Below are 72,089 nucleotides of genomic sequence, written 5' to 3'. Positions count from 1 at the left end.
ACATGTCTCCCACTCTAAAACAAATGCTAGTGGGACGCCTGGGTGGCTCAGTGGCTTAGCACCTTCCTTCGGCCCAGGGCGTGAGTCTGGAATCCCAGGATCGAGTCCCACATCAGGCTCCCTGCATGGAGCCTGCTTCTCCCTCTGCCTGTGTCTCTTCCTCTCTCTCTCTCTCTCTCAGTCTCTGAGTCTCTCATGAATAAATAAATAAAATCTTAATAAATAAATAAATAAATAAATAAATAAATAAATAAATAAATAAATAAAACAAAAGCTAGAGATGATTAAGTTTAGCAAAGAAGGCATATCAAAAGCCAGGATACACTGAAAACTAAGCCTCTTTCACCAGTTAGCCAAGTTGTTAATGCAAAAAAAAAAAAAAAAAAGTTCTGGAAGGAAATTAAAAGTGCTACTTCAGTGAGCACATGAATGATAAGAAAGCAAAACAGACTTACTGCCGATAGGGACAAAGTGTTAGCGGTCTGGATAGATCAGACTTTCGCTTAAGCCAAGGCCTAATCCAGAGCAAGACCCCAGCTCTCTTCAATTCTGTGCAGGCTGAGGCAGATGCAGAAGCTGCAGAAGAAAAGTTTGAGGCTAGCAGCGGTTTGGTTCATTGGGTTTAAGGAAAGAAGCTGTCCCCATGACATGAAAGTGCAAGGTGGAGCAGTAAGTGCTGATGTAGGAGCTGCAGCAAGTGATCAGAAGATCCAAAGGCCATTAATGAGGGTGACTGCACAACACAGCAGCTCTTCGGTGTGGCTGGAAGAGCCTCCCAATGGCAGCCCATGCCATCTTGGACTTCACCACTAGCGGGGAGAAGTCACCGCCAGGCTTCAAAGCTTCCAGGACCGACAGACTCTTATTCGGCCCTAATGCAGCTGGTGACTTGAAGCTGAAGCCAACGCTCATTCACCATTCCGACAATTCTAGGGCCCTTAAGAACTGTGCGAAATCTATTCTGCCTTTGCTCTGTAAATGAAACCATAAAGCACGGACGACATGACAGCACATCTGCTTATAACACAGTTTACTGAATATTTCAAGCCCACTGTTGAGACCTGCTGCTCAGAAAAAAAGATTCCTTTCCAAATAGTACTGCTCACTAACACTGCGCCTGGGTCAGCCTACAGTTCAGACGGAGATGTAAGGCAAAATTAATGCTGTTTTCATGCCTGCTAATGTGACATCCACTCAGTTGCCCATGGATCCAGGAGTAATTTTTTACTTTTTAGCTTTATTATTTAAGAAATAGGACAGCCTGAGCGGCTCAGCGGTTTAGCACCTGCCTTCAGCCCTGGGCCTGATCCTAGAGATCCAGGATCCAGTCCCAGGTCAGGCTCCCTGCATGGATCCTGCTTCTCTCTCTGCCTATGTCTCTGCCTCTCTCTCTGTGGGTCTCCCATGAATAAATAAAATCTTCACACACACAAAAAAAGAAATATATTTTATACGACTATACCTCCCATAAATAATGTTTCCTCTGATGGATCTGGTCAAATTAAATTGAAAACGTTCTAAAAAGGATTCACCATAATATATGACATTAAGAACTTTTGGGACCCAGGGGAAGAGGTCAAAATATCAACATGAACAGGAGTTTCAGGATGTCAATCTTTTATTCTATTCAGATTGTTTAACCATTCACCTGATATAGGACATTTTGTTTATTTCTAGTTTAGGACTATTACAAATAAACCTATTAACCATTGCATACAATTTTTTTTCTATGGATAAAAATTTTCATTTACCGGGGATAAATATGCATAAATGTGATTATTAGAGTGTATGTATTAGATTGTATTTTTTAAGAAATTCCCAAACTACCTCCGGAGTGGCTATACCACTTCACCCATAAGCAGCCTCACGGAGATCCAGATTGTTAGCACGTTTGTTGGCATCTGGTGCTCTATTTTTTATTTCAGCTCTTCTAATAGGTGTAGAGCAATATCTTATTGGGGTCTTAATTTTCATTTCCTTAGTGACTAGGGCTGTTGCACATCTTTTTATGTGCTCGTCTATCATTCATTTACTGTCTTTGATAAAATGACTCCTCATGTCTCTTCTAATTGAATTGTTTGTTTTCTATTACTGCTGAATTTTGAGAGTTCATTACAAAGTCTGGATATGACTCTTTTAACAGATAAGTAATTTTCAAATAGTTAAAAGTAAAATATAAAACTATAAACATTTTGGAAGAAAACATGGGAGAAAATCGTTGAGATCTAGGGCTGTTAGACTTGATACCAAAGGCACAATTAATAAAAGAAAAAAATCAATAAATTTTCATCAAAATTTTAAACTGTTGCTTTGTGAAAGACTTAGCTCAGAGAGATGTTAAGAAAATAGAACGGGAACGCTGTGAAAAGAGGTATAAGATCTCAAGTGCTGTGGGTTGAATGGTATACATTTAAATGTATGATACATTTTGAGTTAATTTTATTATAACATGTAAGGTTTAGCTTGAGTTTCTTTCCTCCTCCTCCTCCTCCTCCTCCTCCTCCTCCTCCTCCTGCTGCTGCTTCTTCTTCTTCTTCTTCTTCTTCTTCTTCTTACCAATGGACAACCAATTGTTCTAACACCATTTGTTCAAAAGAGTATCATTTCTAGGGTGCCAGGGTGACTCAGTCAGATAAGTGTCTGACTCTTTATTTTAACTCAGGTCATGATCTGTCAGTTAAGCCGCTGCCTTTGGCTCAGGTCATGGTCTCCAGGTCCTGGGATGGAGCTCCACATTGGAGGAAGTGGGGGACCTTTCTCAGAGGGGAGTCTGCTTCTCCCTCTCCTCTCCTGTGTGCTCTCTCTCCTAAATAAATAAAATATTTTTTTAAATGACTATCATTTCTCCATTGAATTGCTTCTACACACTTGTCAAAAATCAGCTGGGCATTTTTTTTAAAGATTTTATTTATTTATTCATGAGAGACCCAGAGAGATAGAGAGAGAGAGAGAAGCAGGCTCCATGCAGGGAGCCTGACATGGGACTTGATCCCAGGTCTCCAGGATCAGGCCCTGGGCTGAAGGCAGGCACTAAACTGCTGAGCCACCCAGGCTGCCCCTGGGCATTTTTATTTCAGTATATTTTTGGGCTCTCTGTTTCTTTCCATTGCTTTATGACTCTATCCCTCTGCCTATACAATGCAATTTTGATCACCATAGATTTATAATAAGTCTTGACATAATATAGAGATTATTCTCACTTCATTCTTATCTTTCAAGAAACTTTTTACTGTTCTAGTTCCTTTGTCTTTCCATGTGAATTTTAGAATGATCTTGTCTATTTCTATAAAACATCTTGCTGGTTGGGGCCCCTGGGTGCCTCATTTAGTTGAGTGTCTGACTCTCAGTTTTGGCTCAGGTCATGATATTGGGGTCCTGTGATGGAGCCCTACTTCGGGCTCTGCACTCAGCATGGAGTCTGCTTGTACTGCCCCCTCCCCTGAGCTCCTCCCCTCACTCATATATGTGCTCTCTCTCTCTCTCTCTCTCTCAAATAAATAAATAAAATCCTTTTTTAGGGCAGCCCTGGTGGCTCAGCGGGTTTAGCGCCATCTTCAGTCCGGGGCGTGATCCCGGGGACCTGGGATCCAGTCCCACATCAGGCTCCCTGCATGGAGCCTGCTTCTCCCTCTGCCTGTGTCTCTGCATCTCTCTCTCTCTCTCTGTGTCTCTATGAATAAATAAATAAATAAAATGTTTTGTAAAAATCTTTTTTTTTAAATATGTTACTGGTTAGTAGTTTCAGGAGCTACTCGTTCATCAAGTGTATACAAGACTCACCCTGAGCAAAGATGAGATATCAAATGTTGTAATTTAAATGGTGCACCCGTACAAGATCTGATTAAATCTTGACCTCTAGGACCTCCAAATGTGACCTTATTTGGAAATAGGGTCTTTATAGAAGTAATCAAATTAGGATGAAATCATACTGGAGTAGGATGAGTCCTAATCCAACACCTGGTGTTCTTATAAGAAGAGGTAAAGTCGGGGATGCCTGGGTGGCTCAGTGGTTGAGCATCAGCCTTTGGTTCAGGGCATAATCCCTTGAGTCCTGCATTGGGCTCCTTGTAGGGAGTCTGCTTCTCCCTCTGCCTGTGTCTCTGTCTCTCTCTGTCTCTGTCTCTCTCTGTCTCTCATGAATAAATAAATAAAATCTTTTTTAAAAAAAGAAGAGGTAAAGTTGGACACACAGAAAGGAAGCTCATATGAAAGCAGTGGCAGGGATTGGAGCTCTGTTGCCACAAGCCAAGGAACACCAAAGTTTGCCACAAGAAACTAGAAGCAGAAAAATAAAAAAAACAAAAACAAAAACAAAAAACCTCTCCTAAATCCTTGAGAGGAAGAATGGCTCTACCAACACTTTGATTTCAGACTTCTAGTCTCCAGAATTTAAGAAGACAAAATCCTGGGTTTTTTTTAAGCCACTATATTTGTAGTACTTTGTTACAGCATCCCTAGAAAACTAAAATGCCAGGTAATGTTTCAGAAATACAGCAACTTCTAGTTTCTAACATTTTCCAGGTCCCCTGCAAATTGACTGAAGCCATGTGCCCTTGGATTCCTATGATATATTTCTGAATCCCTATAATATGCTTTCACATGAATAAATACAAGTAGGCTTCTGCTTCTTGCAGCCAAAAGAAACTAAAGGAAACATAAATGGCAACATAAGAAATGAGCCTGTATTTCCAACATGAGCAGCGCCAACAATCATAACTTCCATGATTAGTACCCTATTAAAAACAGAAAGTATTAAGATGGAGGTGGCTCCAGAGATGATAGAAGAAATTTACTTGTGGCAAGAGAGCAAGCAAAGCCCCCCAAATGTAGTCCAACTGTATATCTTCACTACTGAGGGAAAAAAATCTATAAGAAATAAGACATTAGTACATCTCTATTCTTGTTTCCCTATTTTCTTCTACAAAAAAATTGGTTACTGATGACAAATTGAGTCTGAGTTTATGTTTTGGTAATAGATGATTCTATAATAATCCACTGCCTCGTAGGGATAAGATGACTCTGTGATTCCACATGTATTGGACACTAAGATGGTTCATTCTATGTGTCAACTTGGATGAGCCACAGTGCCTGGATATTTAGTCAAATAATATTCTAAATATTTCTGTGAGGGTATTTGTAGATGAGATTTAACATTTAAATCAGTGGACTTCTGGGTGTTATGCTAAATGTTGGCAAATTGAACTCCAATAAAAAAAAATTTTAATAAAATTAAATAAGTAAATAAATCAGTGGACTTTGAGCAAAGCAGATTGCCTTGCATACTGAGTGGGCTTCATCCAATCAGTTGAAGGCCTAAATTGAGTAAAAGACTGATCTCCCCTGAGCAAAAGTGAATTCTGACAGCATACAGCCCCTTCAGATTTGAACTGCAATATCGGCTATTTTCTGGGTCTCTAGCCTGCTGGCCTACACTGCAAATTCTGTATTTGCTGACCTCCACAATCATATTAGCCAATTCTTTAAAATCTTTTTCTCTCTGGATAATTTGAAGAATAAAGGCACTTTCTATGTGAAAGGCACTTTCACCTTAAAATTCATTAATTCATCCTTTAATTAATATTAACTAAGCACCTACTATGTGCTGGACATCGTTCTAGGTGTTTAGTGTTAACAAGAAAGAAAAAAAAAACAAAGTCTCTGCCCTCCAGAAACATTTGACTCAGCTCAACGGTGACTAAGTGGCCAAACTGGGCTTACAAAACCAGCACCGTGACGCCAAACCTTGGAGCCTTTCAACTATTCTCCATTGCTTCTCTTGGATGACTTGAAAAAAAGAAATCCATAGACGTATTGCCAGATTTCATTTCAAACCTCCCTTTAACTATATCCATGATTGGACTTTTGAAGGATTTGATAACAAATATTCCTTGTCCTTGACCTCGTTTGTGGTGAAAATGCTAGCATAGAGGGGAAGAGAAGAACAATACACAGATCATACAAGACACCAGTCTACCGTTACTGGGTCCATCAGCCCTAGAAACTGTGTGTGATGAGTACTCTCTACCACTAAACAACAATAATCCATAAAGAGAAAGAAGACTTTAAGGCAGATGTTCTTAAGAGCTATTACAACCTCACAACTAACTTACAGTTTTCAATCCTAGTAATTCTCCTATGCCACACTTCATCATTCTCCCTTCACTGTCTTTTTGGCTCAACACAAACACAACCATGAAAACCAGAAGCAGAGAATTCAACTAGCTATGCTTTTTTGTTGTTGTTGTCATTTTCAGTGGTTTACCACAGAAATGAATGTTACTTTTCAATCAAAAATCAACCTCTAAGAGATTAAAAAACTCTATTCAAGGGGAAAGCTGTTAAAGCAAATGAAAAAAAAATAAAAATAAGCTATTTTACGCAGGGTTTCATCTTAGTGGTATTCCAAGGAATTTTATCCTACAGATCTTATGAATTAATATTAGCCAGAGCCTCTTAAACCTTCAGGGAAGTGATCAGAAACTTCTGAAATCCCATCTCTTCCATAAAGCCTTTCTTGCACACAAATCTGCTCCTATCCTGTGCACATATAATTGAAACATGCTACAGGGCAAAGTATGTACTCTGAGGTGTGCCCCCCAAAAGCAATGACTAACAACATATAAGGAATGCCTCTCCCACTTTCTCATTTTTGTTCTTTCAAATTTCAATCTTTAAAATTTTGTTCTTTCTTTTAAATTTTTGTTCTTTCAGAATCTAGCTTAAATTTTAGTTCCTCATGGACTCTTCCTCTGACAACTCAAGCTCAAACATAATCTTTATTCTCTTCAAACACTTACCTACAATTTCTTTTGTGTGTCTTACTTTGGCTATGATGTTTGTGGAGACCCCAGAATGAAAATCCAAGCTGTCTGTGGCCATGAAGTATTTTAATGGGGCTTATGGGATTTGCCTGGCCTGGGATCTAGATGAATGAGTGGCCAAGGAAGTTTAGGGGAAGAAATCCATGCTAAGAGAAGAGAGAATTGAGGTGCATACATTTGTTTCAAGGTCATTGGGTAATCATAGAGAAGAGATGACTGTATTTTGGTGTCTGACTCTCAAATTATTTCCAGCATATAGTCTTTAAAGCTCCTGAGTCTTGAGGTGGGAAATGGGACTGCCATTAACATGATATTAAAATATTAGAGCTCCATTCTCCACCTGATAAGAAAAACTTTGAGTGAGAGGGTAGCGCATTGCAGCAGAGAGTAACAAAAATGGACAAAAGACATTTCCTCCAGACCAGGAACATGTCATTCAGGGTGCCCAGCTAGAAACAACAGAGGATAGACAGCTGGGCACCCTCAGAGGTGGGATACTGTCCAAGTGGAGAACTCAGGCTAGCAGAAATCTTCCGTACTATGATCTAACATGCACTCAACAAGGTGTAGCACCAAGCTGTCATGATGTAAAGACGGAAAGACAACAGAGAGCCAGTGTGAGAAATCCTTCAGCAACCCAAGAGGCTAAAAGGAATGCCAGAGGAACTAAAACTTCTTCAAAAGAGCAGCACTGGAAAAAGAAAGGTAAAGAAGCCATATAGAGTATTTTTTTTTTCCAATGCTGCATCTTCTTAGCCAGCTTGGATCAGCATTTTTATTCTTCTGTATTTTTATTTACATATATATGTTAAGAACATTCTTTAACTGCAAGTTCTCTGAGGGTATATACCCTACTGTATGGGCTCTTAGCATCCTCCATTCCATACAGTACTGTCTATGGAAAAACACATGCTCACAACCTTATCATTGGTTAAATTGAATTAAGAAATTCTTCTTTATGATAATAGTAAGAATGGCTAAGTTCTCCCTGCTTATCTGGCTCAAATATGAGCTTTCACTGATATCGCTTTTGCATGCAGAGGATGTGTAAGATTTGGGAGAAAATAAGCAACTGGCAGAAAATTAATAGAGCGGACAAAGCTGAGGGAAATTAGCCGGGCATCTTATGCAAAGCCTGTATTTTGGCTGGTGTTCAATTCCATTTACGTTTTTTTTTTTTTTCTCTCTCTTATTCACCCAGACTAAGATGTGTGTTCTCTCATTTCAAGAGTAAGAAACCAAGAGCGAATGGAGGGATTGTTTGAGTCACAGCAAATATCTTTTCTAAAGAAGATTACATATGTCACATACAAATTAGATTTGAAGGGAAAAGTGAAGGGCAGGGGATCAGGAATTATGTTATGAAATTGGGGAAAGAAAAGATGGATTAAATAACGTGGAAGAGAGTAAATATCGAACCTATAAATCCTGCTCAGTCCTACCTACATTTCACATTCTTGAGATTATAAATTGAAAGATACCAACACCTGGATGGGGAAGGCAGAGTGACAGGCCAGACCACAATATTTTTGTTAAAGATTTTTTGTTTATTTATTCATGAGAGACACAGAGAGAGAGAGAGAGAGGCAGAGACACAGGCAGAGGGAGAGGCAGGCTCCCTGCGGGGAGACCGATGCAGGACTTGATCCCAGGACCCCGGGATCACGCCCTGAGCCAAAGGCAGATGCTCAACCACTGACCCACCCAGGTGCCCCCAGACCACAATATTTTAAAACAAACTTGTGACACAGTATGGAATGTGCAATGCCTCCTGAAAATGCACTTAATCCTATTTAGTTTGGAAGCTTTGAGAAAAAGAAAATGCTAGCACAGCTTAATGCAGGGCTGGTAAATTACAGCTCACAGGCCCAATTTGGTCTGCCACCTGTTTCTGTATGGCCCACAAACCTGGGAACAGTTTTTACATTTTTTTAATGGCTAGGGGAAAAAACATCAAAAGAAGAAAAAGATTTCATGACACATGATGTTCTGTGAAGTTCAAATTACAGTGCCCATAAATAACATTCCTCAGGGACACACTTTCACTTACATATTGCCTATGCATGTATTTGTGCTCTGACCGCAGACTTGAGTACTTGTGACAAGAGACCGTAGTATTCACAAAGCCAAAAATATTCGCTAGCTGGCCCTTCATAGAGAGTTGGCCTACTCTTAAGTTAGAGAATTCATTTGGATGGTAAGTTTGCTTGCTTTTAATCTTTAGCATAAAGAGGGTTTAATCCATCCATATTTTTGTTGAATAGGAGTGGAGTGGTTGCAGAGGAGTCTTATTCCACTGAATTGCTCCGTACCATGTGAGGCTACATTACAGCATGCCTGCTGCTCTATGTGTATTTGCCCCTTGAACACTCAATCCCCCTAAAGCCTAAGGAGATTATTTTATGGTGATTTGTTTTAATCCTACTGGGTATACAAATTACTATTTCATATGTCATCATGTTTCTTCTTTTTTTTAAATGCCATCAAAGAACACGGTTTACTTCACTACATCTCACATACAACCATGCTGTCAAGCAAGCCTGCTCCACCACTCTGTTTTACGACGTAATTGTGTCATTACTTTGGAAATAAAACTACATCTTTATGGGACGCAACAGACCTTCAAAACAAGAGATTAGACACGGGTGTGGATTGTAAGGTGGATTCATAAAATAAGTTGACGATGCAGTAAATCACTGATACTCTTTTAATATTTGCCTGTGTTTCAATATCCACATTTTCCTTCCAAAGCCCAAATATTTTTACTAAATGTAACATAACAGCCTTATGCTTTTAAAATCTGACTGTATATAATCAAGAAACTCTTTCTACTACTCTTGCCCTTTCAATATGATGGAGTTTTCATGTAATATTCTTTCTCGGTTGTGTTTTGCTTCCTATAGACTCCTTTTATTACTTATCAACTTTGGTATTTTCCATGAGCTTTCTTTTTTTCCTCTGTAAAGCTCAAATAACAGCAAACATTAATGATAATTGTTTCTCCTGGCACCATTTACCTCGTTCAAAACAAATACCCAGTTGTACTTCGTAAAACTCAGGCCCCCAAACAAAAACTCCAGAGTTTCAGAATTCTTTATTAGATGAAAAAAAAGTTTAAAACTCTCTTGAGGGGGGGACTGTAATATTGAGCTAGGTGTCCTGTCTCCCCACACCTGAATCCCAAATATCCAAATTATTAAAATATAGAGATGAAAAGCTATATATGGCTTATATTGTGCAAAGCTATAGATGGCTCTTACTGGTTATTTATTTGGCTACAGTTGAAAGAGATTTCTTTTATTTCAATTTACCATGAGCACTGCTAAGAAAACTAACTTTAATTTTTTTTAATTTGAGTAGACACACCTGGTACATTAGTTTCAGGTGTACAACATAGTGATTCAACTTCTCTATACATTATAATATGCTCACCACAATTATAACTACCATCTGTCACCATGCAACGTTATCAGAATATCTTTCACTATATTCCCTATGTTGTCCCTTTTATTCCCATGGTTTATTCATTTCATAACCAGATGGCTGTATCTCTCACTCCCCTTCACCCATTTTGCTCATCCCCAACTACCTCCCCTCTAGCAACTATCAATTGTTCTCTGTATTTATAGGTTAATAAATTCTGCTTTTGTTTGTTTATTCACTTATTTTTTTAGATGCCATATATAAGTGAAATCATATGGTATTGATCTTTCTCACTCTGACATATTTCACTTAGCATAATAGCCTCTAGGTCCATCCATGTTGTAGCAAATGGCATAATCTCATCCTTTTTAAGGCTGCATAATATTCCTCTGTTTGTATCAGTGTCCACATATTCCTTGTCCATTCATCTATCAATGGACACGTAGTTTGCTTCCATACCTTGACTGTTATAAATAATGCTGCAATAAACATAGGAGTGCATATATTTTTTCAAATATTTCAAGTGTTTTTGTTTTCTCAGTATAAATACGCAGTAGTAGAATTATTGAATCCTATGGTATTTCTATTTTTAACTTTTTTGAGGAACCTCCATACTGTTTTCCACAGTAGCTGTACCAGTTTACCAGTTCACCATTGTACCAGCAATGCACAAGGGTTCCTTTTTTGTCCACATCCTCACCAGCATGTGTTATTTCTTGTCTTTTTTATTTTAGCCATTCTGACAGGTATAAGGTGATATCTCATTGTGGTTTGATTTGCATTTTCTTGATAATTAGTTATGTTAAGCATCTTTCCATGTGTCTGTTGGTCATCTGTATGTTTTTGTTGGAAAAATATTGGAAAAATATCTATTGGGGTCATCTTCCCATTTAAGAAAACTTAACTTTAATAAAGTTTGACACAGTGCCTAGCATACAAAAGGCACTCAATATGTATTTTTTGAGTGAACAAAAGTAATTGTAAGAAATTATTATTTAGTGGTATTTTATCTTCCCAAAGCATATTTCCATTTTCACACTTAGCCTATCTCTGAGAGATACACAGGTAGGTGTTCTTAAAGATAATACCTGTAAGACCTTCATCAAAGCCCCAAAAAGTTGTTTCATTAGACGCAATCTGATCAATATTAGAAAGCTACAACTCCAAATTTCCAGCCAAGGAGTAGGCTTGAATTTGTTCATTATCTAAGCAGGAAAAGAAATTGGACTTTCTAGAAGAGACTAGGCCACCAACTGCCCCACAGTAACCATTTCTATTCTAGAGAAGCTAAAAATCATCTGAACGTATTAATGCAACTGACAGAAAATTAGCAAGTAACTCAGGATATTAATCACGAACCATCATCAAAAAGAGAGGTAGCCATGACTTCCCAGCCATGATTTCACACACACCCCTGTTTCTTAGAGAAGAATATACCCAACCAGTTTTGGAAAGTGTAGCCTTCTGTATAAAGGCATCTTGCTTCACCAGTCATAGGCCATTGGTCTAGGCATGGATATCTGACCCAAAATAGAATGTTCATATTCATTCAGATGTAAAGAATAGGGACTCTGAGTACAGTGGCCATTTGGCTTTGGTTTGGGGGGGCTGCCCAGAATCTAAATTCCCTTCTTAGGTTAGAGAAGTTTCCCACCTATGAGACATGGTAGGAGGAACAGCCTTCTTTCTACTACAGAGCCTAGAAGCACCTGACAGTTGCTTTCCCAGCCTCCTTTGCAGGCAAGGAACTGGCACATGACCTAAGCTTGACCAATCAGAAGTACCTGCCCTGGACTTTGAATTTAAACTAGTGATGCTCAGATGCAGGGACACTAGTGAATCTTATTCCAGAAGGAACAAGATGAGCAGCCATGAAGGCAACACTAGCAAAATCCAAGACCATCCAGCATCAGTGAGTCAAGGATTAGTAAGGTCAGTGTTCAGCAGCTGTGGAGACCCACCGGACCAGTCCTGGGGCACATTCGGCAGCTGTGGAGTCTTCTGGGGGTTTTGCCCATTTTCCAGCCCTTTCAAACAATTCTGTGTACTACATAATATCCTCCAGTAAGTTCCTTTTCTGTTTAAATTAGCCACGATGGTTTCTGTTGCTTACAATAAAGAGGCACTGATAACACAGAGTCCAGACCAGTCTGCTGCCAGCTTGAGACCATAAGATAGGGCAAATGTGAGATGTGACACTGCTGTTGGAGACAGCCACGATAAGCCGTGTGAGAGCAGAAGACAGTCTATAGATCACCAAGAAAAGCAGCCACCAAATACAAGGAGGCTCTGGAAAAATAAAAAGAAGAGAAAAAGAGACACAGTTTGCACCCTATTTCCAAGTCCCAGTCACATAAAAAAACGGACCAGACTTCATTTCCTACCTGTGGATTAGCTTGAAATTCCTCGTTGTATCCTTGAAATGAATCCCTCGTTTAAAAAAAAAAAAAAAAAAAAAGAGTTTTATTTCTTGCAACCAAATATGTCCTGATTAAGTCAGCCAGTGAAATAACAAATCATAATAATCTGGGGATATGCAACACATGACACCTGGGACCCACAGGGATTTAGGGGACAAACCGTGAGAGAACTTTCACTCCCTTTCTTCTCACAACAGAGAGTGATGACTCTACCTTCAGTTCAACGGTGCTACAAGCATAATATGCATGTATTGTTGTATTGAAACTTATGAATTAGCAAGTTATTTTTATACTACCCAGTGCAGATGAAAATCACTAGGTCATGTCTATATACTGCCCAGAGATAACAGAGAAAGATTTACCCAAATTGTTAACTGTAAGTTTGAGGGCTGAGAAATCTTCACACACAACCACCCTCCCGCCCCAAAATGAAAACAGCTCTAATATCACATAAGAACCATCTGTCAAGATAGGCCCTGGATTACAGAGAAGATGGTGGTGAGACCTGCTGACAGATGGAGAATTGGATCCACCCTGGGAGGAACGTAGACAGCTGGCTCCAATAGCCCAGGCTTCTGGCCATCCCTTCATACTTCACAACTACATCATGACTGCTCCCAAATGTAGACAAAACAATCAGAGCAAGCCACCCCGAGATGGCTGGTTGCAGCTTGGAATCCTGTGGGGGGTGGTACCACAGTCCACTCATTGTCTGAGAAACCAGGAAGTGCTCAGTTGCCTCCTGTGGCACGGAGGGGGTCAGAAACCAGACGGGTAATCTGCTCTCCCCCTCTGTCTTCTGATACTTTAAGGTCATTTTTCTTTTTTCTTTTTTTCTTTTTTTCTTTTTCACTTTTCACAATAACCAAGTTGGGGAAAAAAATGAGAACCCTTTATAGGAACTACTTTGCCTCTGTTCTTATTATTGGGGTGCTCCTGAATGACTTATACAAAACTGTTTCTTATCAAGGAAAGCTAAGGGATGATCATTCCAATTCTGATAATAAGAGCAAAAACACTGATGTCATGGGAAATTCATAAGAATGACAAGGACAAGGCCTAAAGCTTGAGCAGACCACAAGTCTCTATAAGACAGTTTTCTCACCGATAAAAATTTATAGAATACCTCCAGTTTGAAACTTCTGGGAATCCCAGATTAACTGTTAAATTTTTTGAAAAATCTCATAATTTCTCTGTACAATTAACATAAAAGTAGCTCTATATACCTCAATGGCTTGTTGCAGGAATCACACAAAAAATATAAGAGTGGTTTGAAAGCTGTGTGGTACTAAATAGTCACAAAGCATTATCATCATAAGGGAAGTGCTAATGTTTGTAGACCTGCTTATCACCATTGATATCTCGAGCAAGTTATCAGAATCTAGGACCTAATCTTTGTAGATGATAGTTAAATGAGTCTGTTTTGGCAATGCACTCAGATTAAAGTTCCATGATCAACATCCTAGAAGCATGAGTTTTTTATTAGGATGATTTTTTTTAAGATTATTTATTTATTTATTTATTTATTTGTTTATTTATTTATTTATTTTGAGAAAGAGAGAGAGAGAAAGAGCATAAGCGGGTGGGAAGAGAGGGGCAAGGGGAGAAGCAGACTCCCTACTGAGCAGGGAGCTCAACATGGGGCTCCATTCGAGGACCCTGAGATCATGACCTGAGCTGAAAGCAGCATTGAGCCACCCAGGCACCCCTAGGATGATGATTAGTAATAGTAGTGGTTACCATGATTCTCATCACTATTTTCAGTAATGGGATGGGGTTTGGGGCTTTAGTATACTATATAACTTTCTTATAATAGGAACTCAAGTATTTGGGAACTATCACTCTCCTAATATTAGCAGCTGGGGTTACATTGACCAGCATTTTATACCCAAGAAGGCATCGTCTGTCTCACGACAGCCCAGAGACCCAGATTCAACATAGCTGCCACCAACAGACCGAGGATCTCCAATACGTTTAATTATGACTCCTCAAAGTTTGCTTTTACATCAGCCTCTCCTAAAAGCCCCAAGGCCATATATTTCTCTTTAATTAAAATGAAAGAAAATTTTGTTTGCAGAATTTCATGGCAGCCCCAAGGCATCACAAAACCCAATTCGGGAAAATCACTGTGTAATAGTTAAGTAGTATAAAGGCAGTCAAAAAGCCTCCTCAAATCATCCTAGAATGTCTCAAAGCATAGTCTAAATACATAATAACAGAAAAATTTTACGCTCCATTATAGCCACAAAACCAAAACATATCACAGCCTGCTACAGCAAAAGGTCACTTCATGGGCGTCCCAGGGCCCAGTCATTGAAATGAGCCCCAAGTTAGTTTCACCCGATGGCAACACTAGCATTCAACTATCACCCTCTCCTTACATTAGCATGCTGTGATTATTCCCAGCAGTGGAGCTGGGCCTCCATGGTAACGCTCTTCAGGGAGCTGGGGAAGCTCTTTAATTATTAAAATGAATAATTCTTACCAACACATTTAATTGGAAAATATTACATGTTAAAGGGGCACTAATGGAACAGCTCTGAGAACTGAGCAGTATGGTAGAGGATGCTTTTTGATGTGAATTTTAGCAATACTCTCCTCATCCCATCACACCATGCATTATTTACTTGCTTTTTTTAAAAAAAAAAAACAACCTATCATTTCATTTCTAAGTGGAGATGGAATTATTGAACCCGCAAAAGCAAAGTTTTTGAATTACTCCCTTGTGTTTGAACCTTTACCCACAAAAATCAAATACTGCGAATCGTCATGTTATCTCTGATTGCTAGGAAATCAACCAAAAAATGCCCTGAACATTATATCAGCCAGTGAATACAGGCAGTCAGCACAGCTTTACAGAGAGGTGGCTGCAGTATTTCCTTTCTTGAGAAACAAAAATTTATATACTGAAAGTATTTGTCTAATTTCACCAGTGGATATTCTTAAGCGTATTTGGCCATATTTGCACGCTGTCTTACAAATGTGTATTTCTCTGTGTGTGTTACGTATTCCCAGAGAAATGAGACTTATTCCAGAGGCAGGCAGAAGAACTCAATCTTATTATTAACTTGTCACACTCAAATATAGATAATTTAAGCCCTCTGACATGTTTCTCTTAATGTTCTTAATAAAGAAAATTTTAATCTTTGAAGAAAGGAAAAAAATCAGGACCAGTGCTCTCATTCACTTTCCTCATTTTGAGATTACAAGGCTATTTCTATGAGGGAGGAAATGATAGAAACACATAGGATAATAATACGGAAAACCAAAGAATGGAAGGCACACATATTTATCCATTGGCAAGACGCTGTGTAATCATCAGAAATTTCACCCTTCAACTTAGAAGCATTTTCTTTAAAAGTAGAATGCTACTGGTACTTGGCTTAAGGATTCCAAGAATTAATTCTTTTGAAAAAAAAAAGCTACTTTGGTTTGGGGACTCTAGTTAGAGCTTTTCTTACATTCAGTTTAATTAACGTAAGATTTCATAAGATTTGAGTAAATGATAAACACCTCACCTGCTGCCTGAAAGAACAATGATGCTAGACATCGTCCTAAAACTCCTCCCAGGGTCACTGGCACACTACCGTTGGGCCCTCTGAGAGCAAGACACCCCTCATGGGGGGTACCTGGGTGGCTCAGTGGTTGAGCATCTTGCCTTCGGCTCAGGTCGTGATCCTGGGGTCCTGGGATTGAGTCCCACATTAGGCCTGCTTCTCCATCTGCCTATGTCTCTGCCTCTCTCTGTGTGTCTCTCATGAATAAATAAATAAAAATTTAATTTAATTTAAAAAGATACCCCTCATGGGAGAAGTGCAAGAATAGCCACCTCCAGGTGTTCCCCTCACCTGGTTCTCCTGCCCTCCCCCACCCACCCACTGCCCATCAGCATGAACATTCGGGTCCTGAAATTCTTACTTTTCCACTCCACTTCTCAGTATCCCACACCAGTGGCCCCCATTGAGTTTCTGTCTAGTGATAAAAAATCATGACCCAACATACTTTTCAGATGGTGCAAATAGCAAACCACACCACTGTCTCCAAATTCTGCCAGCTTTCCAGATTCTCTAGCTTTCTAAAATCACCCTTCTTGTTCCACTGTATCTGTCAGACCGCCCAGTCCCCTAATGCTGAAGGAAAATCAAAGAACTGCTTGACTGGAAAGGGGTAATTACTATCAGTGACATTTCCATTAGGAAGTTTCCTACAGAGCTGCTCTCATCTTAATACCAAATACTCATATTAATGCTCCCCACAACTCAGCTCCTTACACTAATTTTTTAAATTAAAATTCTAATGATTTATAATGAATGACTGCTCACTGCCAGTCTGTAAAACAATAACTCAAGAGCACATAAGTGACATGTATGTCTATCCACCTAGACTTGCATGTGCCTGATATTAACTGCTCAGTTGACATCATATGATAGGCTCCAGCAATTTTTAGTAGTTTAATAGCACATGCAGCATAGAAGACATATAGACAAATAGAACAATGGTTTTCAAACTTGCTTTAGAGGCAACCCTACCTTCAAATGAAATCTTACACGAAGTAAGCATAAAGTCATTATTTATTAACATCAATTCATTAGCATGAATGTAATTTATAAGCTCTATGCAACAATTTTAAGTCAGTAAATTTATTTTGAAAAAGCAGATTGTGATTTTTTTAAAGATTTTATTTATTTATTTGAGAGAGAGAGAGGGAGAGCACAAGCAAGGGGGAACGGCAGAGGGAGAGGGATAAGCAGGCTCCCTGCTGAGTAGGGAGCCTGACATGGGGCTCGATCCCAGGACCCCGAAATCATGACCAGAGCTGAAGGCAGACACTTAACCAACTGAGCCACCAGGTGCCCAGAAACCATGGTTTAAATGAAAACTGTATATTAACCTCAACATTAAATTTATTTGCATAATTTGTTTTGTTTCTTCTCCCAGTTAAGCCATTTCTTACAGCTCATCCTATTGTCTCAAGATATTCTTCAATTAGCATGCAACAACAGCAGAGATTTTATTCCAAAGCCTACAGGAACTCCCAAGTCGTTGTGTGAGTGATCCATAACGTGTGAAAATTTGGTATATAACACACATGAATTATTTCATAAGCTTGTGTGCCTGTTATTTTATTATAGTTTTAATAGTTGAAATATATTTTTTAACGAAATCTGAATCACACATTCAAGGAATCATTAAAACAGGGTCGTGGACCACCAGGGCTCTGCAGAGCACAGTCTGAGAATGCCGTGGAAGCAGATGTGATTGAAGTTTAGGGAGAAACAAGTAGCTAGAGAGATAAGGAAACTTGCAGAAGGCTGTGGTCGTTGCTAATGGCAACCTCTCTCTCTTAAGTCCCTCCACACTTCTTGTATCCTTATCCCAGGTGTTCAGTCCGACCTCCCTGCCTTACAGCAAGGTGAGCATGCCCAGCCTTCCAGGAGATTGTGTGCAGCCCAAGGCACAAGATTTTCGATAGGGGCTGAACTGAGTTCCTCCAAAATTCGTATGTTGAAGCCTTAACATGCAATGCAACTGTATTTAAGATAGAGCCTGTAAGAAGGTAATTAAACTTAATGAGATCAAAAGGTGGGGCCCTAATTGAATAAAACTGGTGTCCTTGCAAGAGGATGAGACACCAGAGGGGTGTGTGTGTGTGTGTACAGCTGGGAGGGTCATCAGCAGCCCTTAGGGAGAGGCTCCCCTAAAAACCAACCTTGCTAACCTTGGACATCTAACCTCCAGAACTTTGAGGGAAATAAATTTCTGTTGCGTAAGCCATCCACCTTGTGGTATTTTGACATGGAAGCCCAAGGAAACTAATAACACCATGGAACAGATAGGCCTGAAAAACATTTTTAAAATGAACACAATGAAGGATATTTCCTCTTTATTGTTGTGAAGCCACCTAAATATGATACATTACAAAAGACTCAGTAAGATCACTTTGTAAGGGCTGTCAATATTCTTCTGCCTACATAAAAGTAAAAGCTTTTGGCATTCAGGCTTGAAGGATGGATGCCTGTGAATCTGAAGGGATCTCAGCTTCATCCAACAGCTCTCTCTCCCCAGAGCTCATAGTACAGAACTTGGTACACACATGTTAAATTAGGGAAAGACATCCTTGGACTTTTTGAAACTAATCCATGCAGTCTTACATATTGCTCATCCTGGTTTCTTTTTTCTTTACTCGTGTTTTTCTCTCACACCAAGGATAGCAAAAGCTTGACACGGGTTTTGATTGCCACTTCACTGTCAGTGCCTGTGACAACCATGAGCGATTGATCCTGATCCCATTTCCCTCTGGGTTTAGATGTGGCTTCAGAATCCTTCTTAACAGAGTTCTTCAGGCAGCCACTGTCCATCTTCAGTTATGTAAAAGGAAAATCATTTGCCACCTCTTTCATGTCTTTTTTTCATAAGATACAGTTTTAGATCTCAGTATGTGACAGGAATTTCCAGTTCTAAATTTTTAAAAAATTTTATTTATTTATTTGACAGAGAGAGAGCACAAGCAGAGGGAGCAGCAGAGGGAGAGGGAGAAGCAGGCTCCCCTCTGAGCAAGGAGCCCAATAGGGCACCATCCCAGGACCCTGGGATCATGACCTGAGCCGAAAGCAGATGCTCAACTAACTGAGCCACCCAGGCACCCCAAGTTTTAAATATTTTTATGGCATTTACTAAAGGGTAGATTTAGTGATTGATTTTACTCTGAGATGTTGAATTCATCAACTTCAAGGGCATCATCCATCCCCTGAGTTGTACAATGCAAAGCCTATACAGACTCACAGTATTCATTATTAAAGGCATTATTACTCATTTTTTAAATCACTTTTAACTGTTTTCAGAAAAGTTACTTTTGTTAGGATATCTTTGATTCCAATAATGTTAATAACTTACATGTAAAAAGAACTAATTGGTTTTTCACTATTTTCAATGCCTTTAATAATTACCAAATGAAAACATTTATTTGCACTGTTATTAAATGTTATTAGAAATAACTTACAAAGGGACATCCAGTTTAGGATGGTGGCCCCAATGTAACCTCTCCAATTTTTTCAACAAAATATCATCAGAAACAGAAAAAGATGAAAACATAATTCATTTTCAAAATCTAAGGCTGATATACCACCAAGTCTAGGAGGTATTTGCATTCTCCACATAGGTAATAGAAGAGATTTAAAAATCAGATGAGGGGAGTGCCTGGGTGGCTGAGCCAGTTAAGTGTCTGACTCTTGATCTCAGCTCAGGTCTTTTTTTTTTTTAAGATTTTATTTATTTATTCATGAGAGACAGAGACACAGGCAGAGACAGAAGCAGGCTCCATGCAGGGAGCCCAACATGGGACTGGAGCCCGACATGGGACTCGATCCCGGGTCTCCAGGATCAGGCCCCTGGGCTGAAGGTGGCGCTAAACCACTGAGCCACCAGGGCTGCCCCATCAGCTCAGGTCTTGATGTCAGGGTTGTGAGATCGAGCTTCGTGTTGGGCTCCATGCTGGGTGTAGAGCCTACTTAAAAAACAATCATATCAATATCTAGAAGCAGAGGAAATCTTGGGGATTGGGGAGGTAGAACTAAACACGTTAGTTCATCTGAGATTCAACTGTGGCACCAAAAGAGATGAAAATGATACTTAAGTGAACAGAATCAAGCCAAGGTCATCTGCATTTTCTCCTCCTTCAACTATAATTAAGTAGGGAACACATATTATGGGGTCTTCTTTTTAAATTTATTCACAATGCACTCTTTTGAGGACAATGACATTTTTTTCTCTGGATGCTATCGTATTGATTTTTTAAATACTTATTTTTACAGTAATTTCTATGCCCAACGTGGAGCTTGAACTCACAGCCCTGAGATCAAGAGTCACATGCTGCACGGACTGAGCCCACCAGGTGCCCCCAAAGATAGGTGATTTTTCAAAGCTCCATATTTCCTCTGGGTCTGTCAGCTGCAATCACCTCTGTCTTATTCTGTAAGGCTTCTTTCTAGACCTTTTGCAGGTTGATTATCTCTACTCATCCTCAATCCAAGGATGATCTACCTGGACTTGGTGTTGTCAGTGAGCAAGCTGTGAATATGACCTGTGTCCTGCTCCCTATCTCCACCAGCCCAGCCTCAGTCAAGATCCCGCATTTCATGCTAACAAGCATAAGGGAGGAATCTTTTCCTATTAACTGCTCTGGGCTTCCTACTCCCTCTTTTCAAATGCATGGAGGCCCTCCAGGCTTATGACTTGGGGGATGGAAGGCCTCAGGAGAACAGCAGAGAAAAGTTATGTCTCAGCTCTCTCCATGGAGAATTCTGAAATTCTCAGCGCAGGCAATAAGTTGAGAAAGATGTTTCTGAGTCTCAAAAACTCAGTTTTAAGTACCAAGAGGAAAATTTTATCTTATTCATAACAGAGGACTTAAAAAGTCAGTTCTCTGGCCCAAATTTAATTATAAGAGCAAAGGAAAAGGAACAAAGTCAGACCCTGCAAAGTGTCTCCAACAAGTACCCACCCTCTTGGGACAGATCTCAAGGGAGAGACAATAAACTCCACACTGCAGTAGGGCCTGGGAAGCACAAAGGACCTGAACTTACCTTCCAGGAGGGGCTAAGGCTCCTGCACATGTCTGTGGAGGTATGAGAGAACAGCTAAAACTTTCCTGTGTTCCCAAGAGGCTGCAGAAAGCCAAGGGGCTGAGAAAGGCTTGCGCACTGAGAGCTCCTTGCAGACGGGAACAAGTGCACCTCGAGGACCTTGCCATTAATGCAGGACTCAAGGTCGAGGGCACAGATGTGAAATACCAAAGTCCACGTGGGATGATGTCAACACCTTCTACCTGGCACAGGGACAGCTGCCAGTCACAGGGACAGTCCCCCTCCCTATAGTCCCATCGTGAGATTTAAGCCTGCAGAACTGAGCAAAGAAGAGAGAAAAGGAGGGGGGGGACCTAGGAAGACCCAAATGGTCTAAATTGAAACCTGAAATAATTGAAATGAGCAAAAATGGACTGACATGAAGAGTTCTGTCATTAGGCACTTATAATAAAGACAAGCTGCATCATAAGGAACTGAGGAGAGTTATCATTTGCACATCTAGGTAAAAACTCAGATCCCTGCATTAATTGGGGGGCAGGTCCAGCCCTCTGTGGTGCAGGGAGATCTTCCTGTTATCCCCATATTATGTTCTCTATCTATTAACCAGAAATAGGACATGAAAACTGTAACTCCCAACACCCGGGGCTAACTGGGTTCTTTCCATCTGTCCCACATCCATCCCAGCAAACAGACAGACAGACATACTATCCTTGCCAGCATGCACTGGACCTCTCCAGAGCCTAGTTAGACTCTGCCTAAAGACAGGGAGAGAGGCCTGGCACCACGTGGGGGGAGAAGGGCTGCTTCTAGCTCACCCAGACCTTATTCTTTGCAAATCAGAAAAAGATGCCTGTTATGCCAGGCACTCTTGTGCAGTAAACAGCCTGCCCAAATGTACGCAGTGGCCCTTGGCTGGAAAATGAGAAACTTAATCTATTCTCTTCACAAAAAGAGCTAGAATGAGGGGTGCTCAGTTTCTGGTTCTATTAGCCCTGCCCTTAAGTAAGGAAGCAAATGCAGAGGAAACATGATGTTTCTCTGCCTTTTGGTCAAATATTCTATATTTTATGAAGTAACCTCTTAGTAGAATATGCACTAATGCTTGTTTCTTTATTTAATTCAATTAATCCATCTCCAAATGCCTTTAAAATAATGGCATGGCTGATGGCTCAGTCAGGTGAGAGTCCGACTTTTGATTTGGGCTCAGGTCATGATCTCAGGGTTGTGAGCAGGGAACCTGCTTAAAATGACCTCTCTCCCTCTGCCCTCCCTGCCCTCTCTAAAATAAATAAATAAATAAATTTATTTTTAATTTATATTATATAAATATATATAAAATGTTTTATATATGTGTGTGTGTGTATATAGAATAATGGCATTCCTGGTCAAGTACTGGAGTTAAGTCATCCTTGATAAATGCATCTGCTTTGGCCACCAAAACCTATAATGCCATTCAGACTCGATGTATCCCTTACCTCTCCCCACAGAGCTCCTAGCTCCTAAGCTAAGCAAAGGCAAATAAAGAAAATAAAGTACCACTGTGCTCACCCAAGTAGTCCTTCCAGAGTTTTGAAGATGCTATATGTACCGATTCTTAAAGCTGTTTTTAATACCTCCTGGAGATTTAGCATGCATGTAAAATAGCCCCACGTGGCATTCCTAAGCAAATTATGTAAATTCACAAAGCCTCGGATTGCTCATAATCAAAATGGAGCTTATAATATCCACCACGTAAGATGTTGTGACCTAGCACATATGAGAACAGCTAGCCCGGCACCTGGCACAGTGAATGTGTGTACACCTTAGCCTCATGAGCCTGTGGTTATCATGAGGTCACGCTGACAATAAGAATGCAATCTTCCTAGTACATGCCAAATCTGCGTTGTGCAAGAGCTGCAGATCCATTTCAGAGATATATATAGTTAATTCTAGAAGGTCCAGGAGATGCCCCTGTGATTGCATTTGACGTTCATATAATTTCCCTCAGGGATTCCTCAGTTAAATCTGCTACTTAGAGTCTCTCGAGGGCCAGACCTCACCATAGTCTCTACTGCAGATTCCACCATGATCATACTGGTATCAGTGTTTCTAAAATAACATGCTTCTGTGGGCTAAAGTCTGCATCACATTCCTGGTGTCTGCTCAACAGAAGAAAGCTAATCACCATGTTTCACTGGACCTCATCTTCACAAAGCAACTCCTACAGTGTGTAGAGGGATCAACTACACTCGTTTCTCAGGACTGTCCTGGTGTTAGTTTTGAAAATCCCACACACTTGAGAACCCTCTGTCCCAGACAACCAGTTATTCTACCTAAATTCAGGCACCAGACCTACAGAGCCCTCAAGGGAACAGATGTCATTCTCTCTCCTCCAACTCCCACCACATCCCAAGAAACAAACATAAGACTGAATCAGCTTCCTAGTACTGCCTAACAGATTTCCTTGAGGTCAGTGGTTTAAAACAACACCCATTCATTATCTCATGGTTTCTGTAGACCAGAAGTCTGAATGCATCTCAGGTAAGATCTCTGCTCGGGGTCTTCTGTGGTAGAAACCAAGGTATCAACTAGCCTAAGTTTTCATCAGGCTAGGGGGGAACATCCACTCGTGGGCTCACTGAGGATGGTTCACCAAATTCAGTTCTCTGTGGTGTAGGACTGAGGCCTTCATTATCTCTCTGTGTCAGCTGGGGCCACTCTTAGCTCCTAGAAGCCACTTATGTTCCTTGTCATGTGGTCCCCTCCAGCTTCATAGCCACCAACAGGGAATCTCCCCGGCATCAAATACCTCTCACACTTCCAACCTCTTCGAGGACAGAGGTGAGCACTTGTCCCTTTCAAGTGCTCACCTGAGTAGGTTGAGTCCACTCAGGATAATTTCCTTTTCTTAAAGTCACCTGTGCCAAATAACATAACTTTAATCATCATCATATTTGATTGTTTCAGCCACTCTCAAGAAGAGGAGATTATACAAGGGTGAGGGTCAACGCAGGTCACCTCAGAACTCTGCCTACCACACCGCCTTTCCCAAAGTGTACCAAAGGTCACAAAAGATGCCTAGATAAGGCATTCTTAACAAAAGTTAGAGCCTGATAAGTCCTAGGCTCTAACTTCACCAGACAGATCCAGACGGTCTCATCCGAGGTTCTTTAGTATCAACTAATGTCTTTAATACATTCGTGTGTCCTTTTTCAAGGAATGAATCTTCATTTAAGGTCTATTATGAGTTTAGCACTATGTCAAGTACTAGAGATCATGATGAACAAAAAGCATGATCCCTACCCTTGTCTGGTGGAGCAAAATGAATCTGATAATCATAAAATGTAATTGTGCCTTGGACCACTGTAAAGGATGTGAGATCCTATAAAGGGAGAACTTGACCTCATCCAGGGCACAGACTACTGACTATCCACCAAAATCCATTCTCATATTCTGTCCAACTGCACAGCATTTCCCAGATTTTTGCACCCTTTAGGGTGGCCATGCGGCAAAGTTCTCTCCAACGAGTACAAGTCAATCAGTTACCATTTCTAGGCCTGGACCGTTAAACTCATCACTCCCATGAGTGATAATGGCATGGCCAAGAGCAACTACAAATCGAGCATTGAGAGTGACAGCCTCGGTCAGCCTAAGTTCCTGAATGATTACGTGGAAATAATCCACTTCCACCCCCAGACCCCCACCACCGTCACCAGCAAAACCAGCCCAGACTATTACATGGGGAGGAAAGAAATCTCTCTCTTGTTTGAACTATTTCTTTTAGGTCTATTGACTCAGCAATTTAGCCTTCCTCAAGTAATACAGAGCTGCATGCCGGCAGGCAAAACAAAACACAACATTCTCTTATCATACATTTATGTAATATGTCTCTTAAAGGCTTTCACATCTAGTAGGAGATTTAATTCTCTCAAAAACCCTATGAGACAAGTAATAGGGCATCTATTATTACACCCACCTGCCAGATGAGGCTCAAAAGAATTCAGTGACTCAGGAAGGTTCCCATAGGTCATTAGTCATTTCTGGTATCTGTGACTGACTCATCATTTTGATTTGGACAAGTCATCCCTTTCTCTTTTTTTTTTTCATTTATAGGATCATTCCTGTCTTTCCACCTAAGGGGAAGAAATACTACGGGGCTTCTCTATGAAATACTCTGATGGAAAGACAACACAAATGTGATACTTGGTTCTATGAGTTATGTATGCAGGAGAGATATAATTTGGCAATGCCCTCCTAATTATTTACTCTTCAGTATCTTGGATCCATTGGAACCAGATCAATATGCCAAACTATAGGCTACTAAGCATAAACTACTATTAGTCTTAGATCTTAACATCTGAGATAATCTCATCTGAGATAATCTTAACATCTGAGATAATCTCATCTTTGGTCATTCTTGGTGGGCTCCTTTTGACTTCATTTACTCATCTGCATATGTCCTGTTCGCATCTTTTCAAAAATCATTCATTCATGCATGTGTGCACCCAAATTTTACTGTGTAAAAATCACCATGTTAAGCAATAGGTATCCAAGAGTAAACCATACAGGCACGGTGCTGGCCCTCAGTAAGATTACAGTCTAATCAGAGAAACCAGTAAATAGGCAATTTTATATCAGTGTAAATAGTCATCAGGGCAAAGAAGGAACTGAACAATGAAGAGAATGAGAATTGAAACACTCTTTTTACCTCTTCTTGCCTCTAGTTGCATAAACAATGTGGCCTACTTGGGCCAGCAAGGGTTAGGATTATTCAAAAATGTATTATTTCCAAGTTGCCAAGATAGCTATTTTCAGCTTTTGGATGCTGGAGTCGTTTCACTTTGCTTCTAGGAAATTTGGGGCTACATTTGGTACTTAGCTTTAGTACATGGCTGAACTAAGATCTCTAATTCAAGTATCTTTCTAGTCCTTCTAAACTGTTTCTGCTTTGCTTCCTTTTTCTGGAAGGAGGGAGAGAGAGAGAAAGGGAAAGAGAAAGCAAAGAGGGAAAGAGGGAACATTGTTATACATGAGAGCTTTGACATTTTGCTTTGTTTTGTTAAAGATGTATTTATTTGAGAGGAAGAGAGAGAGAGCATGTGCATGGGTGCTTGTACACATGCATGAGAGTAGGGGGAGGGGCAGAGGGAAAGGATCTTCAGGCAGACTCCCTGCTGAGCACAGAGGGCTCCCTCTCATGACCCATGAGTGCAGAGGGCTCAATCTCATGACTTGAGCTGAAATCAAGAGTCAGATACGTAACCAACTGAGCCACCCAACATTCCAATCATTTGTCCTCACACCCTGACCCGGTAACCGGATGTGCTGTGGGCCCTGAATCAACCTGGGAGGCATTTCTGTTCAAGGTCAAGGATGCCCCAGAACCATCATTTAGTTTGAGAAAACTATGTCCTTGCCCTGAAAGCCAAAGCAGAAATAAGTGACCCTGTCACCATAGTTCTGCTCCCACTAAACCTGTTCTATGTACCCAAACAAGTTGGCAGAAGAGCTGCGATCTGAGGCCCAGGGTGAGGAGAGAAACTATATTTGGAAAGGAAAGAAGAACATTTACTGAGTGCTTATTGTATATTTATTATCTGTTATAAGTGCCTCATGACAATTCTCTCATTAAATCCTCACAGCTTTACCATGCCATAGTCTTCTCCGAGTGTCCCTCCTGCTTGCACCACCTGGCCCAGGGAGGTTAGGGTCCACCATCATGCTCTCCCTGCATCTCTAAATCCAAAAAACAGAGGCAAGCCCCTTGTATACCTAGCCTGGACATTTTTCATGCACCAATCCCCACACTTAACTAATGAAAAGCTTACCAGAAATTGGATTAACACGTTAGGCAGATCATAGGCTCAGAGGCATATGGCAATGAGAGTAAAACCATAGGCCTACATGTTTTAATCCCGGTCTTTGTTTCAATCCCCTGCTCATGCCTTTCCCCCTTTCTTCAAGCTTGGGAGACACAGCACTGATGTTCTTGGCTCCCTACATGTCAACAAGGCACGCCACCGCGGAGCTGAAACCTTGGGGGAACTCAGACCCAAAACATTTGAGAATAGAGCATATGGCTTCCTCGAAGCAGAATGGCACAGTGACATGTGTCTTTACAAACTTAACAGGCTGTAATCTGCTGCAGCTGCTACGGAAAGGCCTGTCTATCTTGGCATTGGACATCCTCTGTTCATAAATTAGCTTTTCAGCTGGGCTTAGGTATGGAAACCAGACAGCTCCTAAAGTGAAAGAGGTTTCTGGAACAGAACTAAAAAGCATATTGAGATGCCAGGCTGAGGATTCATAATTTTTAGGTCTCTTGTTGATCAGTAGAATAGTCATTTCTTTATCAGTCACGGAAGCAGCAGCACAACCATGGAGAAGCATCACAACTTTGCCTACACAGTTATTAGGGAAAATGTCATTCCTTGGCTGCGGAGAAATCTCCAGATACATAGCTAGGGAAGGGTTAGGTCCGTAGCATTGTTAGATGCTCTTCTCGACCACCACCAGCTGCCTCACTTCTCACCACAGTCTATTCTAGATGTTTCCAGGTAGCGATGATGCATCACAGCATTTTCACTCTGTTCAACCCCCTCCTGACAGGTGAGTCCTCGCTAGCATGGAAGGTCAGTGACAGCAGAAATCACATTGATCCTGTTGACTATTGTATTCCCACCACTTCGCACAGAACTAGATACATAACAGGCATTTAGTGAGTATTTGTTGAATGGAAAATAAATTCCTTTACTCTTAGGTCAGGTTTCTTCTCTCCCTTTGCACTCACTTTCTCCAGCTGTGGCACATGCTTCCTGGCCTCAGATTTTATTGTACCCAGATGGTTCTTCACAACATGAATTCTCTCAGAATCCGTATTTGCTGCAACCATGTGTTATCTGCAAAAGAAGTACACTACTATTAATGTACCTGCGGTCAAAAAGTGCAGTTGTTCATTGCAGCCCGAGGTGGAAGGAAGATGCCTCTTTCCTTGAGACCATAGGGAGACAGCAGTATTTTAGAATCAGATGACATTTTAAGTGTTTACTATTCCAAAGGGTCTTTCCTCTGCCTAGGTCAGGCTGCTAATCTCTTTCTTCAGATGACTTTTTCTAAGTTTTTCTTTTGAAGATTAATAGACTGATTGATTGATTGATTGACTGATTTGAGAGAGAGAGAGAGCATTGTAGGGAGGGGCAGAGGGAGAGAGAAACTCAGGCAGACTCCCCACTGAGTGCAGGGCCTGACACAAGGCTCGATCTCATGACCCTGAGATCATGACCTGAGCTGAAACCAGGAGTCCAACGCTTAGCTGACTGCACCATCCAGGCACCTATAAGGTTTCTTTTATTACCATAAAAGTAGCTACTGCTCATTGTTAGGATGGGGAAAAGAAGAAGGTACAAAAAGTAAAAACAAGATGAATAGAAAACCTCCCCTGGTATCTGTGTCCACACGCTTCCATCTAACTCCCCACATTAGTTCTCCTTTCACTGTAGTTTTTTAATGTAGTATCTACCCCTTGAATGTTGTGGCATTTTTCCTGAGATTCTATCACCTTTTCCCCTCTTCTCTCACGTACTGTTCCTGGCTCATCTATGTACTATCAAGGCTTTGGGTACCCTACATGTTATTCAAATACCCTTAGAATTGGGCTGAATTAAAAAAAAGAAAAAAGAATTGGGTTGAATTGAATTGAATTGCTACTCTGTCCTCCTTCCCTTCAAGGCCTGGCCAACAGAGCATGAACACAAACAACACTAGCCAAATAAAACATGCTGTTTATTAATGGCATTAGCAGAGCAGAGCTCTAGCAAAAGCTGGAATGGGAAACACAGCTCAGGCTCAAGGGACCCACTTGCTTCCCAGACTTGAGCCCCGAGACTCAGCTATGCCAGGAATAAGTAAGCAATAAAGACCGGCACTGCAGAGGCAACCCCAAATCCACTTACAGATCTACCCATGTGGACAAGAACTAGAGGCCTGCCTCACCAGCCCCAACACAGAGGAACAGAGAGGCAGACACAGACAGAGCAAGCTCAACTCCTGATATGGCTTTGCAGTTGCCACTTGGCAGGCCGGTCTGGCCCATGGAGGCAGACAGAGCAACAAAAAGGAATAGCTATTCTTCATACAAGGGGCAAGTCCTTGACTCTAACCTGCCAGCAGCATGGATCCAGAGAGTAGGAAAAGAGGAAGGCATGCCATTAATAACACCATGAATACAGTGGCTCTGCCCTCAGAAAAATATAGCCCATTAACTTCAGGTTCTGAGCTACTGATGAACCTTTTCTCTCCCTTAGCAGGGAGTAATGAGGGATGTGAGATGAGACAAAGCACGCTTCCCGGCACTCCCCCAGTTAGTCCAATTATCTATGGGCTAAAGCTACTGTGAACAGCCAATACTGCTCCCCAGTACTGCCTGGCACATAGTAGATACTCCAGAGATATTTGTTGACTAAATTAATCAGGAAATGACTCCCAAATCTGTATGTTGTATGTCCAGTCCAGACCCCTGTCATGAACTCCAGTCCACCTTCCCCAAGCCTTCCTTCTTCTATCTCATCTTAGTAAATGGAACCACTACCAATACAATCATTCATGTCATTATCTTTCAGCTCTCTCCACCAAGGATGGATCACCCCCAAGAGAAATTAACTTCTTACCCAGTAGTCAGAGCCTCCCTCACTCCCCTTTTATGGTTTTAGCAAGATGGCAAGCAAAAAAATTTTGCTTATTCAAAGAAATTTATCTAGACTTTTGATGTCTAGGAAACATTCCTTGAAGACAACAAAGATTGGATTCACATCCTCTTGCCTTCACTGTATTCCCTTACTTGATGGATAAGTATCCTGCAAACTTCCCTTTTCATACCTTATGAATTATATTTTAGGTCATTAATTCAAATATATAAAATTATCTTGATATTTTTAACCCCAACCCCAAATGAAAACAAAAACAAGAAACTTCCTTGGATACTGTATCTTACACACACATTTCTTAAGCAAATTAAAATTATTCTGCAACTCTTATTATAGTGGTTAAAACTATCTCCCATTGTCTTATTATTTTACCTAATTTTTTTCTTGGCTTTAAAATTTTGGAAACCATCTTCAACTCCTGAATTACCACTCAAGAAAAAGGACTATTGGGCAGCCCAGGTGGCTCAGCGGTTTAGCACCGCCTTCAGCCCAGGGCCTGATCCTGGAGACCCAGGATCGAGTCCCACGTCGGGCTCCCTGCATGAAGCCTGCTTCTCCCTCTGCCTGTGTCTCTGCCTCTCTCTCTCCTCTCTGTGTATTCTCATGAATAAATAAATAAAATCTTTAAAAAAGAAGAAGGACTATTTTCTCTGTGATATGAAATGTTCAAAAGAAAGTTAATAACTTTTTCTGTGTAATTTAAAATATCTCATTTCCTGTACAAGTTCTCTGAGAGTACCCAAGACTCAAAATATCAACATGAAAGACCCATCTCAACACCAATATCTTATCATACTCCATAGTTTTTAAAAAGTTGCCAACCAGTTCTCATCTTACAAAGAACCTAGATAATTCACTTACAGAACATCTCATAGTTCACTGGCTTGGTTTTGCTAGAAGTGGGTCACAAATGTATAACAAGACAAAGAATTCAAAGAAAATAATTAATTATGGTATCAAACAGCACTTGAATCAAAAGAGAACAGGTATGTAACCAAGGCTTGACTGCAAAAATAAATTAACATATGAAATGCCTAGACAGGGCAGAAATAAAATGTCACCCCTGGTCAGGGGCTATTATAGAAGGAGACTAACATTCATTCATTTATCCCTGATTATTAGAGAAGAATATGATTTCTGCCCAGAAAGGACCTCAGAATGTTTATCCACTGGCCCATAAGGACACTGTCTGCAGTTTATTTTAACTGGAATATTTGAAGAGCCAAAATATTCCATTTGCCAAGTTATAGAAATCAATAAATCTTACTGTATAAACTGGTTCTTGGCATTCTCAGCCATTATTCCTACTTTTTATCATCTGGCCTGCATAAAGCTATTAAAGTAATTCTTTTCAGATTGGGCATTTTTTCTGGGGAAAGTATTTGTAACAGCTTCCTTTTAACTTATGAATTTATTCAAATTAAATATCTGCAGGCAAGATCATCTCTGGAATATGAAATACTCGAAGAGTTTATATTCTATAAAGTCAGAGATCTGACTTCAGCGGTGAATCTACCACTTCTCAGCTGGGTGGCCTTGAGTAAATCATGTTTTCTGAGCTGCAAGTTTTTTATTTGTAAGATAGAGATGATGACAATACTCACCTCATAAGATTTTGGTGCAAATTTAATGACATTATACATGCAATGAGACAAAGACATGTAGGCACCCCATAAATGCTCTTTCAAAGAAAGTACAGATGAATAATTTTACATCTTTAAATGTGGAAAGTCTTTCCATGCATGGTGAAAAACAAGAAACCATAAATTAAAATATTAATATATTTACATAAAACAAAGTTTTTTGAGTAACAAAAATATTTCAGTCAAGAATAAAAGACACTTCAAGAAAAATATTTGCAACGTATGTACCAGGAAAAGGGTAAATATGCACAGTGCATCACATTCTTATAAATCAGTATGAAACAGGAAAAAAACAGGCAAAGGATATGAATACATAATTCAAAAATATGGAGCCAATACCTATATGAACAGATGTTCAGCCTCACTAGGAATCAAAGAAATATAAATAAAGCAACAGATTGGCTATGATGAAAAAGATGGGTAAAACCCAACATTTGCAGGTGTGGAAGCTGGTAAGTATATTGATTGACCAGATCTTTTTAAAGAGCTCTTTAGTGATATGATCAGAATTTTAAATATGTATTCCCTTCTCTTGGTTATATGATTTTTTCTGGATATTTTATATGGGTATTATTTCCACAGTTGGACAAAAAAAATAAAGCTATTTTCATTTTGTAAAATTAAAATAGTTTTTCCCTTATTCTCAGGATTGTTATGAGAATAGAATTACATTCTCTCCCAAATAAGATCACAGACAGCCTTACAGGGAATGATCATAGCCAAAATGATTACTAATATCCATGTGGCACCTCATAAATGGAAAAAGTACTGCCACTTACCTCAATTCTCATAACTGCTATTCATAAACAGAGCTGGAACTCTCATTGCTCCACTAGGAATGAGCATGAGTCTAGAGGCTCTTTTTATCCACAGGTGGCATCAGGCATTGCCCCTTGGACTGGAAAAATGGGAAGGGGGCCAAAATTCAGGAACCTGGACCATCTTCTCCACTGGCCATCCCCTGGGGGGGACTCAACTATCAGTAAGTTAATACCTATATAGCACCTTTAGGCTCTTTTACCTATGGTTCTTTTGCCTATTGCAATATATTGCATAAAAGGGACTGCTTGCCATCTGTTGAATGTTAAAAAGAACTGCTCCTCATTGCAACTTTATGAAATCAGTCTTGTTCTTTAAGATCCGTATCAGATCTGTCCATGGGATGTGAGAATTGCCCCTTCCTGCCAGTAAGAGCTTAAATTTACACTCTTATCTATGACCCCATCAGAAATCATGATGACCAAAATTAGGATTGGGCAAACTGCTCTGCAGTTATATCCCAGATCCCAGTCTTCACCTCATCCATCCACACCATTATACTTGTCAGGCTACTTTCCTACATTAGGTACCAATATGCTTATCTTCTTTCCCTCTCACATTTTTTCAAAAAGATACTGGAGAAAAAAATACACAAGCCTTCTGAGACTCCTTCATACTAAAGTACAAATGAGGCCAAAATCAATGGCATTTCATACCCACAGGATAAAAAAATCTAAGGTAATATATAGTGAGGTTACTATAAGTACGATCTCAGAGTATTCAATTATTTGCAAAATATTTTGAGGTGAGAAGCTGTTTCTGACATCATATTAACAATGGTGGTGCCATACAACATTGACCAGAGGACCTAGGCCCAGATTTAGCCAGATTTGGGTATTTAAACATTATTTATCAGTATATCTTTTTTTAAAAAAAGGTATTTATTTATTTATTTATTTATTTATTTATTTATTTATTTATTTATGAAAAACACAGAGTAAGAGGCAGAAACATAGGCAGAGGGAGAAGCAAGCTCCCTGCAGGGAGCCTGATGCAGGGCTCGATCCCAAGACCCCGAGGTCATGACCTGAGCCCAAGGCAGACGCTCAACCACTAAGCCACCCAGGTGCTGTATTTATCAGTATATCTTGAAAGTTAGGGAATTTTCCTGAAATACACCGTAATCTTCTCTATGGGACCTTAAACCTCACCAGCAATTGACTGTGAATAGCTGGTATAAGCATTATCTTTACTTAGAATGTCCTGGAAAACCTTAAGAGGATCAGAATTTCTTTAAAGTCTTAAAAAAAGAATATGCCAAAGTAGAGGGGTAGCAACTTTTCAGCCTGAAATAAATCGTAGCAACTACTATGTACTCAATTACAAAAGAGCTCTATTAATGAAATCTTTCATTTTCTGTATCAACGAAAGGTCAAGTAAACTACAGTGGAATAGTATGGAATCAGTAAGAATGACAATGTAAACTATTATTTGAGGGCACAGAAAGCTGTCCATGATATATATTTTGAAGTAGGTTAGAAGTATGGATATTGCAACCCCATTTTTTAAATGTATGTAACAGGGCATTGTTTTCAAGGAGGAAGAATTAAGCCAATGTGTTTTCATTCTCAACAATCCATAGTTCCAAGTCACCCTATGGCTCCAATATCGAGATCCCTGTCGATGGCCTCAGGTTCTACCCTAGGGTAGAGAGGACACTACTTCCAAAAGTAGAAATCTATCCTAAGACAGCCCCTTCCAAAGTGGTTACTGAAAGAATAAGGTAAAGGAGATAAAGGATGCAGATTTGTGCAGGCATTCTCTCCAGGGGCTGACGGCTCAGAGGTGAGAAGGTGGGAGCCTATGTAGTGCACAGGTTGAGGAAAATGCCTAAGACAAAGGGACTTTCACCTGCTTCCTTTAAGTAACACTGAATTGCTGCTAAGTTTTTTCTGTACTTAATAATCACCACACACTGTTGGAAAATTAAGAGGATATATGGTTCCCATTGTATCCCAGTATCGTACACACAAAAATAAACACACACAATTATGTGGAGATGGGGAAAATATCATTTGCCCAGTAGCGATAACAGAAGTTGGAGCTGGATAAATAATGTGGCATGGGACTTAGAGCAGGCACTCTTCCAACCTGATTTGGCAGCAAATCTTTCTCCCTCATCGTAAACACAGGCTCCATCTCACTTCAAAGCTCTGGCCACTTTTGGCCACCAGAAACCGAACCAGTTCTCCAAACTAGACAAAAGACCATCTACTGGTTTCAATTAGTCATTAAAAGTGCTCTGTTAAGTAGAAAGAATATGTTCAGTGACCAACCCGAAGAAGAATCTTCCCTAAGGAAATGTTGCTAGATTCTCTAACAGCACAGCAAAAGAGAGGTTCTAGACAAAGCAGCTATGATTAGCAAAGAAAAAGAAAAAAAATGAGGAAAATATCATGGTGTAGGTTTCAAAACTCTACGTGCCATGTAACACAATCACATGTTGCCAAATGCAGTCAGGCTATGGAAATCATGACCTGTAATCATTAAAAATAGGGTTTAATGCCTTTCCATTGCCCACAAATTTAAGACAGATGACATGACTAGCCTCATCCCAGCCAAGATAGACAAGACTTTTGGGTTTAGGGGTTTTTTGTTTTGTTTTGTTTTGTTTTGTCGTTTTGTTGTTGGGGGGGGGGGGTTGTGGGTTTTTTTGTTTTGGTGTGTTTTGTTTTGTTTTGTTGCCTCTCATTATTCCCAGAGTATGATTTTCTAAGAACTAAAACCTTTACAAATGTAACTAACCCTTCCAACTAACCGGAGTTGCCAATTGGTTCAGAGCCTAAGACCATGTCCAGGGAGTTCTATAAATTTTGCATAATGCCAAATACATAATCCTTGTTTCTAAACTTTCTCAATATGCTTTGACAATGGCAAGACAAAGGGAAAATTGTTATTGCAGCTAAAGCAATTGTTCAATGGAGCCCAGACTTGTGGAACTGTGATGACTGCATTTAAAAACTTAGATTCTTCAGGGCAGCCTGGGTGGCTCAGCAGTTCAGCCCAGGGCATGATCCTAGGGACCCAGGATCGAGTCCCACGTCGGGCTCCCTGCATGGAGCCTGTTTCTCCCTCTGCCTGTGTCTCTGTGCCTCTCTCTCTGTCTCTCATGAATGGATAAATAAAGTCTTTAAAAAAAAAAAAAAACTTAGATTCTGCCCTCTTAGGTATGACATGGACCAAGGTCCTACATGGGGCACAATGCACAGCTTCCAAGGCCTTCTGTCTGCTGAGGAACCATGAAACTAAGAGTCAAAACTCCTGACTTTAATTCTGATACTATATTTGATTCACTTCTGCCCAAGTTTTGCTAAACATCACCATCCAATACCACTTAAATGTTTGGAAATCCTCTAACTAATATGTTCCATGACTGAATTTTCCCTTTTTTTTCTTGGAAATGGCAAAAGGACTCAGTCACCTATGTAGTTGAATAATAACAAAAGCTGGAAAGCTACAAGAGAAAGTATTTCAAATATCCTTGCATGACTATTTAAGCCAAGCTTAGTTTTCTGTTTTCTGCAAATCAATATTGAAAGTAGTTTCTTTTTTCTAAGCACATGTTCTAATGGTGAGGCAATTTCAAATAAGAAGTATTAACTGAAAACCATGTAGCAATGTAGTACTATGACTACACTGCAAAATAAAAACAAGCAAATGAGATTTAGCACCTGCCCTTGAGAATCTGTCATTCATTTGTTCAAGTTAAATGTATTTAGCATCTACTATAGGACAGAAGAGGCACGATCCCTGCCTTCACAGAGCACACAGAATGGTGGAATGATCGATAATTAAGCAATTACATGGAGTGCCTGGGTGGCTGGGTTGGTTGAGCATCTAACTTTGATTCCAGGTCAGGTCATGATCTCAGGGTTGTGAGATCGAGCCCTGAGTAAGGTTCCATGCTCAGCTCAGAGTCTGTTTGTCCCTCTCCCTCCCTTTGCATGTGTTCACACACGTTCTCTCTCTGTCTCTCTCTCTCTCTCTCTTTCTCTATTTCTCTCAAATAAATTAAATCTTTTTAAAAATAAAATAAAATAGGGGCACCTGAGTGGCTCAGTTGTTGAGCGTCTCCCTTTGGCTCAGGTGGTGATCCCTGGGTTCTCAGATGGTGTCCCGCATCATGCTCTCCTCAGGGAACCTGTTTCTCTATCTTCCTATGTCTCTGCCTCTCTCTCTGTCTCTCATGAATAAATAAAATCTTTAAAAAAATAAAATTAAATTAAAAAGATAATTAAGTCATTACAATGTGTCACACTAGAGATAGTCTGGCATGGTGTGGAGGCACAAATGGACACCTACCATGAGCTTGGAAAAGTCAAGAAAGGCTTTCTAAAGAGAGCAAACTGAACTACAAATAGACTTTTCAAGACAAAACAGGAATATTCCCGGTTTTAGAGATGATTATGCTGGTGAAGACAGGTGCTTGTTTATGGCTTGAATTATTCATTCACTAATTCCACAAGTATTGATTGAACACACACTATGTTTCAGGTATATAATAAAAGGGATTCCCTTCTTAATGTTATTATTATCGTAGTAGTAGTATCAAAGATAATATCATCTAATAAGTTATAGATTATGTGTTTATTAATTTTGTCTTTCATGCAACAAACACTGGACTGAATGCCTAAGAAGATAGCTGACATTCCTCAAGTTGCTGACATGAAAAGTTGTCAAAATCAGGCAAAGCTTCTGCCCACAACTCATGTTAAACAACCAGTTAGGTAATTATTCATTATACTTCAATTCTTTGTGCTATGGAAAATATTGCTGATTTTAAAATACATAGGAAGTTTTGTCAGGGATCTATGATTCTAATCATTCCATTTATATATTAATACTAACTGTGCAAAATAATATATTAAACATATGCTTAAAATATATGGAAACAGTAACATACCTGGGGATGGAGACTGTAATGTGGTAGTAGATGTTTAACAAGTTCTCAAGAAAACACAAAATATCTTACTTTGACTATTTCAGTTGCTGTGATATAAACAGTCCCCACCATGGCCAAATGCAAACTATCAATGTTTTACCAATTGCTTTGTAAAATTTCTGAAAACTTATCAATCAACCTTTAGGAGCTGATATAAGCCAGCACTAACATACCACTAGGTGAAAGTAAGAGATAAAAACTCTCCTAGTTTCTTGCATTGTCCTGGATGTATTAAAAATAATAATTTATATTACTTTTCAGTAGAAAAAGTAATAATTTCTATTAGTCTCTAACAATGACAAAGATCATCATTTCTAGGTAGCTATTAAAAGACAAATAGAGGAATGCATTAAGAACAAGCAATTGGAGAGAAAATAGAATAATGAAAAATGTTTAATTAATCAAAGAAAATGCAAGAAAGGAGAGAAAATAAAATATAAAATAGGTGGGACAAACTAAAAACTAATAATAAGATTATAGAAATAAAGTAAGTGTATAGTAATTGTAATTAAGTGTAAATGGACTATACACCCCAATTAAATGTCAGAGTTGTCAGGGTGGATGTAATCCAAGATCTAACTACATGCTATTCAACACTCTTTAAATATAAGGATATAAAATGAATAAAAGTACATGATGACATTTTATAATATATACATAGCAAATCATTATGTTGTACGTCTTAAACTTACAAAATATTATGTCAGTTATATCTCAATAAAGCTGAGAGGAAAAAAGCAACATATATTTTTAGAAAGCAAAATACTGGAAATATACATACCACACAAATACCAATCAATAAAAGCTTACTTAGCTATAATTATATCACATAAAGTAAATTTTAAGGTAAGAAAATTGCTAAACAGATATTTCATAATAAGAATGGGTCAACTAAGAAGATACAAAATTTTTATAAAAGATAGAAAATTTTTAAATTCGTATTCAACAAGAAAAATTAATGAAATAGGAGCAACAGACAAATCCACAATTACAGTTGAAGACTTCAACCCTCCCCAGTAATTAATAGAACAAGAAGATAGACAGTCAATAAGATTGTAGAAGATTTTAACACTATTAACCAACTTGACCTGATTAACATTTATGCAACACTCAGCAAATAACTGCAGTATATTTATTCTTTTCAAATGTACATGGAAACATATACAAAAAAATTCCCTATATGCTGGGCTATAAGGCCAATTTCAACAAATTCTGAAATGACTAAAGTCATATAGAGAACAGTCTCGGACCACAGTTGAATTGATGATTAAATCAATATGAAAAGAAAGCAAGAAAACTAAATGTTTGGAAATTAAGCAATATATTTATAAATAACCTGTGGACCAAAGAGGAAATTACAGTGGAAATTAGAAGTATTTTAACTGGGCAGCCCAGGTGGCTCAGCGGTTTAGTGCCGCCTTTAGCCCAGGGCCTAATCTTGTAGCCCTGGGATAGAGTCCCGCATCAGGCTCCCTGCATGGAGCCTGCTTCTGCCTGTATCTCTGCCTCTATCTCTCTCTCTCTCTGTGTCTCTCATGAATAAATAAATAAAATATTTTTAAAAAGGTATTTTAACTGAATGATAGCAAAAAATATAGCAAAACATAATTTGCTTCTAAACCAGTCCATACAGAGAACTGTAGCACCTTAAATGTGTCTATTAGAAAAGGCTAAAAAATCAGTGACCTAAAAATACCTCTCCAAAAGTTAGAAAAAACAAGAACAAATTACACACAAAGAGTGAAGAAACAAGGAAATGACAGAGGTACAAAAAATAATTAATGAAGTGGAAACAAATTATTCAGTAGAAAAAATTAGCGAAGCCAGTTTTGTTTTTAAAAGATTCATAATTAATAAATTCCTAGTAATTCGTACCAAGAAAAAAACAAAAAGTTACAACTTACTCTTGCCAGAAATAAAGAGAGGACATCACAGATATGACATTTTTTTTTAAAGATGCTATTATAAATTATCGTAGGCTACTTAACTTGAAAAATTTGAGTGAAATAGACAAATTCCTGGAAAAATACAACTTACCAAAACTAACATAAGAAAAAACTGAAAATCTGAATAATCCTTTATCTATTAAGGAAATTTAAAGCTTAATTAAGAGCCTTTCCACACTTTCTCTCAAGATGGCAGAGAAGTAGGGAGGCCCTGAGTCTGTCTCATTCCTTGAATACAACTAGATAGTTATCAAATTATTCTGCAAACCTGAGAAATCAATCAAAAGTCTGAGAAAACAAATACTCCAAGTCTACAGGTAGAAAAGCCACCACCTCTTGGGAGGTAGAAGGTGTGGGGACTTGAGCCCAGGGCGATATAGCTGAGTATACGGTGGCAGGGAGGGAGCCTGCTTAAGGAGGCTACTGCAAGGTAGTATAAGCAGCAGAGCATAAAACTTGAACTTTTAGAAGTCTGCTACAGTGGGGGACAGGCCTGGCTTAAAGGTGCTCAGGCAGTGAAGCAGAACAGAATCCCAGGTATGACGCCATGATCTGAGGATCCCCTGGGCTGTGAGAAGAATGGGTGACGCCTAAGTGCAGCACAGTTTCCAGGTAAAAGAGTGGGGAGACCAGTGGAGAATAGTGAGTCTATGGGCAGGCTTTCTGCTCTGTATTGCCATAAACCGTGAACTGCTGCCGGGTCATGTGACTGCTTTCCTGGGACAGGTCCAGCAAAAGGCATGGCAAGATTCCCCCCAGTAGTCCCTAAAATTTGGAGTTTTGAAACTCAGTCACCTGCAGGAGATTAAAATGGCAGGCACAGGCAGGATGAACACAGAGTTCTGACAGAAACCTGGGAGACCAGAGTGAATGACTGCTCTTCTGTGAGGGCTCACTGAACAATGGGGGGGGGGGGGTGTAAACTTTCAACTCCAGGGCTAGAGAGTAGGGTGCGGCCACATTCATCCCACCCATGAGTCCTGAAAGCCTTCAGGGAGCAAAACAGCACTGCCTGGTGGAGTCTGGAGCTGCTTACCCAACCCTGCCATCCTGTGCACTGGAGGTGCATTTCCACCAGGGCAAGTCCACCTGAGAACCAGCACAACAGGTCCCTCCTCCAAAAGACCAGCATGAAGAACTCCCTCCCACCAAGTTTACTGATCATAGAGGCTGCAAAGCTTCACCTCCAGGGGAAAACAGTATCTAGCATCCTTTATACTTTTCTTCTATAGCTTTTTGTTATTTTTAAATTATTTTTTTTATTTTTCCAATTCTTTATTCTTTTTAAATTTTTATATATATTTTATTTTTTTTTTTTTGTTTCCTTTAATTGTATTTTGTTTTATTTTTTTTCCGTGCTTTCTTATTTGGGGATCTAATTTCTTTTAACAAGCAGACCAAAACACACCCAGGATCTAGTTTTTTAATTTTTTTGTAGTTGTTGTTGTTATAATTATTTTTGTTGCTTTTCTTCCTTCCTTCCTTTCTTTCTTTCTTTATTTCTTTCTTTCTTCTTTCTTCTTTTCTTGTCTGGACAAAACAATGAGATGGAAAAATTCATCCCCCCAAAAAAGAACAGGAGGTAGTACTTACAGCCAGGGATTTAATCAACTCGGATATAAGATGTCTGAACTAGAATTTAAAACAATGATTATAAGGATACTATCTGGGCCTGAAAAAAAGCATAGAAGACACTACAGAATTCCTTATTGTAGAGATAAAAGAACTAAAATCTGGTCGGGCCAGAATTAAAAATGCTATAACCAAGATGCAGTTCCAAGTGCAGGCCGTAACAACGGAGATGAATGAGGTAGAAGACTGTATTAGTGTATAAAAGAATAAATTATGGAAAATAATGAAGCTGAGAAGAAGAAAGAAAACTATTAGGTCACAAAGGTAGACTTAGGGAACTCAGTGATTCCATAAAGTGAAATAGATCCATATTATAGGAGTTCCAGTAGAAGAGTGTGAAAAGGGGGCAGAAGGTTTATTGGAACAAATCATAGCTGAGAATTTCCCTAATCTAGGGAAGGAAATAAGCATTTAAGTCCAAGAGCCCCAAGAACTCCCCTCAAAATCAACAAAATCAACAAAAATGACATATTACGGTGAAACTTACAAATTACAAAGATAAAGAGAAAATCCTGATAGCAGCTCAGGACAAGAAAGTCCTTAATCTATGAGGTAGATACATGACACTGGCAGCAGACCTGCCCACAGAGACCTGTCAGGCCAGAAAGGATTGGCATGATATATTCAACGTGCTAATGGGAAAAATATGCAGCCAGGAATACTTTATCCAGCAACACTGTCATTTAGAATAGAAGGAGAGATAAAGAGTTTCCAAGCAAACAAAAAAATAAAGGAATTGGGATGCCTGGGTGGCTCAGTGGTTGAGCGTCTGCCTTTGGCTCAGGGTATGATCCTAGAGTCTCAGGATCAAGTCCCACATCAGGCTCCCTGCAGGGAGCCTGCTTCTCCCTCTGCCCATGTCTCCACCTCTCTCTCTGGGTCTCTCATGAATAAATAAATAAAATCTTTAATAAAATAAAATAAATAAAATAAAATAAAATAAAATAAAATAAAATAAAATAATTCGTGAACACTAAACCAGCCCAGCAGACCCTTTGATCAGAGACACCAAAATTAACAAAGACTAGAAAGGAACAGAGACAATCTAGAGAAACAGTGACTTTACAGGCAATACAATGGCACTAAATTCATACCTTTCAATAAATACTCTGAATGTACAAACATTATATGTTCTCATTCATTTGGGGAATATAAATAATAGTGAAAGGGAATATAAGGGAAGGGAGAAGAAATGTGTGGGAAATATCAGAAAGGGAGACAGAACATAAAGACTCCTAACTCTGGGAAACGAACTAGGGGTGGTGGAAGGGGAGGAGGGCGAGGGGTGGGGGTGAATGGGTGACGGGCACTGAGGGAGGCACTTGACGGATGAGCACTGGGCGTTATTCTGTATGTTGGCAAATTGAACACCAATAAAAAGTAAATTTATTATTAAAAATAAATAAATAAATAAATACTCTGAATGGAAATAGACTAAATGTGCCAATCAAATGACATAGGGTATCAGAATGGATTAAAAAAAACAGGACCCGTAAATATGCTACCTAAAGGAGACTAATTTTAGATCCAAAAACACCTGTAGATTGAAAGAGTGGGGAAGGAGAATCATTTATCACACTAATGGACATGAAAAGAAAGCTGGAGTAGCCATCCTCATATCAGACAAAATAATTTTTTTTAAGATTTATTTCGTCATTTGAGAGAGAGAGAGAGAGTGACCAGCATGCATGTGCAGGAAGGGGCAGAGGGAAAGAATCTTCAAGCAGACTCCCCACTGAGCTCAGAGCTTGATGCGGTGCTCAGTCTCACAACCCATGAGATTACGACCTGAGCCAAAACCAAGAGCCAGACACTCAACTCACTGAGCCACCCAGACACTCCCAGATAAACTAGATTTTAAACCAAAGTCTGTAATAAGAGATGAAGAAGGATACCATATCACAATAAAAGGGTCTATCCAACAAAAAGATCTAAAAGTTGTAAATATTTATGCCCCTTAACTTGGGAGCCTCCAAACATATGAATTAATTAATAATAAACTTAAATTCACTGATAATAATTTGATAGTAAGGGGTTTTAACACCTCACTCATAGCAATGGACAGATCATCTAAGCAGGAGATCAACAAGGAAACAGGATTTTGAATGATACACTGGACCAGACGGACTTCACAGATATAGTCAGAGCATTTCATTCAGATATTCAGAATATTTATTCTTTTTGAGTGCATATGAAGCATCCTCCAGAATAGATCACTTACTGGGTCACAAATCAAGACTCAATTGGTACAAAAAGAATGAGGTCATACCATGCATATTTTCAGATCACAATACTATGAAACTTGAATTCAATCACAAGAAAAAATTCGAAAAAAAAAATTTTGAAAGGACCACAAATACATGGAGGTTAGAAAACATCCTACTAAAGAATCAATGGGTCAACCAGGAAATTAAAGAAGAATTTTTTTTTAAGATTGTATGTATTTATTCATGAAAGACACAGAGAGAGGCAGAGACACAGGCAGAGAAAGAAGCAGGCTCCTCACAGGGAGCCCGATGTGGCACTCGATCTCAGGATCCCAAGATCACAATCTGAGCCAAAGGCAGATGCTCAGCCACTGAGCCACCCAGGAGTCCCTTAAAGAAGAATTTTTTTTAAAACTTGGAAGCAAATGAAAATGAAAACACGACAGTTCAAAATCTTCGGGATGAAGCAAAGGTAGTCCAGAGAAAAGTATATAGCAATACAGGTCTTCCTTAAGAATCAAGAAAAGTCTCAAATACACAATCTAACCTTAAACCTAAAAGTTCTGGGGGAAAAAAAAAAAACAGCAAATAAAGCCTAAATCCAGCAAGAGAAGAGAGATAATAAAGATTAGAGCAGAAATCAATGATATAAAAATCAAAAGAACAACAGAAACTAGGAGCTAGTTCCTTGAGAGTATTAAACAACATTGAGAAACTCCTAGCCAGATGTATCAAAAAGAAAAGAGAAAGGACTCAAATAAATAAAATCAAAAAAATAAATAAATAAAATCATGAATGAAAGTGGATCACAACCAACACCAAAGAAATATAGACAATTATAAGAGAATACTATGAGCAATTATATGCCAACAAATTAGGCAATCTGGAAAAAATTCCTAGAAATATATAAACCATCAAAACTGAAACAGGAAGAAATACAAAATGTGAAGAGACTTCTAACTAGCAAAGAAACAGAATCAGTAATCAAAAATCTCCCAACAAACAGGTCTCCAGGGCCAGACAGCTTCCCAGGGGAATTCTACCAAGTGCTTAAGGAAGAATTAACACCTATTCTCCTGAAACTGTTCCAAAAAAAAAAAAAAAGAAATGGAAGGAAAACTGCCAAACTCATTCTATGAGTCCAGCACTACCTTCATCCCAAAACCAGGCAAAGACCCCACTAGAAAGAATTACAGACCAATATCCCTGATGAACGCTGATGCAAAAAATTCTCAATAAGATACCAACTAATCAGATCCAACAGTACATTAAAAGGATTATGCACCACAACCAAGGATTTGTTCCAAAGCTACAGAAATGGTTCAACATCTGCAAATCAATCTGATACACCACAAGAATAAAAGAAAGGATAAGAACCACATGATCTTCTCAATAGATAACAAAAAAAAGCTTTTGACAAAATACAGCATCTTTTCTTGAAAAAAACCCTTTAGCACATAGGGGTAGAGGGAACATACCTCACCATCAGAAAGGCCATATATGAAGGACCCACAGTTATATCATCCTCAAAAGGGAAAAAAATGAGAGCTTTTCCCCTAAGATCAGGAACACAACAGGAATGCCAGCTCTCATCACTGTTGTTCAACATGTACTAGAAGTCCTAGCCTCAGCAATCAGACAACAAAAAGAAATAAAAGGCATCCAAATTGGCAAAGAAGAAGTCAAATTTTCACTCTCTGCAGACAGCATGGTGTTCTATGTAGAAAACCCAAAAGACTCTACCAAGAAATTGCTAGAACTGATACAGGAATTCAGCAAAGTTGAAGGATATAAAATCAATGCACAGAAGTCAGTTGCATTTCTCTACATTAACAATGAGACTGAAGAACAAGAAATCAAGGAATTGATCCCGTTGATAATTGCACAAAAATCATAAGATACTTAGGAATAAACCTAACCAAAGAAGTAAAAGATCTGGATTCTGTCAACTATAGAACACTATGAAAGAACCTGAGGAAGAAAGGAAGAGATGGAAAAACATTCCATGCTCATGGATTGGAAAAATAAATATTGTTAAAATACCTATGCTACCCAGAGCAATCTACACATTCAATGCAATCCCTATCAAAATACCACCAGCAGGGGTGCCTGGGTGGTTCAGTCAGTTAAGCGACTGCCTTTGGCTCAGTGTCCTGGAATCAAGTCCTTCTGCTCCATGCTCAGCAGGAAGTCTGCTTCTCCCTCTCTCTTTGCCACTCCCACTATTTGTATTCTCTCTCTCCCTCTCTTGATCTGTCAAATAAATAAATATTTTTTAAAATACCACCAGCATTTTTCACAGAGCTGGAACATAAAATCCTAAAATTTGTATGGAACCAAGAAAAGACCCTGAATAACCAAAGGAATGTTGAAAAAGAAAACTGAACCGAGTTGCATCACAATTCCAGACTTCGAGCTCTATTACAAAACTGTAATCACGAAGGCAGTATGATACTGGCACAAAAACAGACACATAGATCAATGGAACAGAATAGAGAACCCAGAAATGAACCCTCAACTAATCTTTGACAAAGCAGGAAAGAATATCCAGTGGAAAAAAAAAAGACAGACTCTTCAACAAATGATGCTGGGAAAATTGGACAGCCACATGCAGAAGAATGAAACCAGACCACTTTCTTATACCATACCCAGAAATAAACTCACAATGAATTAGAGACCTAAATATGCGATAGGAATCCATCAAAATCCTAGAGGAATACACAGGCAGCTACCTCTTTGACCTCAGCTTCAGCAACTTCTTGCTAGATATATCTCCAAAAGCAAGGGAAACAAAAGTAAATATGAACTACTGGGACTTCATCAGGATAAAAAGCTTTTGTGCAGCAAGGAAACAATCAACAAAACTAAAAGACAACCTACAGAATGGGAGAAGATATTCACAAATGACATATCAGATAAAGGGCTAATATCTAAGATCTATAAAGAACTTATCAAACCCAACATCTAAAAACCAAATAATCTAGTCAAGAAATGGGCTTCTGCCATTGGGACATGAACAGGCATTTCCCCGAAGACATAAAAATGGTTAACAGGCACATGAAAAAATGCTCAACATCCTTCAGCATCAGGGAAATACGAATGAAAAGCACAATGAGATACCACCTCACACCAGGCAGAAAGACTAAAATTAACAACTTAGGAAACAACAGGTGTTGGTGGGGATGCAGAGAAAGGCTAACCTTCTTAAACTGTTGGTGGGAATGTGAATTGGTGCAGCCACTCTGGAAAACAGTATGGAAGTTCCTCAAAAAGTTAAAAATAAAAAATAAATAAAAAATAAAAAATAAATTTAAAAAAAAGTTAAAAATAGAACTATCCTACAACCCAGCAATTGCACTACTAGGTATTTATTCAAAGGACACAAAAATAGTGATTCAAAGGGGCACCTGCATCCCAGTGTTTAGCAGCAATTCCACAGTAGTCAAACTATGGAAAGAGCCAGATGTCCATCAACAGATGATTAGATAAAGAAGATGTGGTGTGTATATATACAACGGAATACTACTCAGCCATCAAACAAATGAAATCTTGCCATTTGCCACAATGTGTTTGGAACTAGAGAATATTATGCTAAGTGAAATAAGTCAATCAGAAAAAGACAATTATTATATGATCTCGCTCAAATGAAGAATCTAAGAAACAAAACAGATGAACACAGGGAAAGGGAAGAAAAATAAAACAAGATAAAAACAGAGAAGGAGGCAAACCATAAATGACTCTTAACTCTAGGGAACAAACTGAAGGTTGCTGGAGGGAAGGTGGGTAGGGGATAAGATAACTGGGTGATGAGCATTAAGAAGGGCATTTGAGGGATCCCTGGGTGGCGCAGTGGTTTAGCGCCTGCCTTTGGCCCAGGGCACGATCCTGGAGACCCGGGATCGAAACCCACGTCGGGCTCCCGGTGCATGGAGGAGCCTGCTTCTCCCTCTGCCTGTGTCTCTGCCTCTCTCTTCTCTCTTTCTCTCTCTGTGTGACTATCATAAATAAATTTTAAAAATTAAAAAAAAAAAGATTTCTGTTAAAAAAAAAAGAAGGGCATTTGATGTAATGAGCACTGGGTCTTATAAGCAACTGATGAATCATTAAACTCTACTCCTGAAACTAATAATATACTATATGTTAACTAAATTAAATTTAAATTAAAATAATAATAATAATAATTTTTAAAAGAATATTTCCACAAAGAAATCTGTAGGTTCAGCTAGCCTCATCAGTGATCCTCCAAATAATTAAGGAAAAAATTAATAACTTTAATTAATATTCCTTATATCCAGAGAATAAATAGGAAAAAAACATTTCTAACTCTTTTGATAAAGCCAGGATAACTTGCTTCTACAATCTGACAATACATTAAAAGAAAGAAAATCATAGGCTAAAGTTCTTTATAAAGAGAAATTTTAGAAAATCAAATCAGCAATACATAAAAATTATGATATGCCCTAGTGAAATAAGGTTTATTTCAGGAACGCAAAGATGATTTAATGTGCTAAAATCAATCTAAGAAATCTTTCATATTAACAAGAGAAAAATCATGAAAATCTTAATAGATGCAAAAATATCACTTGATAAAATTAAAAACCCATTTATGACTTAAAACAAAAAAGCTGTTAGCAAAATGGGAAGAGAAGGAATTTCCTTTATCTTATAATGTGTATCCACATAAAAACTACAGAGCAAACATTTAGAGGACAGTCTAACAGGTCAATATGTGAATATTAGCAGTTCTAGAAAAAGAGAACAAGAAATAAAAAGGAAGAAATTATCAAAGAAACAATAAACATGCTATCACAGTATCTCAGCATGTCATCAGTCAACAAAGAGAAAGTACTCTGGAAATTTCGAAGAGATTTCCCTTCTGTCCATTTATTGGAAGAAAAAAAATTACCTTGAATAAAAGATTATGTGAAATCTTCTAGCTCGTATTTGCATGGAATTTGGACCAAAAACTAGAAGACTTTTATTTGCAAGATCTTCGACCCCCTATAAATATTTCCCATTAATCCTTGATCTCCAAGGAAATGGAAGCAAACCCCTCAGCTTTAAGATACTGGAGTAAGTTTTTGCAATCTGGCCACCTACCCCTTATATAAGAACCTCCATTAGGGATAGAAAGTCACTGACATAAGTAAAACCATAAACACACATTATCTCAGGAGGAATTCCTTAATCATGAATGGCTATATTAGTAACATGCAGAAAAATGTTTTACAAAACTCACAAAAATATAGAGAAATTAAAATAAAAGCAGTAAGATATGTTCACCCCCTACAGTCCTTTTATTAAGAAATCAATAGGGGCACCTGAGTGGCTCAGTCAGTTAAGCATCCAACTCTTGATTTCAGCTCAGGTCTTGATCTTAAGGTTGTGAGTTCAAGTCCTCTGTTGGGCTCCACACTGGACATGGAGTCTACGAGAGAGAGAGAGAGAGAGAGAGAGAGATGTATTTGGCCCAAACAGTATTTTTATTCTTAAAAGATTTTATTTATTTATTCATGAGAGACACAGAGAGAGAGAGAGACAGAGACAGAGACATAGGCAGAGGGAGAAACAGGCCCCCCACAAGGAGCCCGATGTGGGACTCTATCCTGGATTCCAGAATCAGGACTTGAGCCAAAGGCAGACACTCAACCACTGAGCCATCCAGGCATCCCTCAAACAGTATTTTTAGAAATAGAAATTTCACATAAATTTCTCGTCATAACATTTGGGATATCTTGAAACATTTGAATTTCTCTTGAAATGTTTGAAAATCTAGCAATATTTGCCTGAATTTCCACAAAGCAACAACTGGCTGGTGTCAAGAAGCAGCTCCCCCTTTAAAATGAAGTTTTCAACCCCTAAATGGCTGTAGCAGCAAACCCTCCCTGTTGTCTTCCATGAGGCTCACTTCAATCATTTATATTACTTAGTTGGTACCTCTGGGCATATCAGCTTGTGACCTGTGTCCTGTATCTATGCCATTCAAAATGTAGTCCACAGAATCAGTAATACCTAGAAGTGCGGAATAAATGCAGATTCCCAGGCCCTACTACAGACCCACTGAATCAGAATCTCTGAGGGTAGCTTCCAGGAATCTGTGTCTTAGCAGGGCCTCTAATCACATTTATGTTCCACATGAAAACCTATGCTAGCAATTGCTTGTAGAACTTACTATGGAAAAGCTTTTTTCCCATTAACAATGGGTTTGTCTTCTCATCACACAAAAACATATCCTATCTTTCCCTAGCTACTAGAAAGCTCAGACATTAAGTTTGTGGATCTTTCCTAGAGTGACTATCTGGTCCATCCACCTGTGTTCTGTTCCCACTGGTCACTGCCCCTTGGTTTTTACCTCCTATTGAAATGTATTTTTTCCTATACAGCAACACTTTGGGGTGTTTTACATTAGTATTTTACTTATATTTGTTTATTTTATTATATATTTTTAAAAATTATATTTATTTATTCATCAGAGACACAGACATAGAGGCATAAACATACGCAGAGGGAGAAGCAGGCTCTTTGCAGGGAAGCCGACGTGGGACTCCATCCCAGGACCCCGGGATCATGTTCTGAGCTGAAGGCAGACACTCAACCACTGAGCCACCCAGGTGCCCCTCTTTTATTTTAGGTAGTTCTTGAGAGAGCCTGAAATCCATAGTAGAACCATATGAAGGTATAAGTAGATAAATAATGGTTCTGAAGTCTGACTGCCTTGGTTTGTTAACTCCTGGCTATTCCACGTATTGGCTCTGTGACCATAGACAAGTCAGTTCTGAGCTTTCCTAATCTTTTAAATGAAGGAAATATTTGTACTTCACAGAATAGCACAGAATAGTGTTAGGGTTAAATTGGATAATTCATGAAAAGCAAATTAGCACACTGCCAGAAAACAGAAAGAATCACCAGTCAGGGATTAATTCCAGCTGCACAGAATTAGAAGATCCACTTCAGGGATTACCAAATAGGAATTTATTGTCTCCTCAAAGAATTTCACATCGAGGTGGTGCAAGAAAGCAACTCCTCAGCGTCATCAGTTGTCTCGAGTTACTTCCCTCTTTCTCTCTGCTCTGCCAGCCTCAGTGAGTGGCACTTATCCTATGGTCTCCTTGTTGCCTCGAGATGGAAACTCTACCTCTATCCTCATCTCAACCTTCCAAAAGCAGCACTGACAGTGACAAGAAGAAAGAGGGGGTAGCAATATTAGGAAAGGAAGATTTTTCCAGAAATCACCTGCAAACTTCTGCTTTCTTTTTCTAATCAGAACTGTGTCACATAACCACTTCTAACTGCAAGAATGCTAGTTTTTTAGCAGAGCACATTATGACTTTCTTAGGAAAATGGGGGAAAAAATATTGTGTAGTTGACAAGCTTTAGCTGCCATCTAAAGACTCAATATCTTGAGTTCATTATTTTTATTTACAAAGAAAACTAAAAGACCCATCATAGGGCAGCCCCGGTGGAGCAGCAGTTTAGCACCGCCTGCAGCCCAGGGTGTGATCCTGGCGACCCTGGATCGAGTCCCATATCAGGCTCTCTGTATGATCCCTGTTCTCCCTCTGCCTGTGTCTCTGCCTCTCTCTCTGTCTCTATGAATAAATAAATAAAATCTTTAAAAAAAAAAAGACCCATCATGTATACCTTTAACAAGTCTGTGTATATATGTGTGTACACACACACACATACACACACTCACACACACACGTGGTCTAGAAGCTTTCCAGTTGAAAGTTCCTATGCAACCCTACATTGTTCAAGATGCTTATAAAATCACCAATATTAATAATAGCTACTGGCTATATCCAGGCACTAAAATATTTTATACATTATTACATTTTGTAAAAAAAATTTTAAGTAAACTCTGCCCCCAGTGTGGGGCTCAAACTCATAACTCTGAGATCAAGAATCACACGCTCTACTGCCTAAGCCAGCCAGGTACCCTCATACAATATTACATTTAATCTTCACCATACTATTAATAGCTATTAATATTTATACCCATTAAATTGATGTGGAAACTTAAATGTTTCAAAGAGACAATAACTTGCCCAAACTTACTTAGACAGTAAGTAGAATAGTTAGGATTTGGATTCAAATCTGATGTACTTCAAAAACCCCTGCTCTAAGATTCCTCTTTCTAAAGATCATTTCTTTACCTTTCAGAAAAGAATATATTACTATTTCTTACAAAGCAATAGCCTGGCCATTCTCACTCCCTTCATAGTTTTTTGTCCAAACATTTCTCTTCTAAGCAGAATACATTTCTCATTAAAATATGGTCCATAGTTTTTCTCACTGACTGAACAAGGATCCTGAGTGGGTATCTTTTTTATATGTTTCTTTTCCCTACCAAAAAGAAAGAAAGAAAAGTCTTTCAGGCATTGAAACATCCAGGCTCCACTTAGCTCTTGCCCTTAGCCAAAGACTACACTGCTCCTAGTAGAGACACCGAAGCTCTGAGAGATGCATCTTAATAATATTTTTGTAGAAATATTGTAGATCTTTTTCAACACTCAGACCTAAGAATGTGAGAAAATGGCATGTGGGAGGACAAGAGTCCCTGCAGTTTATTATTTGAGAAGACAAATTGGTTTTTCACAGGAGATGAAAGATTATGAGAAAACAGCATCCGCTGCTAAACATACTTCATTGTTAGGATGGTTAAAAAGGAACTGACATGCCATTGGAAGGACAAAATCCAGGAGGACCACAGAGGGAAACAGTGGGCTACACAGGCTGTCAACTTGTGCCATGACTTCCTCCTTGCTGTGAAAGCAGTAACAAAGCCCTGAACTATCCAGCTAGATCTTAGAGAACTGAGAAAGGTACACAGGCTGGACTTTGAATCGTAAGTAACATTTAAAAAAAGGAAAAAAGAGCTAAAGTTCAACCTAGTTTTTTTTCCCTTATGGCCAGTTTTCCTGAAAGCATCCTCACAAAAGATGGCTTATCCTTCTAGTCAGGAAATGAGCCATCCAGGTCCAATAACAGAGTACTAATGGGCAGCTCATCAAAATAAAAGGATGATACTTTTTTGTCTCCCCTAAACTGGGGTTAGAATAATGGATTGTTTCCCAATAGAGACTCGGCAAATAATCACAAATTACATTCCCTAAATAGAGGTCTCTTTGAAGATTCGAACTAGATAACAAAAGACCAGACCAAGAATCTTTGTTTATGTTTCACAAGCATTTCTCATTAGACTCCATGGAGGTTGCAGTAGATACTACGGATCAATTCTGTCAACACCCATGTCAGGATCTTTTTAGTATATGCCTTCATGTATTAGAAAGCTAATATATCTACATGACCCAGATTCTCTTGAAAAGTTCCTTTGAGAGCTTGTAACGCATAACCACACAATAAGAGGTAGGAGATCAGATCTTCCCACAAGAAGAAGCACTTAGATCTCCTGGACCAACCACAGCTAAAGTTCTACTTTCATGCCACTAACATCGTAGATGTCACAAGGCAAGTAACAGCAACAGAAAAAATTTCATTAAAACAATGTCAAAGTGGTTTAGAGTTTCTCTAAACCATGTTAGATTGTATATTATCTAAACTTAGCTCCCTGGCCCTCTTGGAAATCTAATATGCTACTTAATGCTCTAAAATTAATCACTTTCTGTTCAAACTACTTAGAGTAGATTCTGTTATCTGCGACTAATAATATTGGCCCATATGGAAATTTGCACCAGAAATGTTTGCCATAAGTGGACCCGTTAAGAAAATGGAAACTTAACGTTAGTTATTGTTTAAGTCTGCTCAGGCTACCATAACAAAATATCAAAGACTGGGTGTTTAAACAACAGAAATTTATTTTCTCCCATTTTAGAAGCTGGAAAGTCCAAGATAAAGGTGCCACCTTGATTTGGTTCCTAGGTAAAGGCCCTCTTCCTGGTTTGCAGACGGTTTCCTTCTCACTGTGTCCTCACATGGCAAAGAGTGAGAGCTCTGGTCTCTCTTCCTCTTCTTATAAAAACACTAATCACATCATGGGGACTCCACCTTCATGACCCATCTAAACCTAATTCATACCAAAGATTCCACCTCCAAACACCATCCGCACTAGGATTAGGGCTTCAACATATGAATGGGGGTAGGGGCTTAATCTGTAACAATTATCTATTCTGGTTAGGCATAAAGTCGGTTAATGCTGGTTAGCATTAAAGGTTGAGGCACTTAATGTCTAATGGATTTCCATGAAATACAGTGTCAACTTGTCACTATGGTTGTCTTGAAGGCAAGGGGCTACTAGTGGGCTTTGGTGACCCAAGTCATGGCTGTGAAAAGCTATTCTGACCAGTATGGGGCATGCAATGGTTATGTGGGATATGAGCTAGCTATTTCAACTGTGCTGGAGAGCTTTAATAAAGAAAATATTAAATTTGAGATTTTAAATTCTTGGCTAAAATCACAGAGAGAGAACCATGACTTCACTAATGCGGACATTATCTCTTGCTGCCGCTATGCAGATACAGCCAAAGCGAACCTGTAGGGTCTGATCCTATGGGTTGTTAAAATACAACATAGGTTCAATTCCAACCTTGTTCTAGAGCTTTATATAAAAACATATTATGAGCAGCTGTATACCAATAAATTAGGCAATCTAGAAGAAATGGATACATTTCTGGAAAACCACAAACTACCAAAACTGGAACAGGAATAAATAGAAAACCTGAACAGGCCAATAACCAGGAAGGAAATTGAAGCAGTCATCAAAAACCTCCCAAGACACAAAAGTCCAAGGCCAGATGGCTTCCCAGCGGAATTCTATCAAACGTTTAAGGAAGATACAATACTTATTCTACTAAAGCTGTTCTGAAAGATAGAAAGGGATGGAATACTTCCAAACTCATTCTATGAGGCCATCATCACCTTAATTCCAAAATCAGACAAAGACCCCACCAAAAAGGAGAATTACAGACCAATCTCCCTGATGAACACAGATGCAAAAATTCTCAAAAAGACACTAGCCGATAGGATCCAACAACACATTAAGAAGATTATTCACCATGACCAAGTGGGATTTATCCCTGGGATGCAAGGCTGGTTCAACACTCATAAAGAAATCATATCAACAAGAGAAAAAACAAGAACCATATGGTCCTCTCAATAGATGCAGAGAAAGCATTTGACAAAATACAGTATCCATTCCTGATCAAAACTCTTCAGAGTGTAGGAATAGAGGGAACACTCCTCAGTATTTTAAAAGGCATCTACAAAAAGCCCACAGCAAGTATCATCCTCAATGGGGAAATGCTGGGAGCCTTTCCCCTAAGATCAGGAACACGACAGGGATGTCCACTCTCACCATTGCTATTCAACATAGTACTACAAGTCCTGGCCTCAGCAATCAGGCAACAAAAAGAAATAAAAGGCATTCAAATTAGCAAAGAAGAAGTCAGACTCTCCCTCTTTGCAGATGATGTGATACTGTACATAGAAAACCAAAAAGAGGGCAGCCCTGGTGGCTCAGCAGTTTAGCACCGCCTGCAGCCCAGGGCCTGATCCCAGCCCAGGGCCTGGAGACCCAGGATCGAGTCCCATGTCGGGCTCCCTGCATGGAGCCTGCTTCTCCCTCTGCCTGTGTCTCTGTCTCTCTCCTCTCTCTCCTCTCTGTGTATTCTCATGAAAAAATAAATTAAATCTTAAAAAAAAAAAAAAAGAAAGAAAGAAAATCCAAAAGACTCCACCCCAAGATTTTTAGAACTCATACAGCAATTCGGCAGTATGGCAGGATACAAAATCAATGCCCAGAAATCAGTGGCATTTCTACACACTCACAATGAGACTGAAGAAAGAGAAATTAAGGAGTCAATCCCATTTACAATTCTACCCAAAAGCATAAGATACCAAGGAATAAACCTAACTAAAGAGATAAAGGATCTAGACTCTAAAAACTACAGAACACTTCTGAAAGAAATTGCAGAAGACACGAAGAGATGGAAAAATATTCCATGCTCATGGATTGGAAGAATTAATATTGTGAAAATGTCAATGCTACCCAGGGCAATTTACACATTCAGTGCAATCCCTATCAAAATCCCATGGACTTTCTTCAGAGAGTTGGAACAAATCATCTTAAGATTTGTGTGGAATCAGAAAAGACCCCGAATAGCCAGGGGAATATTACCAAAGAAAACCATAGCTGGGGGCATCATAATGCCAGATTTCAGGTTGTACTACAAAGCTGTGATCATCAAGACAGTTTGGTACTGGCACAAAAATAGACACATAGATCAATGGAACAGAATAGAGAATCCAGAAATGGGCCCTCAACTCTATGGGCAGCTAACATTCAACAAAGCAGGAAAGACTATCCACCGGAAAAAGGACAGTCTCTTCAATAAATGGTGCTGGGAAAATTGGACAGTCACGTGCAGAAGAATGAAACTAGACCACTCTCTTGCACCATACACAAAGATAAACTCAAAATGGATGAAAGATCTAAATGTGAGACAAGAATCCATCAAAATCCTAGAGAAGACCACAGGCAACACCCTTTTTGAACTTGGCCACCCCAACTTCTTGCAAGATACATCTATGAAGACAAGGGAAATAAAAGCAAAACTGAATTATTGGGACTTCATCAAGATAAAAATCTTCTGCACAGCAAAAGAAACAGTCAACAAAACTAAAAGACAACCTACAGAACGGGAGACGATATTTGCAAATGACATCAGATGAAGGGCTAGTATCCAAGATCTATAAAGACCTTATTAAATGCAAGAGCAAAGAAACAAACAATCCAATCATGAAATGGGCAAAAGACATGAACAGAAATTTCACAGAGGAAGACCTAGACATGGCCAAAAAGCACATGAGAAAATGCTCCGCATCACTTGTCATCAGGGAAATACAAATCAAAACCACAGTGAGATACCACTTCACACCAGTGAGAATGGGGAAAATTAACAAGAAGGAAACAGCAAATGTTGGAGAGGATGTGGAGAAAGGGGAACCCTCTTGCCCTGTTGGTGGGAATGTGAACTGGTGCAGCCACTCTGGAAAACTGTGTAGAGGTTCCTCAAAGAGTTAAAAATAGACCTGCCCTACGACCCAGCAATTACACTGCTGGGGATTTACCCCAAAGATACAGATGCAGTGAAACGCCAGAACACCTGCACTCCAATGTTTCTAGCAGCAATGTCCACAATAGCCAAACTGTGGAAGGAGTCTCGGTGTCCATCGAAAGATGAATGGATAAAGAAGCTATGGTCTTGCCCTAAGACGCAGCAATTGCACTGCTGGGGATTTACCCCAAAGATACAGATGCAGTGAAACGCCGGGACACCTGCACCCCGATGTTTATAGCAGCAATGGCCACGATAGCCAAACTGTGGAAGGAGCCTCGGTGTCCAACGAAAGATGAATGGATAAAGAAGATGTGGTTTATGTATACAATGGAATATTACTCAGCTATTAGAAATGACAAATACCCACCATTTGCTTCAACGTGGATGGAACTGGAGGGTATTATGCTGAGTGAAGTAAGTCAGTTGGAGAAGGACAAACATTATATGTTCTCATTCATTTGGGGAATATAAATAATAGTGAAAGGGAATATAAGGGAAGGGAGAAGAAATGTGTGGGAAATATCCGAAAGGGAGACAGAACGTAAAGACTGCTAACTCTGGGAAACGAACTAGGGGTGTTGGAAGGGGAGGAGGGCGGGGGGTGGGAGTGAATGTGTGACGGGCACTGGGGGTTATTCTGTATGTTAGTAAATTGAACAGCAATAAAAAAATAAAAAAATAAAAAAAAAGAAGCTATGGTCTATGCATACAATGGAATATTACTCAGCCATTAGAAACGACAAATACCCACCATTTGCTTCGACATGGATGGAACTGGAGGGTATTATGCTGAGTGAAGTAAGTCAATTGGAGAAGGACAAACATTATATGGTCTCATTCATTTGAGGAATATAAAAAATAGTGAAAGGGAATAAAGGGAAAAGGAGAGAAAATGAGTGAAAATATCAGTGAGGGAGACAGAACATGAGAGACTCCTAACTCTGGGAAACGAACAAGGGGTAGTGGAAAGGGAGATGGGCGGGGGGTTGGGGTGACTGGGTGACGGGCACTGAGGGGGGCACTTGGCAGGATGAGCAACTGGGTGTTATGCTATATGTTGGTAAGTTGAACTCCAATAAAAAAAAATTAAAAATAAAGAAGGCAAAGTGAGAGTAATTACTGTGATGACAGAAGACATAAGTGGTAATGAGAATGATTTGACCTATAAAAATCTCTATAGTGACTTATAAATCTTGAAGTCCCTTAGATGAAGACTGGTAGCATACTCACTTTCATGATCTGTATAACAGAAAACTCTTCATCTGGTAATGGATAGTTATGTTCTGTGAATCAGTTTCAGACTTGAGTCAGTTTGCAGCCCCAGAACCCCTTGAATCAAGAGGTCCTCTTAAAGAATGTCCAACAAAGGAACCTTCACTGTGGCTATTTATCAGGGGAAAGGGACATATTAACCCTTGAAGATTCAGTGGAGCTAATACTGATCTCTGGGGCCCTGAACACCACTGCCATCTACCTGCCACAGTAGGAGCCTATGTGAATCAGCTAATAAACTACTTTTGTACCAAATACAGTGGGTTCAGAGGATCTTTAAATCCTCTCTGGTCATTTCCACGAACCCTGAGTTTCTGATTGGATCTTCATTTCTTCTGGAAATTAACATAAACCATCCCCCCAATGGCTTCATGACCATTGAGTAAAGACTTCTGTTACGAACTGAATGTTTGTGTACCCCCAAAATTCATATGTTGAAGCCCAAACCTCCAATATGAGGTAGTTGGAGGTGGGGCCCATAAGGATGGTGTCCTCATCACAAAATTTAGTGCCATTAGAAGAAGATGAAAAGACACAAAGCACTTGATCTCTTTCCTCCCGTGAACATGAACAACAAAGAGGTCATATGAGTACACAGCAAGATGGCCACCATCTATCTGCAAGCCAGGAAGAGGGTCTTCCCTATGAACAAAATCTGTCAACATCTTGATCCTAGACATCCCAGCCCTCAGAACTATAAGAAAAAATTGTCCGTTGTTTAAGCCATCTAGTCTATGGTATTATATTACAGCAGCCTGAGCTAAGACAACTTCCAAAATAATAGCTTTAAAAATACCACATATACGAGAGATTCTGCAAACAAGATGGTAATACCATTTTATCTCCGTTTAACTTAGCTGTTTAACTTCTGTGGAGCACAGCTGTTTCTTGGTGAATAACAGGTGTCTTATCATAAACTTAATCAGATGTTAATTCCAATGGCTGCTGCTGTTCCCATTTGAGACAATTTACTGGAGCAAGTCAACCCAGCATTTGGCATGAAATCTGCAACTATTTATCTGAAAAATGCTTTCTTTCTATTCCATTATGAAACCCCCAAAGCAGTTTGTTTTCACCTAGTGGAGTCACGGATTGCCTACATTCTTTTCCCACAGGGCTCTATCTAACCTCTGGTTCTGTGCCATTATTTATTCTGCAGGGACTTTGTCTCACCATTCCATAGGACATCATGCTGGCCCACTACTTGAATGACAGGATGATGACAGAAACTTGTAGACAGAGGGGAGCAGGTATACTAGATGCCATTTTGAGACACATGCATGTAGATGGTCAGAGATAAATTTCATGAATACTCAGATATCTGCCTTCTCAGGGAAGTTCTGGAGGGACTAATGTTTTGAGACAATTAGTGGTAACACATACTCCGTTTTGGTTTGTTGCTCCTACTCCCTCATTGAGTAATCAGCAAAGTTGCCAGCTTTGAATAAAGGGGCACATAGCAAGAGAGGCTCTCAGCCAACTAGTTGCAGGGCAAATAATCCTGCCAACTGGCCCTTATGAACCAACAAACTAAGAGGTGTTTAAAATATCTGTCACACATCAGGGTGTAATGTGACAACGGTGGCAAGTCTAAAAAGGATGATCACAATGTAAGCAATCTGGAATTTAGAAAATAACCACAAACTATTTAGCAGATCACTATTTTCCTTCTAATAAATAGTTTCTGACTTGGTCCTTGGCCCTGAGAAGGTGGACAATGGGACACAAAGTAATGAGATCTGAGATACATGTGATAAACTGAGGCTACTGACCCACCAAGCCATAAACTTGAGTGTGCCCAGCAGGACCTCAGTGAGGTTTTATATTTATTATCAGGCTCCAGTAGGTCCTGAAAGCACAAATAAGTTGCATGAGCGTGTATTTTTATATACATATTCCTAATATAAACACATTCCTAATATAAATCCCTAATTTTATATACCTATTCCTAATATGTCTAATATATATATTCCTGTTGTACTGCCACATTTATGAACTGGTGGGAAGTCACCTTTTAGAAGTTGATTAAAGTGGGAAAACAATATCAACTGGACTTACAGATGGTCTTGTTCAGCATCCTGGCATCAGCTATAAATGGATTACTGCATAAATACAGCCTTAGTTAGGAGTGGCCTTAAAGAAAGATGGGAAGAAAATGTATAGAGGAGAAATGACTGAAGACACAGATATTCACAGAAGGTAGAGGCAATTGGTTGTCTAAATAGTCATGGACTTGGATTTATGACAAGATATCTGGAAAGAAGTATATGTGTGATCTTTTCAGAATAAACCAAGTATTAATACATTTGTATTTAATACCTATCCAGGGATGCCTAGGTGGCTCAAGCAGTTGAGCATCTGCCTTTGGCTCAAGTCATGATCCTGGAGTTCTAGGATCAAGTCCTGCATCAGGCTCTTGTATGGAGCCTGCTTCTCCCTCTGCCTATGTCTCTGCCTCTCTCTGTGTCTCTCATGAATAAATAAATAAAACCTCTAAAAATAATAATAATACCTATCCAAAGTGGCCTCCTTAGCACCATTTAACAGTAATCATGTAGACAACATGACTTATTCTATGTCAACTGACATCTTTATCCAGACTCTTCTCAATGGTCTCATCTATCAAGTAACAATAGTGGCAGGAATAAAGTTGGTATAATGGCACCAAGCTTTATCTGGTCTAATAGCATTGCTGATTGTTAAAACTTCCAGCCACAAAAACCAACTGCTTGCACCACACCTCTGGGAGATCAGCCCAATAAAACAATAAGTACCACTTACAGGAGTCACTGACCTTATGGTGTTCCCCATCACTCAAAAGCAGTTGACTCGACTGAACATGGAACTGCCAGTTGAAGAGTCATAACATTAGGTGGGAGTTTGGGTTGTTCTTCTATAGTTTGCTCTAAATAAGTAAATAATATATTGTGTTGTTTCTCCCATAGCCAAAATATACAGGCCCAGGATCATATTCATCTTCTTACACTGACGTCATAAAGTACCACAGACCAGGTGGCTTAAATGACCAAAATTTATTTTCTCACATCCTGGAGGCTGGAAGTCTGAGATCAAGGTTCAGGTTCCTATTAAGACCCATGAGGCGGGGGGATCCCTGGGTAGCTCAGCGGTTTGGTGCCTGCCTTTGGCCCAGGGTGTGATCCTGGAGTCCCAGGATTGAGTCCCACATCGGGCTCCTTGCATGGAGCCTGCTTTTCCCTCTGCCTGTGTCTCTGACCCTCTCTCTCTCCCTCTCTCTCTCTCTCTGTCTCTCATGAATAAATGAATAAAATATAAAGTCTTAAAAAAAAAAAAAAGACCCATGAGGAAAAGATCTGTTCCAGATTTCTCTCATTGACTTGTAGATGCCCTTCTTTTCCCTGTGTCCTCATTTCATTTTTCTACATGTATCTGTGTCCAAATTTCCTCTTTTATATAAGGATACCAGTCAATTTGGACCCAACTTAATGACCTCATTTTAACTTGATTTCCTCTGTAAAGATCCCATTTCTAAATATGGTCACAATCTCAGATATGGGGGATTGTGACTCAACATACAAACTTTTGAGGAGGTCACAGTTCAGCCCATAACAGGGACCAGGGAGTAAGATTTGGAATGGCACTTCTCATTGTTACCCCTAATAACTCCTGACACAATTTTTGTTTTCCATTCTGGTTGTCTTTGGGCTCAGCTTATTTAGAGATCTTAGTACCTAAGGGTGAAAGAACAACTTTAGCTGACAAAATAATTGACCTAGAAAGTAAGAATCCTACCTGATTATTCTGAGCTCCTCAGTCCACTGAATGTGTGAGTGAAAGGGCTGGGGGAAAATTTTGTCGGTTGAGGTGACAGATTCTAATAGTCAAAAGGAAAAGCGATTGCTACTCCACAATGTGAGCAGAGAAGCTTCTCAGAATCATGTCTGAAATGATTCCTCTGGATCCTCTCCTAGTACTGCCATATTCAGTAGTAATAGTGAGCAACTATAGCAACCTCATAAAGACAGGACCACTAAGGCTCAGACCCATGGGAAATAGAAGTACAGGTTACATGCTCACCGAAGGTTAAAGGAATGTAGATTGGGGAGTGAGAAAAGAAAACGGTTAACATGTGTTGTAGACATGATGATCATGGCATACATATACTCATAGTTTCTTCTTTGCTCAAATATACTAACTATTCTTTTCTTTTTAAGAAAAATCCCTTTCCCCTATTATTCTACATATGGTGCATTCATGGTGATTAACATAAATTTGGTTATGGGATACCAAGACAGGGTTACAGCTAGCTAGGATAGGGATCAGCAAACTTTTACTGATAAAGGGTCCAGTTTTAGTGAGTATTTTCAGTGAATATTTAAGACTTCATTAGTCATACTCTAATCTCTAGCAATCGCTCAATTCTGCCTTTGGGGCAAAAAAGCAGCCACAGACAATCCATAAACAAATGAGTATGGCTATGTTCCAATAAAACTTTATTTACAACAGGGGCACTTAGCTGGCTCAGTCCGTGGGGTACATGACTCTTGATCTTAGGGTTCTAAGTTTTGAGCCTCACATTAGGTATAGGGATTACTCAGAAATAAAATTTTCTAAAACAACAACAACAACAAAAAGTATTTACAACAAAATGAGCGATGGACTGGATTTAACCTGGAAACTGGTTTGCCAAATCCTCAATTAAAGGATAAGTGTGCATCAAGATATTTGCAGTAACTGGTGAGACTGATTCTCCTCTTTGGGAAGAGGGAAAGGAGTCATTGCATTTTGTTTTACAGAAAAATGTTTTTGTTGTCATTGTTGTTTTGAAATTTAATTATTAGTCTTCGTGGACCAGGCTAGACTGGGAAGGTATTACAAATTTGCTTACTCGATTCCTAATCCCAACCCCTTTTCACCATGTTTTCCTATACAATAGAGAATGAGAAGCTTAACACTTCACTTTTGAGAATCCATTTTAGCTGGGGCTATGCATGTGACCAAAAAAGAAGCATTCATTCAAGACCTGAGAGTAGAAATGAATAAAGAAAATACAGAAGCACTCAGGAAGATTAGATGTTCAGAGTGTTTGGTTCTCTTAGGGCTAAAATGGTGGAGATTTTACAGTGCGAGCCCTAAAACCACTGGAGCAGAGCAGAAAGCAGCATCAGAGGGAAAATGCACTAAAAGAGTTTTTGGCAGGATAGGAGATTTCTTTAGGCTGCACCGCTTCCAACTGAGCATCCAAGGCTGGTTTACTGCCCTCCAAAAAAGTTGAATACTAAAAATAACTAATTGTTATTATATGAATCTCTCCTCTTCTGAATAAGGATTCCGTTTTAATAATGTTTTATTACCCAGAAACTAATATAATGCCTAATACATAGTTGGCACACATGAAATTGTAGTGAATTGAAATGAGAGCCTCGTCAATACTCAGAATAGAAAGGATCATTGCCTGAGGTCTGGAGAATTTGGTAGTGGTCATATCACTTTTCTCTTTTCCTTTTTTTTTTTTTTTTTTTTTTCTTTTTTCCTATATCAGCCAACCTCTGGGGCTTTGGCTAGGGAAACTAATAACACAAGAACTCTAAAACAAAGGCTCAAAAATGGAAGACACAGATTTCATTGGGTTAAAGCTTTACCTTTTACAAGCAAAACCAGGTCTCCGGCCGATAGCGCAAGATGTCTGCAAGACAGCTAGTGTGTGGGGGGAGGAGGTGCACACATGTGTGTAAAATCATTAATTTACATTGATAGCTAATAATAATTAATTTACACTGAACATCTCAGTGCCAAAGGCTAGATTTTGGAAGGGAGGGTGTTAATGGTATATCTACCATGTATTAAGTAGCACGCTTCAAATCCATTTTCTTACTTAATCCATACAACACTACAAAGTGAGTATTATTTCATCTTGACTAACATAGGTATCATGAGAAAATGAGGAGTGGGCTTGGTTAAGTAACTGGTAACAGACATTTATTGAAACGCCATTCTTAAAGTGGCTCCTTCTCCCCATAGCCACAGGCATAGTACAGGCTCTTCCTTTTGCCTAGAATGTTCTGCATGCACAATTTCAACTCATGCAATTAATGATTATTTATTCATCCTTAATTTCTCAACCTAAACATTGCTTACTCAGAAAAGCCATCCCTGACTCCCTGGCCAGCTCAGGTAGTCTCACTGTTCCCTGTGCTGTTTTTTCTCAGCCTGTATCACAGTTTTCAACGACTCACTGTGTGGCCATTAGATTTGTCTGTCTGGTTGGCTAATGTTTATGCTACATAGATCTGTTGCTTCCTATTCCCAGCACCCAGCACAGAACCTGGCACATAGAGGCACTCAGGAAGTAGTTCTGAATGAACAAACAAATAAATGAATGAATAAATGAACACCATGTCCCGAGGTGATTGCTAAACACTTTACCTTAATTATTTCATTCAATCCTCAAAACAAACGTATGGGCTATGTCCTATTTTTGTCCCTGTTTTGCAAATAAAACAGCTAAAGAGCAGAAATATAATAGCTTGCCTAGGCTCATATACATAGTGAGTGTTGGAGTTGAGATCTAAGTCTGGTATCTCTCCACTATACTACATCGCTGTATATATTTCGATGGCATCTTCAAATAGACTTTTATTGCCAATCACATAAAAGTAAAAAATAAGTCACTATAAGACAAGCAAACAACCACAAACAGTTTTATCACATGTAAAGGCTGTTAAATGGAAGAAAATGCAGTATCAGAGTCAGGCTTAAGACTTTTTCACACTTTTGTGGTAAGAAAGCAAAACGGAGGATTTCAGAAAACAAACTCGCAGGAGGGGTTTAGAAATAGCTCAACAGATCTTACCATACACACTGAACTTCTATAACACCATGATTTAAAACACTAGCCATTTTAGGCTTTTGCAAAAAAGAAAAAAAGTAACCAAATAAGAAGTTATAAATAGATGAGTAAATTATCTTCCATATTATTTCACTTTTCTGGAAAATTTTTTTTCACAAATTCCATCATCTGGGCTATTTCACTTGCAAATTAACTCTTATTTATGAATATATGTATTTAAACATAATGTTAAATGAATGTATAAATGTGGATCTTTGTTTGTTTGACTTTTGCAATCTCTCAATCTTCCCTCTATTCCCATGAGCTCTTACTCCCACCCCACGAGAATTCACTTTTACAATCTAGTCTTTACCCTTTCCTGTATTATTTATGCTCACATAATTCTATTTAATCCTATATATATACTTATCCATACACATCTAATATTACAGAGACAAGCTTTTTGGTCAGTGTTTTACAAGAGGGAGTTCACATCAACTATGCTTTTCTGCATCCGGCTTTTCTCCCTCAAACCCTCATGAAAATTCTTCCAAGTTGACTGGGATTGCTCTAGCTAATTCTTCTTAAATGGCTGCATAATATTCCATGGTCTATATGTAATTTATAGTAGTCCCTCTCCCTTATCTATACAAGACATGTTCCAAGACTCCTAGGAGATGCCTGAAACCGTGCAAAGTACTCAACCCCATATATACCATTTTGTCCTATACACACATACTTGCGATAAAATTTAATTTATAAAGTAAGCATGGTAAGAGATTGACAATAACAACTAGGACGATTATAACAATATGCTGTAATGAAAGTTATGTGAATGTGGTCTCCCTCAAAATATCTTACTATCCTGTACTCACCCTTCCTGTGATGATGTGAGACGATAAAAATGCGTACGTGATAAGATCAGATGAGGTGAATGATGTATTTTGTCAGGAGGATGGTCCACTTCTGGGCACAGTTACCCTTCGGTAACTGAAAGGGAAGAAAGCAAAACCTCGGGTAAGCAGGGACCACTGTATTCAGTCCTGCTCCTATTGATAGGAAATGTTCTTTTCCTCTGGGCCACTAGAGAGCACCATTGGAGCAGTGTCAAGTTCAGTAAAGTTGAGGGCAGACAGTTGGAGACCTATTTGTTATCAGATCTGCATCTTCATCTTCACTGGCTTGATCCAGATTTTGTTCATTCTCAGCTCTGGGAACCAAGAATTCTCTCGCTTCCTCCAATCGGCATCTTACCATTCTATCCCCAGGCGGATGATAATAGACTCACTGGGGTTCTTTTTCAGATTCCCCACAGTTGTTCAAAGACCCAAATAGCAAGGACTGCAGAAATATTATAATGGGCATAGCCAATAAGAACAACTACTCTCACTGCTGTCACTGTAATTACTACGATTTATGAAAAACAAAAAATTGCCAGTAATCAGGCTAAGATAAGAGCTTGACACATGTCACCTCACTTTACAGTTACAACAATCCTGTGAAGTAAGCACAACCATTATCCCACTATAAAGATAAAGTGTGTGGTATAGAGATAACACACACCCAGAGCCAGACCCTTAAGAAATCCCACAGATTCTCTTCATGTTTCTGTATTAAGTCTGTCACTGTGTGGCCTCTCCTGGATCTCCATGTTCAACTGCCAACACCACCTGTCTCAACCCAAACCCAATCCAAATTCCCTACAGTTTTCCAAAGACTGCAGAGTTCCTATGATGTTGCATTTATTATTGCTGCTGTCCTGTATGCCTCCCTCAGCTTCCCAGATCTTCAAAGAGTCAGACTACAATTTTCCTGGTCTCTGGAGCTTACCCAGGTAGACATAAATACCCCTTGTACCTCAAAATAATGGGGAAAGTTGCTTGCTTATCTCATTCTCCTACTAGAAAGTTCTAAAGCCAAGTCTTAACTGTTCTCAGTATCTCTGTAGTGGTACAGTGGTTGGCACATAGCAGATGTTCCATACATGGTAACAAAGGAATAAATGACTGAATCCATGAACTAGAAAGGCCCTTTCTTTAAAAACTTAGAGTCAAACCCAATCCTTAGCAGCATAAAATAAATACATAAAAGCCAAAAAACTTGGGTCACTTCCTTTCAGAGAGGATTTCTGTGACAAATCCATTTCCCAAGCCAATCAGCCACAAATAAAGAGCCCCTGGCTTTTTTGTCCTCTAGCTAGCCTGTAGGTCTGGACAGTTAAAATTGAAGGAAGAGCGTGTGCCAGGCTATTCACACATGCCTAGGGTCTGCTGTTAGTTGCTGCTGAGAGATAAGATGAAAATTTGTATTAGAGTGGAAGTACTTCAGGCTGCAGAATTACACAGCAGCTGTGAGGGGAAGGGGTAGGGAAGAAAATTTGCCTTTCATCAGAAAAAAATGTGGTGAAAACGGATATTCTTTTTCTCTTTAAAAACACATGCAGAAACTGTTTGGCCTGGTTGGTCTTATTATTTCCTCTTGCAAAAAGCTTGCCAGTCCTCCTGGGTGAAGAAATGAAGACCCAGCGATGTGAAAGCCTTTGGGGCCACAATTAGAAATGTTCTTTCTCGTGTGGTGTTTTCTTTCCTGTAAACTCCAGATACCACTAATGAGAGTGCCCAATTATTACATCTGTTGACCAGGGGCAGTACTCTTTGCTGCCCGGTAAATACAACATTGTCTGGCAGCTCATTCTAATGAGAAACTGGATTATTTGCTCCTGAATACAGTCAAGAAGTCAAAGTCTAAATTGAATTTGCAACCACAAATGCATATATTCGGAGGTACAGTTAAGAGATCTTTGGAGAGGGGCACCTGGGTGGCTCAGCAGTTGAGCATCTGCCTTTGGCTCAGGTCGTGATTCCGGGGTCCTGGGATTGAGTTCCACTTGGGCTCCCCACAGGGACCCTGCTTCTCCCTCTGCCTATGTCTCTGCCTTTCTCTCTGGGTCTCTCATGAATAAATAAATAAATCTTTAAAAAAAAAAAAACAGATTTTTGGAGGGGGCTTGGGTGGCTCAGTCTGGTAAGCATCAGACTAGTGATGTCGGCTCAAGGTCATGATCTCATGGGTAGTGAGATGGAGCCCCACATCTGCCTCCCAGCTCAGTGGGAATCTGCTTGAGATTCTCTCCTGCCCCCCCCACTTTCTCCCCCCACCCCCACCCCCACCCCCAGATAAATAAATATTTTTATAAAAGAGAGAGAGAGGGGCCTTTGGAGAGTTTTTCTCCTTCTCTGGCAGAAGCTGACTTTCTACTTGTTTGCATGTTGCAAATCTGATCAAATAGAAATGTGAATTTTTTCCTCTTCATGCCCCCAAATTTGAAATGCATGTTTAATATCACAGAATCAAAAATTTGGATGGAAGCTCTAAACACCAGCAAGCTCTGCCACACGGACAAAATTCTACTTAACTCATTCCTGGAAGCAAACCACCCACCCTTTTCTCAGAAATATCTCAAAGGAACATCACACATCGGTGCATCCTGCTATCTCTTGGCACAATTTGCTTCCTTGAAGCTCACATACCATTGTCTTCATTTCCTCTGCTGCTCAAGTAGGAGCTTAGTTTTTCCCACTGTCTCCAGCATCAATGTGGGCTTTTAGACTGTAGGAAGATCTGTCTGTAGACAGGTCCCTAAACACTTTGTGCTGTTTTGTGTCTTTGCACCTACTCTGCCATCTGCCTGGAAATCTTCTCTTTACCTATGATCCACCCTCTCCCACATTATGAACCCCTACTGAATCTCCAACACCCAGGTCCTTTGTGAAGAGCTTCCCCCACATCATGTTTTCTCACTCTCCAATCTAAGATACAAATTACCAGGTCCTGCATGCTACCAAGAGGTCTCCTAAAATGGTGCTATTCAAAATGTAGTCTTTAGACCAGAAGCAGTAGCATCACTCGGGAGATTATTGACACTGGGCATTCACAGGTTCCACTTCTGACCTAATGAGTCCTTATATCTGAGGGTAGGGCCTGGGAATCTGGGTTTTAACAAGCTTGCTTGAATTTAAAAAACACTGTTCTACAATAATTTAATTTCAAATAACCTTTGGTAGATATAAATTTAATACTCTTGACAGACCAGAAGGTTCATGACATGGAGCCAATCATTTTACAGAACAAAATTAGAACAAAATTGAAGGTCATTTAATGAAAAAAAAATTATAATAGCTCAGACTGTACATATCACTAAAATTCTCACTCTTCATTCTTAATTACAGACATATTTTGAGGAAGGAATTATATGGCAAATTTGGAAGGCCACTGATACCTCCCATAAGAATGCCAATGGTCAACGTTTTTATCTTTTTAATATTATATTGGAATTATTCCTTTGTATGTTTCTCTCATATTACCATAAACTAGATATTTCTCTTATTCATTTCAAAATGAATAAGCACAGGCCCTGACACACAGTTAGCATTTATGATGTTAATTAAAACAATGAACAAGGGACGCCTGGGATGCTCAGTGGTTGGGCACGTGCCCTGGGCTCAGGTCATGATCCCGGGATCCGGGATCAAGTCCCACATCAGGCTCCCTGCGGGGAGCCCGCTTCTCCCTCTGCCTATGTCTCTGCCTCTCTCTCTCTCAGTCTGTGTCTCTCATGAATGAATAAATAAATAAATCTTTAAAAAAATGAAAGAATATTCACACAGAGCATTTTCTGAATCCTCACTGCCGCTTTTAGATAATATAGTCATCAAACTTAGTTTTGATTTGGCCTCTGAAAATAGTTTTGGCTTACACTACTGTTTTTTGAACTGACATCCCTAAACTAACCAACTGCATCAGCATCGTCTGGGATGTATATCCTGTGCAGATTCCTAGACCCACCCTACAATATTGTTTCTGAATCTCCAGTTTGTGAATCCAAAAATCCCAGGAGATTCTTATGTAGACAAAGTTAGAGAAATATTGATATGTGTGGTTACCCCAATCTGCAGCACTCTGAAATTGGTCACTAACCATAGAATAAGGAAAAACTTCCCTAGCCAGAAGACTCATTATCTAAATTCAGTATAGGAGGAGGCCTAAAAAGATAGGAAAGAAAGCAAGAATCCCATAGAGAAATTTCATTATGCAAAGATGCAAACAGTCCCATGTGTTCCATTGTATGTTTGAATTGAAATCCATACCTTTGTCAATAGTTGCTTTGGGAAGTGGGAAAAGAGTTTTTAAGAAGTTTCTTTTGCCACACTTACATAAGAAACCAGTGGAATACTCTCCCAGGAATTTAAATCAAGGGAAGGAAAACAAGTAGAAGAATTAGGGGAATTGTTTTTCAAAAATAAAAGAGAAAAGCCAAACATGGAGTTATATGTTCTTCTCAGACCCCTTCTCTCAAAAGAGTCTGAATGCAAAGGCCCCATAGACATCAGTTTACCAAGGTATGATCTCAAGAGGTTGAAAATTTGACATCTGTTACCTGAGACTTCTTTAACTGGAGATGTGTTCTCCTGTCCTACAATTTAAGAGAATATCTAAAACATAAATACACTAAAGGAGGAAAAACACCCACCTTGGCTTAAACTCAAAATACAATATGGGAAGAGAGTGGTAAGGGTATGTAGTTTTTATAATATCCCTAATCACCCCATAAAAACAGACAGAGCCAAACCAACAAGCCACGTACAGTATCTATAACATTAAGTAATAAGTTTTTCACATGAATTCCAGAGTTGGAGTAAATGAGGACAAAACATGAAGACTCATATATTATTAGCATCTATATAGGTAGAAGCCAAAGGAAGTAAGGGGACATCTAGTAGATCTGAGAATAAGATGACTCAAGGATTGCCTATAACCAATCTTTTTTACTTTAATTTATTTGAGAAAGAGAGAGAACACAGGGGAGAAAGGCATAGAGAAAGGGAGAGAATCTCAAACAGACTCCCTGCTGAGTGCAGAGCCCAATGCAGGCATTGATCTCTTGACCCTGAGATCAGATCTGAGCCAAAACCAAGAGTTGGCCACTCAACTGACCACACCATCCAGGCTCTCTGCCAATATATATTGACTGGAAAGTGTAGGTGGCCAATTTGAGGACCACAGCTAAACCAGAAGGGTTATTTGCATGTGAGTGCAATGAGATGGCAGGAAGATTTTAAGAAGCTGGATTAATCTGTGACTTAACCATGGAAGTGAACTTGCCAAAGTGTTATTCCAGGACAAAGCTCTGTACTAGAGAGAAACTACTGGGGATATAACCTTTTTTTTAAAGATTTTATTTATTTATTCATGAGAGACAAAGAGTTAGAGGCAGAAACATAGGCAGAGGGAAAAGCAGGCTCCCCACAGGGAGTCCAATGTGAGACGAGACTCGATCACAGAACTCCAGGATCATGCCCTGAGCTGAAGGCAAACACTCAACCACTGAGCCACCCAGGCATCCCAGGGTTCTAACCTTTGACAAAGAGATGGAGGAAGAAAAGAGAGGATCCAAAGAAAGTGGAGATGAGGAACTAACCAGGAGACCTTTTGTTTTGAACAAAAACAACAAAACAATAGAAAGACAGAACTCTATAGCAATCAAGCTAGAAAACTATCCTGATCCATTCCTTCCCCCAAAAGTTTAGGAAAACTAATCTCATGTGAAAATGAGCAACAGCAAAGAAATATAGTTGAATTCTACACAACTGTTTTATAAGAAAATATAAGATTAGGCAGAAGAAAATATCTCTATAGATAATGAAAGCTCTCCAGAAAAATGGCCACAGACAGATGAAAACTATAACTTAATATTTTTCAAATGAATTAATGGAAATTTTTTCATGATAGTGTATGAAAAAAATTCAACATCAATCAGAATTAAAGAAAACTCAGAAATGAGGTGATAGAACTAAGGACAAAATAGAAAAAAAATTTTAAGTCATTTCAAAATGTAACATGAATCACATCACAAGATATCCAAATGGCCAATAATAACGTGAAAAAATGCTCAGTGTCACTAGTCATCAGAAAGTCAAATTTAAGCCATAGCAAAATATCACTTTGCCTCCATTAAAAGGGCTAAAATTAAAAAGACTGATAATACCAAGTACTAGCAAAGATGTGACAACAAACTCTTATACTCTTAGTGATGGGAATGTAAAATGGTACAGCTCCTTTAGAAAACTGCTTAGCATTTTCTGATACATATAAAAATGCATCTGCCCTATGATCCAACAATTTGGCTCCAAGCTATATTTTCCAAGAGAAATGAATGCATATGTTCTCACAAAGATTTATACAAGAATGTTCATCACAGTTATAATTTATAGGGCAGCCTGGGTAGCTCAGCAGTTTAGTGCCGCCTTCAGCCCAGGGCATGATCCTGGAGACCCAGGATCGAGTCCCATGTCAGGCTCCCTGCATGGAGCCTGCTTCTCCCTCTGCCTGTGTCTCTACCTTTCTCTGTGTGTGTGTGTCTCTCATGAATAAATAAATAAAACTTTTAAAAAAAACAGTTATAATTTATAATAGCTGAAATCTGGAAACACCACAAATGTCCATCCACAGAAAAAAAATAATAAATTGTGGTGTATATACATGAACTGCTATAAGATTTTAAGAGGCTGGATATTATATTGGATATTTTTTATTAATCTCAAAAAACATTACTTTGAGTAGAAGAAGTCAGGCACAAGAGTATATGTAATTACGTTTCTTCTGATTTGAATTCTGCTGATTTGAATTCTGCTGTTTTGAAATTCAAGAACAGGCAAAACCAATCTCTGGCAACAGAAGTCAGAATAATTGTTATCTCTTTTAGGAAGTAAGGGTTTTTACTGGAAAGAAGCATGAGGAAACTTTCTGGAGTTTTC

At 39.2% G+C, this 72,089-nt stretch overlaps 1 long non-coding RNA gene across 1 annotated transcript; it reads right to left on the bottom strand.

Annotated features, from left to right (window-relative positions):
- Positions 1–26,902: 26,902 nt before the first annotated feature.
- Positions 26,903–65,376, bottom strand: LOC144289124 (uncharacterized). Its single transcript, XR_013357176.1, has 3 exons — positions 65,151–65,376; positions 48,438–48,544; positions 26,903–28,124 (listed from the first exon to the last, which is right to left on the bottom strand). It is a non-coding gene; the product is annotated as an uncharacterized LOC144289124 (long non-coding RNA).
- Positions 65,377–72,089: the final 6,713 nt, after the last annotated feature.

This window comes from Canis aureus, chromosome 1, assembly GCF_053574225.1.
Source record: "Canis aureus isolate CA01 chromosome 1, VMU_Caureus_v.1.0, whole genome shotgun sequence".
Taxonomy (NCBI): Eukaryota; Metazoa; Chordata; class Mammalia; order Carnivora; family Canidae; genus Canis; species Canis aureus.
This window is presented reverse-complemented; position numbering and strand designations above follow the sequence as displayed.